Here is a 71,771-nt window from a genome sequence, read left to right on the forward strand (position 1 = left end):
CCCCCCCCCCCCCAAAAAAAAAAAAAAAAAAAAAAAAAAACCCACCACCAAGAACTTTGGACTTCAGTCTGACTTTCTGTTGCATTTGGAAGAATGGCAAACTTCTGTTTTCAATCATGGAAAGATGTGTTCTGCTTCATCTTTACCACATGTTCTAATTTTAATTTCCCATTCCCTGGGCCAGGTAAGTTCATCCAGATGATGTGAATGCTATGAAATAGAGATATTCTCACTTGCTGCAAAGAAAGCCTTGTATCAGACATTGGCACACTCTTGTGACTACCCTGAAGTTCTGCAGTGCTGCTGGCACTTACAAAGAATAGCAACCACTTACACAAAATACAAGCCTGCCTTTAATGGAAAATGGAACTCCAGTAAGGCATGGCAATACCTTCTCCTTGTCATTTATTTTATAGTGCCTAGTAGTTTTCTCTTGTGTGAACAGGGAGCCCAAACCCAAACAGAACTTCAATCATGCATTCTGAAATTTTCCTACCTAGTACGCTCCTACTTCTGAGTAGTCTATCTTACTTCAGCTCTGCCTTCTTTTTCCTGGTTCTCTMTGCACCTCATGTTTTAGTAGAGGATCATAGCAGACCTATATTCACAACCTGTGATCAAAGAAATATAAGAAATCATTTAATCTTGCTTAAGACAGAATAACCCTTTCTCGTTTAGTTTTATTTCCCCAAAACTATCTGATACATTGCAATTACAAATCAGCTTGCTTTGTTCCAAAATAGGTTACCAGCTTTCAAATGCAATAAAATATATTTCATATACCACAAGTACTCACTAGATGATTAAAAGCCCCAAGAAAAACTGAAAGTCAGTTGCATTGTCATTCACACTGAAGTTGCAGTGGTCTCAATAGAACAATGACATTTAGTGACATGAGTTTCTGATTTGACTTCCTTCTCATGCATTAAAAAGCTGACTTATTTTGATCAGATTACTTATTTGAACAATACAAATACTCTCCCTGAAAGCAAAAATGTGATTCACCAAAGCCTGAGCAACCACGGGATATCACTTGGGAAAAACTGCAAACAGTAGTTATTAACCTTGTAAAACTGCTTATGTTACATCCAACCTTCCTAAAGACAAGCATGCAAGATGAACAAATCCAGAAGTCATACAACATGTAAGAACAAAGTAATGAAGATACACTGAGGGCAGACAATTAACAGCTAGCTCTGAGATCTAATGAGGAATATGGACAGCAATACTTAGACATTTCACAGTGATGCAAAAAAAAAGGCAAAGATCAGTAAATAGGTTTCTCAATGACAATTACTATATAAATGAGAACAGCACTTCGAACACATACAGCTTGCAAAAGATATTTATGGAGTTCTAAAGGAATCTTTCATTCCCMCAGAATTCAATACATAATTTTATTGACGAAACATAGTGGTAATATTGCCTCAGACTTTTAAAATGAAGTTGAAACCCAGTCTCTCACACACAAAAACAACAATTCCAGAACTAAATGAATTCACCTTGGCAACTGATAACAGTGTATCATTTGGATACAGTACAAGCTCACAGGAGGGAGGCAGGAGAAAGAAGAAAAAAAAAGAGATTTGAGAGATGTCTTGTCCTTGGTACTTCACAAAGAAATTACTACTCAGTAGTGAAAGATGAAGCAAAAATTATGATGGCAGGTAACAGCATCTCAAGCCTGGATGTAATATAAGATGTATATAAGATGTGCTTACTCAAGAAAAAAGAATGTTTCAGAAATAGAATAGAATCCAAATAACTTTGTAGAAAATAAGTTTTATTTGTTTCCTTTCGTACACCATTTCAAAAAAAAGAAATGCACGTTCATACAGTTTTTCTCTTTCCCAGTGCATATCTCAGTTGGCTCATACAGAGCGATTAAGGCAAAAGACGCCTTTGAAATAATTTCAGACACACTGTGTTTTAACTGCAAAGCATCCAAAGATTGGTGGATTTGGTTTTTTCTTTTTTTCCTAAATTATAACCTGGAAAGACAAGTTTCATGTATTTCTTCCCCAATTCAAGTCTTACCACACAGGGAATAGGGGACAGAACCTGCAATAAAAAAAAAAATCAAACCAATGGCTAATACTGATTTCAGGGCAGAGCTAAAGCTGGATTCACTGTTTCATAATGAAGCAGGGTTAAACAAGAACTATTTGGATAACTTTCTCTTTCCAGAAGCTCTAGAACAGGAACAATAAAATGCCATTTTAAACCCAAATCAGCCATTGGTAATGAAAGTTTGTTTGCAGAGACAGCAGCCTTTTCCCRGATGTCTGAAGCAGGTCCTTTTTTCCGTTGACAGTGAACTATGGAATTTGTCAATTGCTGCTGCTTCTTAAACACTTCAAGTGGAGCAAATTCTGCTTGGGCTTTCATACACCACAAGAAGTATTAACCCATCAAGTAGCCCCTACGGAATAAAAGTTAGAAAAAAATGAGAGAGAGGGAGAGAGAGAGAAAGTTAGAAGGTACAGACAGTACACCTCAAAAATAGCACACCTCAAAAACAAGTGAATTACATTATTTAAACAAACATCTCAGATTGCCAATAAAAATTTCAGACCAAAGCTAGTTAGAAGGAACAGGAAATAAATGTCATCCAATGTACTAACCTACCATCTCAACTACCCATTCCMTTTGTTTTCATTGGCTATTGAAAATGAACTTCATCCTCAGTCCAACTTTTRTTATTGTCCAGAATTTTTGATAGTCAAATTACACTTTATGAAAGGATCTGTATTTGTATTCTTTATACAAACTACCACATTTAAGATAACCAATATATCTTAATAACTTGACAAACCTGATAAACTGGACTCATTTTCRATTTCAATTTCTCTCAAGCAATTCTCTCACAATTACTCTGCAGAATAACTATTATCGTAATCCAGGTCTCTTTTATTATTATAAATCTGTTTTATCTGTATCACTTCCTGTATAAAATGTAAAACCAAAATCATTCCAGAACATAGATCTCGTCTACCTCCAATCTGTATTAAGGATGACTCTAGRTTTTTAAAAATAGGACATACATTTTTTTTTCATCTGATTACACAAATCAGCTACTTCTATTAGTTTTGATGTTAAATTTTTGGTCTTTAAATCTGAGACAGTCATGTTAAACAAGGGAAATGAACCAACAGTCTGCCTTTGCATAAAAGATGCACAACAGGTAGCAATGAATTCCAAAGAAACTGTAGCCATTTTGTTAATGGAGGAGTTGCACAAAGCTACCTAGCACAGAAAGTACTTTTAAATATGAAATTGTTTCCTTAATGTGAGTCAGTACACTGCAGAGATTCGCTTTAATTACATCTGACTTCTCCTTTTAAAGGAGGTTTTGGGTGGAGGCGAAAAAAAAGTCAAAACCATTTAAGTGACATGACAGCCTGATGAAACAAGAAAATAAAAAGCAGGCTTCTCTTATGCTATCTGATGCCAAGGAACCCATCACTTGTACACCATGAAACAAATATTTAGGAAAGGAAGAACAACTGTCATTGATAAGCTAACATCTCCCAGACCTACTCTGGAAATTAACTGTCAGTACTTCAAAACAGCTGTTTTCAGCTATTCCAAGTGAAATAGACTGAAAAATAAACAGAAATACAGTCTGGAAGTTCCAGATTTTTTCTACTTTTTGATCTCTGAGTATATGTGTATTAAAACATTATATATAGTACACACTTCAATGTTATGTTCAGTTTTGAAGAAAAAAATGCATCATCTTTAACTTAGGACAGCCTAAGTTATCTCTGAATATCCATTATTCCCCTCTTCAGTTCTTCCAGTTGTGATTCCACACACAGTTATCAGCATAAACAACTCAACTGTCTCACCAAGTTCACTAATATATGCTTTTTCCTCTTCCCCTTTCTTTACCACAGCAGAGTCCTACTGTCATTCAAGGTGGACTGTCCCCCCCAAAAAAGCATTAAAGAAAAGCAACATACAGCCAAGTAGCAAATATTTAACATTTATCATTTTACTTTGTTACTCTTAAGTTTAGCATATGCACACATATGCCACTGGACAGAAGAAATGCAAAAACAGTACTAAGCCACTTACGGTAATTTCATCCTCATGAAGACTCTGGCCATAAAGAAGCTCAAAAGGACGCTTACAAATCCAATGAAAAGCAAGAGAAATCTGTTTAGCTTAGGGATATTTGGTGCATTTGATCGATCAAGAATTATGAATCCTAGGCCCCCCATTGTGAACAGGAAACTGGATGCGAGTCCTTCCATAATATATTGCCCATTTACTCTACGAAAAAAAAAAAGTGAGAAGTCAGAAAGGCATTAATTTTCAAGAAGGAACTTAGCTTTTGGAAACCTATCTACTCAAACTTACTCAGCCTGCTTTAGCTATGCAAATATGTAGAACATTTAACTGTGATAACGGCCCCTAACAAGAAAATAGGTATTTAAGCCGCCTTTGTGTAATTATGGTTAATTTATCTCCAAAAATGCAAGTTGACCAAACAAATGTACTAATTCTCCTCATGAGTTTTATTGCAGGACCATGTATATCAAGGGGATGATACTCAAATGCTAGTTTTTAAGAGTTAGGGAAGAACTAACACAGCATCATTTCAATAATTTCTGGAGTATCTTTTTCTAAAAGCAGTGCCAGATTTCCCTGATTACTCAAAGAACAGAACTGTGATCTCCAGACCACTGAGCTTTTCAAGCCTATTTTGGCCCTAATATAGACACAGCAGTATCTAAATTTCAGTATCACTGAAAAGCTGCACAGCACTCAAAACACATCAGTACATGAAGCACATCTGCTAGTTCCACACACTGCAGAAGTGGTCCGGTCTGCAGTATCAGTTTTGTTTTTGGCTCAGTGAGTCTACACAGGTTGTGGGGACCCAGCCTACAAGAGCTCTGCCTCTCTACCAGCCCATACTGATGTGTTTCCTTCTTATAAAGCCAACGCTGACAAAACTGAGGTAGATATGCAGCAAGAGCCTGCACTTTGACTGAGCTCCCTAAGTCCCACAATCACTGAATCTCTTTCTACTTTCTAAAGCAGCAATGCCACCATTTTGCAAAGACAGCGTGGGTGTAGCAATCATAGGGAACAATACAGAAATGAAGATAATCGTTGTTTCTATGTAAACGTAAGCACTTCTATTATATTATTTCTCTTGATTTTTACTAAAGTGCTTTCATTCCTTGCAGCAATTTATATATATTGCAGTAACTCAAAACACTTTTAGATTGAGATAAAATTTGCATGCAAGATATATAAAATTTCACCAGCAGAAACATTTTTTCTTGTAATTATCAAAAATATTATTTGTTAAAAATTAAAGTTAAAAAGTGTAAATCAGGATTTAAAAGCATATAACAAAAAGCTTCTTCACAAGGATTATACTGCTATGAAGTATTACCAAATATTTCTGCATCCATTTAAAGACTCCAAGAACTTGGAAAACTAAAGTTGAAAAGATGTTTCTTACCTATGTGTTTCCTTTGAGCAACTTTGGAAGAACTGTTTTTTGGCTTTTTTTTTTTCTTATTTTTATTAATTGCAAAGCTTTATTAAAGTTTTTATTGCCTTGTTTTCATTTGCAGATCAAGGTCAGCTACACACCAAATCCTACAACCCCCAGAGTTCACAAGAAGCTGATGCAGCTTGGTTGCACAGCCAGGTTCATGTGCATTTATGTCCTGCAGTATCTGGCTGGCTGGGGAAGTACCTGGCTCCTACCTGTAGGCCAAGAAGGCCACTGGCCTCTGATGCCCATGTTCGTCTGTCATAGACCCAACACTGGGAGGTTCCACGATCACATCGTAGATAATCCCTATAAAAATAAAAATATAAATAAAAATGAATTATCTTAGAATCAAAAAACAAAGAGTAGGATCTGCTTTAACACAGGGGAGGGCAATTTGAGCTCTCTTGGTTCTTTCCTGGCTAAGGTGAAGCTAGAAAAGAGCAGCTTTCTACTTCCCACAGGCGACATGGAAGGCTCCCTCTCAGCCTAACCCCCAGCCCTAAAGTGCCTTTCAGCACAGCCCTCCCRCCCCGGTGGGCACCTCCGGTGATGAGGAAGTAGGAGACGACCACCAGCGCGTAGACGGTCATGGCCGAGGGCATGTGCACCCAGCCCGGCCGCTTCAGCTTGATGTTGGGGCACTCGAGCACGGCGAACGGCAGCCGGTACAGCGTCTCCATGGCGGCGGCACAGCACGCGCCCGCAGCTCCAACGGTCACCGCGGCCGCGCGCCCCCTCCCCCCGCTCCAACGGACACCAACGGACACCAACGGTCGGCACGGCCGCGCGGCCCGCCCCACTCGGCTCCTCCACAGCCACCGTCCACGAAKACGGAAACGGAAACTAAGGGCGGAGGGGAGGAGTGGGTAGGAGGRGACGGCGGGTCCTTGCAGATGGTGACAGAGAGAGGCGGCCGGAGCCCCCGCGCTGTGGCGGGCGAGGGGGCGAAGCGAGAAGCCGCAGGCGGGAAGCGGCGGCCGCAGCCCCCTTTAACCCCCCCCCCCCCCCCGCAGAATGTTCTGGAAGGCGGCGCGCGGGCAGCGCGCACCTGCCAGGGCCCAGCGGGCGGGGCGGGCCGTGACGTGGCGCAGCCGCGCCCCGCTGCCTGCCGGGCCCCGCGGCCAGCAGCGACGCACCCGCAGAACCGCCCCCCCACGCGCGCGCGCACGCACACACTGCAACCAAAAAACTGCCTTGTGGTCCAACCAAGCATCGCTGCTATCAGCCATTGCCACGTTCAGCCTTGACCCTCCTGCTCACAAGAAAACTCCCAGCTCCAGTATGRCTTACCAATAAATGTTTGAGGTTTCTCTTTTACAGTCAGTCCAGGAGTATCTTCTTAACATCTTTCCTTTCAGAAAGCACTAAAGAAAACTAATCCAGTAGTTTTTCATGTAAATCAGGAATACCAAACGCCTACTTCAGAGCACCTCYGGGGTAGCTCAAAACACTTGGCCCACTTTCCACTTATTTTTCCAGATGCCAGAACACTGAAGTCTCTACTAGCACAACAAGTAATACAATTTTAACCTTGTAAACTAACTATAGTAACAGCACCTAAAAATGTCAGGGTAATAACATTAGTCTTAAAAACAACCTACTTTAATTAGCTTCAGCCTCTGGAACAAGTTTCAGCATAACCTCAACTGAGAATATTTCAGACGATGTATTTGCAATGCCTTCCATTTTGAGAACACTAGCAATTATTTTGATGGCTTGAAAAACTGCAAACAAACACTCAGGGTGCTGTGGGGGGATCGTTCTACCTTGCTTCGTTAAGGTACTTCCTCTGCAACCGGGAGCTGAGAGGTTTCCCATCAAGCTCAGCAACGCTGTGGGTTTGCAGGCAGTTGCCCCAAAGCAAGAGCTCACAGACACTGGAATTCTTCACCGGCTGTGCTGGGATCTCATCCTTTGCTGTCAGGGCACTGACAGGCGCTGGAACTGGGCACGCTGCGAACTGCCGGCATGCACCACTAGCATGAAAGAAATCCTTTTGGACATACCCTATGGAAGTTCAGCCTGAAAAGACTTCACAAGTAACCYTAGGGCTCTTCCAAGGGCATCTTCTCTAGCCCCAATGTTGGCATTTAAACAGCATTACTACTAACAAAACCACATTTATAAGCAGTGTTACTACTAACAAAAATTAATAACTCACCATTCTGATTAAAARTTAAGTATTTAAATTACATGTACTTCATGTCATACCAACATGGAAGGGGATAGCTACTTCACACACCAGGCATGCAAAAACTGTTCTGTGTGTCAGAGCACCCCCGTCTAGCATTAGACACAGGTTTAAAACTCTTTAAATATTACCACGAGGCAAGGAAAGGAAAAACAGCCCATTTCCACATCTTTTACAATTGCACATTATATTACCTTGAGTGGGCAAGCAACATATCCAGGAGAACTTTCTTCAGGTTCAGATACCTGAGGTCTTACCTGCTGCTCTAAATGCCATCAAGCCCAATTCTGTGAGGTCTGTACCACCCAGGCTCCCARGCACCTACAGCTCTTTTTATCTGCTGATCCACGGAGCCTCCCTCCCTCAGGACATTCCTAATGGGGCCAGAGCACCACAGCTGCAGCCTTCCTCCAAGAGACCCAGGCAAGGCAGTACACTATGTCTGGGGCACAGAGGACTTGCTCCACAAAGCCACACAATTCCACCCCCCCTCCCCAGACTAAGATAACAGTAACAGCAGATACTATTTGGAAAAAAAATAAAAAATAAGACGACCTTAGACTTGTACTAGTTCTCCTCTTCCTTGTCTGACATCTCTCTTCCAGTCTTTAATTATAKTCTCCCTTTGCTTTTCTTTTTCAGACTGCTAACTTTCTTCTTTGCCAAGTTCTCCAATTTTATATAGCTGTATTTAAAAAAACAAACAAACAAAAAAAAACCAAGCTGGACGTTATTCTACTCCCCTCTATGGGATTATGGGACAACCAAAAGTCCCATTTAATGGGACCTTCTTGAACCTGCTTACTTCCCCTATTTGTTGGCAGCACAATGTACCCTGACTCACGAGTTTTGTTCAATCAAAGCCTTTTTTTGTATTTGACCTGTGAGAATCACCTCCTTCCAGTTTTGACACGCAGGGGCAGTGACTGAACAAAGGAAAAGCAGAACTTTCATTTATTGGGCAGGAAATACAAATAGATTCACTTTGACTTCTGGCTCTGTGCTTGTGCCTTCAACACTTTCACAACGATCTTCTGCTCTTCAATAAGAAAAGCTCGTTTGATTCTGAAAAAGGTAAGAAAAACACAAACACAGTTTTAGCATGTGTAACTAAGTGAAAATATGAGACAAAAGTTGACAAAAGTTAATTATTTTTGTTGTCACTAACATCCAATATTGCACACTTGGTATTTGTTCCAGAATTACATTAGAGAGGCATGTTTTCAATGTTCATAAAAAAAAATCAAAAGTTAGGGAGCATGGCACTATAAGAATGCAGAGGTTTGATAAGAAATCCCAGTGTGCTCGCATGGTTCAGTATTAGTGGTTTTTAAACAGGTGACAAAGAGTTTGAGTAACACCTGGATGCTGAAYTGTAAAACACTGGAGAAAAGTAATAGCTCCTTCACAAATTCCAAATGCAAGAAGTAAAACCTCTTAGTGTCAACCCATTTAGCAGTTCTTAAACTAATTAAAAAAAAGTGTGATCACTTGTGATCAGTTTTCTTCCTTAGAATTACAGGAAATTTAAGTCAGTCTGGTTATCAAAACAAGAACACTTCCTCTCTCATACTTGCAGCTTCTTTGTAAATGAGCGCACCGCAGACTGGCGAGTTAAATCACRCTTAGCTATAGTTATTTCTGGAGGCCAAATAGGGCCACATCTGTATATAGTTCTATGTGATAATACAGATCAACAGATTCAGGGAGTATGACTTASAAGTAAAAATATACCACATACTCTCTATCTTAAAGAACTGAAATGCCAAATCCATATGCATGAGACAAACATGCCTGAGATGATGTAGAAGAATGACCTATCAATTATAGTAAAAAAAGAAACTACATCACTTTTAGGTAGAGTAAGACACTCCCCGAAATACTCAATTATTAAAAATGATCTACCAAACCCAAAGTACCTGAGAAGTTTAAAAAAACACAGCATTTAACATGKAAGGTATTGGTAAGGATCTGTCACACAACTCATCCAAAATAGCAACTACAGTGATTTAACTTAGGATTCATTCACGTATGCAAACAAAGATTTATCAAAAAATACATACATGATTATTAGGTAAAAAAATTCTGGTCACTGAGACCAAGTGAAGGCCATCATAAAGATCAGCCACAGAGAGGCTTAACATGCATCCACATTTTGAATAACAAAACACAACAGAGAAGCTAAAAGCTCAAGTGATTTTACAGTCATCTCTGCAGAGGATGATACAATTAAAGGAAGAATTCTTTACTAGGGGGCTGAACTAAAAASAGAAAAAAAAAGAAACAAACTTATACAAGTGAACAAAATGTTCATCCAACCTGTAAAATAGTAAGAAATTACAGAGAACATCGCTTCTACAAAGAGCCTCCAGAAGAAGTTACCAACTCAAATCCAAAGGGTCAGACTGCACACATCACTGTCAATCTRCCCCTTGTTCATTCTTTTTACCACACATCAAAGAGGCTTTAACATTATGACGTATGTTTTGAAAATACTAAGATATTAACAACTCATACTAGGTAACCTCAAAAATGAAGTCAGCTTTCTAGAAGCTTACCTGTCACGGACACATTTAGCACACATAGAACCACCGTAGGCTCTGCTAACGTGTTTCTTCGTTTTCGAAAGTCTCATAAGAACTTTAGGACGTACAGCACGAACCTACAGAAAGCACAAGTTAAACAGAATCGTAAGACAGCCCTGAATAGTACTTACATTAAGAAAAATCACTTTCACACTTGAAAAACTTGTTTAAAAAACACAGCAACATACAGACAAGGCTCCACCTATACACCTATCYTCAGTATTTCTCTTAGTCCGTCATTCTACCATTTTAAAATTCTGTTTTTAACAACAAATGTGCCGAGGAATCAAAGATAGATATTATTCGTATGCTGATCATTAAGAGGAATGGCACTAAACCAGAAATATACTCTGGAGAAAGAGTATCTTAAAAAGAATTCACCATATCTAAAACTGATTATAAAACTTGGCTTACACCTATTTTCAATATATATATGGAGTTCTAATAGAAAGCTACCTGCTACACCAATATCTGAGTTTAAAAACCTAAGACACTTATGATCTGATTTACCAAAAGCTGCAGTTAAAATAGCACTAAGGATCATGATCACTAAGAAAATATATTTACTATTTAAGCCTTCAAAACACTGGTTTACAAGCTCAACTTTACAGTGTTCAGATGACCCAAGAAACAGCTAAGAAAAAGTGATGTTCCAACCAGAACTCAGTAAGAACCAAGGAGCTGAGTCCAGCATTCAGCAAACAACATCTTATGCCAGTAAAACTAAGACTTACACCGCGAAGCCTTCCTGGGCACACACCACATGCTGACTTCGGTGCCTTCCCAACTTTCTTGGTGTAAAGGTAAACAATCCTGTTCCCAGGTGTTCGGGACCTGAACACATCAGGAAAACATGTAGTTAGCAGGAAGACCAGACGCCTAAATAAACGCAGCTCCCTTAAAAGCAGAGCACAACTTACAGCCTGGTCTTGTTGGAAGCTGTGTTGTAGGACAACCTACGGCGGTAGGTCAGACGTTGCACCATTTTTTATACCTGATCAGGGGAAAAACAAAAGGACTCTATGAGAGCGGCCCCGACGGCAGCACAGGCCTCGGGCCGGCGGGCTCGGCGGCCGCCGCACCCTGGGCCGCAGAGGCCTCGGCCAGCCCCGCTGCGCAGGCGGCCCCGTCCCGGCAGCGCCGCCGCCGCCCTCGCGCCCCGCGGCGGCCCCGCGGCGGCCCCCGGCCCCCCGGCCGCCCCGCCGGCCCCTCTGGGCAGCGGATGGACGCGGATGGGAGGCAACAGCCGCCAACGGCCCGCGGACACCGCCGCCATACCTGGCGCCGCCGGACCCGGAAGAGGAAAGAAAASCGCCTCCGTCAACGTTGAAATAGCGGCGCCACACGACCCGGAAGGAATGGTGGCGCCCGCCCGCTTTGCCCCGCCCCTGGAAGCGGCGGCTAGGGCGCCGCCATGTTGTCCGGAGGCCGCTTGGCCGCTGCCTCCTACAGCTAAGGGCGCAGGGCGCAGGGCCAGGGCTGCCCCCGCCCCCAGTTTCTCCTCGAAYCTCTGCTTTCTCCCATAGCTCCCTCGCCCGTGCAGACATTAAACGCGCTGCGGTTGTCTGCCTCGCGCTGCCGCGTGCTCAGCAGCCCGCGGGCCGGCGCCGCTGCTGTCCCCGCGTTTGCTCGYGCTCATATTCGGATTCTTCAGAACCTCCCGCTCCCGCAGCTGGCTGCCCCGGGCGACMGGAATCTCTGCTTGCCCTGCAGCCCTGCAAACAGGCTCCTCTGCCCTCCCCTTACCGCCACGCGGCTTTCTAAAACAGCAGCTGCTTTTCTCAAAGAACCATTTTGCTTTTCGTTACAGAAGTTATCTCGTCCTAGCACCATAAAGAATGTCTAAATGTGCTGTTCAAAGCTCTCAATCTTCACACGTTTTTCTGCACCGAGGGGTCAGCCTGCACCCCCTGGAAGCAGCGCGTTCTTAGGCAAACATATATGGTCAAAACTCCGGTCGCACTAGACCCCTGTTTTCCTTCGGTAAGGAGCAGGTTTATCTTTACGACGTTGGCAGCGGTGTGGCAGGACCCACGGCCTTCGGTGCCCAAGTGCCAGGGCCCAGTGGTGCCTGAAAGGGGCCCCTTGGGGGGCCGCTCTCTGTGAGCAGAGCTCTGCAAGGCCCGGGGCTCGCCTGAGCCAGGCCCGGGGCTCGCCTGAGCCAGGCCCAGGGCTCTCCTGAGCCAGGCCCGGGGCTCTCCTGAGCCAGGCCCGGGGCTCGCCTGAGCCAGGCCCAGGGCTCTCCTGAGCCAGGCCCAGGGCTCTCCTGAGCCAGGCCCAGGGCTCGCCTGAGCCAGGCCCAGGGCTCCCCTGAGCCAGGCCCGGGACTCGCCTGAGTCAGGCCCAGGGCTCGCCTGAGCCAGGCCCAGGGCTCCCCTGAGCCAGGCCCGGGGCTCCCCTGAGCCAGGCCCGGGGCTCCCCTGAGCCAGGCCCAGGGCTCCCCTGAGCCAGGCCCGGGGCTCCCCCGTGCAAGGCCTGGGGCTCCTCTGGCCCGCGCTGCTCACGGCTGCGGACACGGCCCCGTGCGCTGGGCGTGTGGGGGCCGACGCCACGTGGGCGCTTCAGCCTTCCGTCCGGAGAGCGCTTGGAAACCTTTGATGTGCGCGCAGGGCCTCTCCACAGATCTGTAATTTGTGCTCATTGTGCAGCATCCTCCCTGTTTTCTGTCTGTAATTATTATTTTGATTAATTATTGACTCTTTTCAAGTGCAAATTATGGACACCAGAATGTTTCTAATTCATTAAAGAAGAGAAAATGTGTATGAACTAGATAGAAGGATCTATTTATAAGAGGAGCATATTCTATACAACAAGTAAATTTCAGAGCAATTAGAGTACTTAATATGAACTTTCTAGGCCCAGAACCCTGAGGGGAATAAGAAAGCCAATTAAATTAGATTAAATAATCACGCCTAAATATAAAAATATATCAGAATCCAATTGTTAAAGAACAACACTATTAAATTATGATGGAGTAGTTTAGTTGTTATAAATGCAACAAGTTTCTGTGTTACTGTGTTTTTGTGAAAAAAATAATACTGATATTTTTGAGCTGACCTGGTTCGGACTCCAGCCTCACCTGATACAAACTGCACGAGCTATCAGTTAAATTCACTTCTGCTGATACTTCAGCCTGTCTTTCCAAATATCTTCAGTTTATTCTGTAAAAGGATCAGAGCAGTCAAGTCAACAGTCTGCAAGAGTATCTAAAAAATGTTAGTTTTAAGTTGATGAGCCCTACCCCTACTCCTTCCTCTTCATAGACCTGAACTATTTTTGGGGGAGCAGCATTCTCCAACATCCACCTTTCTGATGAACTCTTTCTGCACTTTTCCTTGAATAGAGCCAAAGGCAWGGAATAGCAAATGCAAAACCTCTCATCTTGAAAAACTATCATGCCATCCTTTAAAAAACACCTTTTTTTTTTTCCTTGCCAGTATGTATAAGTCCTGAGAATGTGCTCTTTATTCCTTAAAATTGGGAATTGAGGTTTGTTTCCAGGGGGTATTTTCTTACTGGTGATGTAAAACTGTCCCCCCTCTCCCCTTCCCCCCCCCCTTTTTTTTATCAGAATGCCAAAGAGCAATGGGCAGCATTTGGCCTGGGCCAGCAATTTGCAGCCATATTCTATGTATTGCACCAGAGGAAAACTTTGTTCAAAGTTTAAGACCATTCCTGGTATGCTGGCTGTCCTTGTGTGCTTTCTTGCACAGCCCCCTCCTTGCCTTTCCTTCCTTTGAAAATCTGTGTGTGTGTGTGTGTGTGTGTGCGCGCGCGCGCACAACCAGCCACTTCCAGGGGAACCGCCATTAAAGCAAGAGCAAGTGTGTGCCCATGAGCAAAGCTCTCCCATCGGGAGCGCTGGGAAGCACAGCCCTCCCCTGCCACCCCCCCAATYCCGTGATGACCCCCCTCACCTTAGGGCCCTGTGACCCTCGTGCCGCAGCTGCCCTGTAAATGAGAGAGGGAAGTAAGAAACCTTCCACATATATTAGGAACTGACTAAAAGGGCAAAAAGGGGAAAATGGTCCTATGGTCCATTGCCTCTTTGGACATCTTTTTTTTTTTGCATTTCCTTTTCTTGTTAATGATGTGACATGCATCGCAATCTGATTGTATTTATTTGCATCAATGTAATCTTTCACAAGATGGACCTGTGCAAATTACGTTACAAAAAAGTGTAGTTCATTTCCATTTCAGTGGAGCTTGTTAAACAAGCAAAATTGTTTTGTAGCAAAGGGAAAAACAATTTAGTGCAATGCACTCTTAGCATAGGAAGTACATAACATCGTATTTGGGTTGAAACTTTTTCTGTCAAAAATGTCATAACCCCGTAAGAAAGAGAATTAAAATCCCGTTATTTTAATTTACATCTAGCCACGAGATAAGTAAAGTTATCATTGAAATTCTAATTAAATAGGATGATTGACTAAGGTAGGACATCAAAGAAGAGAAGTGAATATGATAAGTCAAAGTCTTATTAATTAGTCCGCGTGGAAGAAATTCCAGGGACGTCAAGCTGAGGCTGCTGCAAGGAGAAAAAAAGCAGACAAGAAAATGTGTGTTTCTTTGAAGTTAGGAACTGAGATAGTGATGGAGGTAATTGTGTCTGACTGGATCCAGTAATGAAGAGCCGTAAATCAGACCTAGGAATCGGAGGAAAGATTCTAGTAACGAATGTGGCTGCCCCCCTGCTGTGAAGAAACAGAATGCAGAGCTGACTAATTGACCCAGTCTATCTCCCAGTAGCTCTCTGTTATTATTTATTAATTTTTAATTTCTGAATTATTTACGTTCTGGGAAATTATTTTTGACAGCCTGTTAGGCGTGCCAAAGTTAATGGAGGATGAAAGGACCGGTACTAGAATTAGCAGGGATGTAGTCACAGGCTACTGAATTTAATGATTTTGGAAGGGAAAATTGATTTCACACAGCGTGTCACTTTATACTACTTTAGGGATACACCAGCTATTTGATTAATTGAGGAATAACCAACTCAAAGTATATTTGAAGTGTAAATGAATCACAGTGCTCAGCTGTTTATTTTTCTCCTTTTCTGATGAGAACACTGAGTTTGCTTAAAGTTGCTGATTAAAACGAGCACAGGTAGGCCCCATACTTGCACCTGCATACTTTCCTTTAAAAAAAGCAAACAACAACTCGCCATCTGGAGAAGCCCTGTAATCCTCCGTCTCACTTGGGATGGAGCTCGTCCCTCCTCCACAAAGCCTAATTACACCGGCTTTCCGCACATTCCCCGTCCCCGAGGGGGGAAACTCCCGGAGACGGGACACAGCAGCAGGCCCGCGGGCAGGGCCGGCCGCTGAGACACCAATCCTCCACGGTGCCCCTCACAGCTGCCTTGTCCTAATCCCCAGGATGAAGCAATGGTCACGGGCCTAGGACRTACCCCACTGGAGGCCCTGCTGTGCAATGGCTCTACGTTTGTCCACRTACCCGCAGTATGGAGCAACCATAAAGGAGCTCAATGCAGTTCTTCCAGGCTGTGAAAACTGCCTTTCATCCTCACTGCCAGATGCCAGCTCAGTTCTTCCTGCTGCTGCTTCTTGCGAGAGTGCATCTAAYGCTATGGATAAGCTCCTGTCTCCAGACACACTCCTGTGGGGAAGTTCTCCAGAGCCACTCGAGGGCGGCACATCTCGCTGCCCGCTCCCCGCCGGCCCCCCGAGGCGCGGGGCAGAGCTGCCTTCCTCCTGCGCCCCCGGCACRCGCGGCCTCATGCCCTTTACACGGGGCCAGCAGGCACTGTCATTCCCCTCACGGCTTCCCTTGGCAGACCTGGGCAAATCACTGCTTTAAGGACAACGAAAGATCAGCTTCAAAGAACCACGCATTTTCTTGTACCTCAGAATGACTGCTGGAACACCCAAATAATCTAGTTACCTTAAATGCTAGGCCTGCTGGCCTAAATCCAACTTCCCATTTTTAAAATGAGAATAATTAAAGTTACTATTTAATAAAATCTCAAAGCTCTGTGAAGAGCACTTGTATGTATTCTTTTCTTTGTGGTTTTGGGGGAGTAGTAAACTCCAAAAAGCTGTTTACCAGAAGAACTGACTGAAAAAAAAAATCTCTTATAGGCTGAAATGGATCTCATGAGCAGGTGAGAAAGATATGGGGCAGCCTCCATTTCCTGTTCTATAAACATCAAAATTCCTTTGCCTTCACTGGGACCAAAAGGCTGAGTGAGTGGTTAAGTATAGAAGAGACCTGGCATTTCCATGTTACTTTGTTCTATAAAATTACAACTATCATCTTTCATAGCAAATGTTTATTTTGTCCCATATGTGAGGACAGAGATAGAGAGCAGAGAAAAGTTATTCATGCAGCAGTGTACCTTCAAATTATGTGTTTGTGGTCACGTAGTAAAGATATATGCAGAAGTGCAGGAAGGCTTTGCTGTTTAGGTACTCAGAGGGGTTTGTAATTCATTTAAGCATCTCCCTACATTTTCTCTGAGCACTTCAGGAACATGAGGAACTTTCCTTTGAGATGTTTTACTGACACGAACATGCAAGACTCATCTGGATTTATCTGTTACTTTTTGGATTATACAATGGCAATTAATTATGCAAGGAGGATCAGCTAAAGGAGGATGTTAAAGGCGATGTGTGACCTGTGGCCTCTGCTCTAGGGATTTCTACTTTATCATTTTTTCAGCATGTGCAAACTGGACTGGCTCCTAGAACAAGAGCCTCCAGCAGAAAGTTCCATTTTTTTCTGGGTCTTCTGAATCTGTGAGAGACCTTTGTATTTATATCTTAGTTATTAAAATTTTCTAAAGGAGAGAAAGAACAGATGCGAAAGACTGAAATACAATGTATGAGGTTATTGCTAAATCAACTCAAATCTGATTTTAAAAGAGCTCTTTTTGTTTGCAATAAAATTAGATCACTGAAACTACTCTCATTGCTATGCAATCCTCAAGAGCAGGAATTCATTTGTGGCAGAATCTGGCCCCCCAGATTCCACATGAAATATTGTAAATGATGGATTAGCAGCAGTAGGTCATACCCTCAGATGTTACAGGACAATTAGCCCCACCGAAATAGAGAGAACTAGCATGGCTTATGCTACTTGGAGATCTATCACACACTTTCAGAATGGCCAGCAAAATACTTTCTATAATACACGTAGAAATTCACACTAAAGTATATACATTCAACAAATGCAACTGAGCATTTGGATAAAGATGATTTAGCTTACTCCGCTGCTTATATACTGGAATATAAGATATATAAAGAGTTGGCTTCTCCCTATTTCAATATTAAAACAAAGGGGATTCACTTTCAGTGCAGCACCCTGGGAATTCAGCTCGTAAGTCCAATTAACAACAACTAATTCCCTTTACTGAATATTTACCCCTAAGAGTTGACTAGATATAATAAGTCATACATTTTGCATTTAAGCTTTTAATGCCCAGAGGACAACAAAAATCTATCCTGATCACTTTTTATTTTCATCACATGAAGAGAGAAGAAAGCACTCCCGCTTCCCCTTCAGTTAAGTATATCAATATTATGGCACTGAGCATATGAAAGAAGCCGTCCTCTGCCTTCTCCCCATTACTCTCTCCCTTGCTTCCCCATAAATGTCTTTCTTCAAGAACACAAAAAGCTAAAAGAATCAGTTTGGATGTGGTTTCTGTAGAAATAAGCATATCTGAAAGGACTGTAAAACTATGCACCCTAGATCACCTGCAATCCACTGGGCAACGATTACTTTCCTTTAAACTCTAACACCGTGTTCAATGCCTTATACACTCCCTAGTACCAGTTTTCACTACAGGAGCTAATAAGGTGGTGCCCTGCTGTGGTAATGAACATATTTTAAAAGCCGTAACTATAATATGCTACAAATGGTAATGACCATGCTATACCATGCTACAGATTAGCCAAATTCTTTAAATGCAACTCAATTTTGCTTATAATGTAAGCCAGATTCGAACTCAGATGGTAAAAGCACATCGCCTTGAAACACATTTTAAATGCAAAGGGGTGACAGGGAGAGAGAGACCATATGTGCACGTGAGGCTTTAGATTTTCTTAGTTAGACACCATCTGAATTGTACCTTAAAAGACAGGGACATATTAAGATATCTGTCTATCTCTCCAGATACACTTTTATGGTAACAGGAAAAAATAGTCTATGGGTACCCATAAATTTCTGTATTTATGAAGTCTTGCAACAAGGAAATAATGTTCTATAGCACAAGGGCTGAAGGGAATTCAGAGGCAAAAAGAAATGTTTTGGAAAAAAAAAACATAGACCATACTAAAACATAGAGCATATTATACTGCTTGATCACACAAAATCACACAAAATGTGACACTGTGCTAAAAACCAAAATGCTCCGATCTCTGTGAGGTAGCTGCCTGCAGAGCTGCAGGTTATATATGACACAGAAAGGTACCTACTAAATATTTCTGCAGCAGTGTACTTTGCTGTGCGTGGCAAGAGCCCCTGGGGATGCTGTTATTTTCTCAGGAGACTCTGAAGAACTTGGTTTGTGGATGGAATTGAACTGGCCTCACCTCGCCTAGGATTCTGAGCCGCGCACTGGCACATTCAAGCCAAATGTTCAGACAGGCTCATAACCATATTTACAAGTGCTCAGCTTCTACTCTCCAAACAAACCTCTTCAGAGTTCCAAAAATCAGGATGACTGAATGGAAATTGAGCTATTCAAAACATCCCAGACTAACTGGCGAATTTCTGTCTTTGCAGACATGCTGGTGACAGAAGTTTACACAACTGAATACAGATGTAAACTGTGCATGTACCTGTCTGTACAGACCTGGCAGGCACAAACAGGGGCCTCCTTGAGCTTCTGAAAAATGTGCTGGGTGTATCTTCTTCACAAGCAGGTTTTAGCATTCTGCATCCTCCTCCCTGTAAGCAACAAAATGAGCAAACATATGACAGGCTGATCCTGAAACAGGGCTTTGTACAGCATAACACAATACCTAAATTTGCATAACACCTCATGGTCAAACTTCCTACTCACTGAAAAGCAGAAAAAAACTGCAGCAGTAATGACTCTTTTCCATCTAAAGCCTCTAGATTTATAAGTGCTTTGAGGAGACTGAAGACAAGCATTAAATTTTGATTAAAGGGACACTGTCAACTTATATTAAGCTTAGAATTTAGGTTTTTGTAACAGGCAGGCGTAGGTGGATGGGAACTCGTACTCTGAGTGTAAATATTTCTTTGCAATAGCGTGAAGGCAAATAATATTCTTATCTTTGAGCTGGGAAGAGAGAGCATCAAAAATTAACTCGATCTGAAACAAAAGTAACATGGTCCAGCCTATGTTTGCTGCTGAGGKAGAAAACTGCAGATAGCAGCTATCATGTCATTTCTCAGATGTATTACAGCTCACCAGTTAAAGACCTGCGTGTAATGAGGAAATTTTTAAATGTGTTTTAACAGTGATTAAAAGTCACCTGGAAGTCCTATTTTAAATAAGTGACTAGGGACTAGAATAAAAGTTACCCCAGGTAAGATGGTATATGGATTAATCTATACTTTGTAAGTGCTCATGCACTTGTTTTTGCTTTATGGTGAATACACCCAGAAAGACCAGCTATCTTGTATTTACTTTGAGGTCCAGAGCAGCTTCCTGGGAAATAGCTAGTTACTTTCAAAGATCACAGCGATCCCCTGCAATTATTTTGCCTATGACAGGGACCAGATCTGCACTCTTTTTTTCCAAGGGTAAAGCCTAAAATACAGTACCTTGCTGTAACTTCCCTACACACTAGCTCTGTGTAAAAAGAGGGTTACATGGAAAGGTTCATTCCCAAAGAAAATGATGGGAATGTGATTCCAGATCTTCATCTGATAAAAACCAGCTCCCTTTGACAGGGTTATGCTGATTGATAATAGCTAAAGGTCTGACCCCCTATCCGAACAAACACTAGTCGCAGTCAGAAAAACCTGCAGTAAAGATGCAGCTTAGTTTGGTCTCTGCTTCACCAAACTCCAGATTTCTGCTGCAAGTTTCTCTGCCATCTTGTCCATATTCATTCAAACAAGCCTTTCAAGGGAAGAGGCCGCAGACATCAAAGTGAAAAGCACCAATGACCTTGATTTCTTTTTTTGATGTTCCCGGAGCCCAGGAGAGCAGAGACCTTCAGAAACCACCCCGTGGCCTCAGGCGCATTCTGAGTGCACGGATGGTGCCTCTCCCAGGGGCTGTGCAGCAGCTGAGGGCTCATTCCCAAAGCAGGGGCATTAAGGGTGCCCTGTGTAACGGGGAGAATGAGATAAGGCTGTGCTGCTGCACTGGAGATGACAGAGTGCAGAAGAGCGTTGAAACACAAATTGAAAACTACTTGTTAAACAAGGTTAATTTGTTCTTCTTCCACAGTATAACATGGCTTCAAACACTTCTAAACTAGGTCATTTGACTGCTCGGGAAATAACGTGATGCTAGGCAGCTGTCTTTAGCAACAAGTTTATTGGAGAGTTTGATTGCATCCCAAAAGCATGCTAGATATTTCTGACCATATCAAAGAAAACTCAACTAGATTATCAAGGCACACTAATGAGGTGGTTTGTTTAATTGAAATACTTTAGGTTTCCATGTAGTACAGCATGAAAAAATCATTATTTTCATTAGATGAGCTACTCGTTAGCTGAAAATCTAAGTTACAAAATATCACAGTGTGAGATAATAAATACATTGTAAAATGCATTAAAATCCAGGTTATTAGGAGAATTTTCCATTTAAAATATAGAGCCATTTAGCTTGAGCATACTTCCTAGTATTAGGAAAAAGGTTTGGTTCTTTGAAAAATACAGCCCAACCCAAGGACTTATTCTGCTTCCATTGAAATCATTGCCAAAGCTCTGAGCTGCTACAGCTTGGATAAATTACTTTAGTTATTCTATGTCATAATTCTGTTCTACTAAGTTTTGGTTATAACAGCAAGAAGTTAGTTCTGCAGTTTACTAAAAGGACCTGAACTTAGACTGAGTTTGTCATTGGTTTGTGTTTGATGCAATCATTAACAACAACATTAATCAAGAAGTACTTTGTAACTTTTATGTTTAGGGGTAAAAGTGTACGTAAAGCTTTAACTCCTGGAGAATTTGTGAGYTTTCTGTAGAAGGAGACTTTGTCCTAGTATCTGCAAGGCTGGAGACTTCCCAAACTCCCCGAGCAACCGGTTTCAGTGGTCAACAGCCCTCACAGTAAAATATTTTTTTTCCAGATATTTAAATGGAATTTCCTGTATTTCAGTTTGTGCCCATTGCCTCTTGTCACRGAGAACCACTGAGAAGAGTCTAGTTCCATCTTATTTACTCCGCCATAAGATTATTTATATACACAGATATTCTTGAGGATAAACGAGCTCAGGGTCCTAATCTGTTTACTGAGAGCTTCACCTGATCACCAGCAGTTAAATATTGATCTGAGAAACCAAATGCATTTTGGTTTCTGACTCATAGTTGGGCTTGGTCCATGTGCAAAAGAGCAATGTAAGGCTGGTGCATTCCTGTTTTGCGTAACCCAGGGATAGCTATTCCCCTCACCTTTTCTATATCTTAAATCAATGATGGTATTTTGTCCTCCATTCTCATATCTGTGGTTCTTTTCTACCTTACATCTACACGTACTGCAAGGTTATTTTTCCTTCCTTCCTGCCTTCCTGCCTTCCTGCCTTTCACCTACCTACCTACCTACCTACCTAGCCAGTTCAGGTGACAGAAACAGTCGGAAGGTTTCCCATTCCCAAGGAGTTTGATGTGTGTTCCGGTTACTTCCTCACGCTGGCGTCTAGCAGTGTTGACACCACTTCAGAGCTGTTGCTCTCCCTGCAAGCTAGAGACACGGCAGTGATGCTGGCCTGGGCCCCTGCATGCCCATGGGTGTGGGAGGATGAGATACTGCAGAAGTGTGGAAATATCCCCTTGGCCAGCCAGCTGGGAGAGCACCCACGTTGCAGATGGTGCARTACGCTCACAACTGGACACACTCGTAGCCTAAGCAGTATTTATATGGAAATGAGCACGCATCCAGGCTGCCAATGTGCTGCAAAGGGACCAATATCAAAGCTTGCCCAGGAATGGGCACGCTGCCCCTCGCAGCCACCTGCTAAGATCGGTGGTGCCAGAAATGCAAGTAATCCCAGCAAGGCAGGGCACCCGGGAGGATCAAGTCCTTAGAGTGAAAAACAAACCAGGCCTCCAAACCCAAGCCCAGGCTTTTCACAGAGCTGGCAAGAGACTCCCTGCCCTTCACCTGCGGGCGGGAAACTCTGCAGAGGCTGAAGCAGGAGGGATGAGAGTTAAAGCCCACACGGCAGCCTCTCTTCTCATGTATCCACACAGACTCTTCCTCCTTCACAGAGGTAAAGTTGCACAGCCTTGACTTATCTCCTACTTCTCTCATTTTGTGTGGGTTTTGTTAAACATTTTTTGAATCCCCCYTTTTTTTTTTCCTACTGGGGCCAAGAGGRATGTGGCTTGCAGATTAGTACTACTGTTAGCTCTCTTTAATAGGGCTTTTCTTATCCCATTAAAGTAGAATAAAGAAGCTTCATTTGTTAGCTTAAAAAAAAATCAAGACTTTAATTCTTGATCATTGCTCCCAGGAGAAGCCGGCTGGAGTTCTCTCATCATCGCTGATCAGGCTGAACTTTTGTTGTTCGCTATTCAATTTCATTTGCTTTCATCAGCCCAGAGCGCTACCAGGCTCCCAGCCCTGCTGAAACAGAGGATGGGGCTTTAATGGCAGCGGGCAGAGTCCCCATTGCAATGGAAAACTGCTCTGCAGCCTTCAGCTCTACTCTTCCTTTCCATAAAATCTGTGTTTACATTGAACTGAAGTTAATATGCCAAACATTTTAATCATAGCAATAACTATTCCATATGGCTCTTTCTCCTTTTATATTGCTTATTGTGGAGAGTGCTTATTGTGCTATTTCTCTGATCTCAGATCCCTCAGAGAGAGAGATTTTAGCTCAGACCCATGTAAAAATCTTTCTGATTACTAAACTCCTATAGATCTCCAGCTGGACCAGCTGCTACAACGCAACACATGGAATGAGGCTTCCTTGAGCAGGCCAAAGCTGAAAGGAAAGGGCCTTACCACGCTGTACGTGCAGGGCAGGTTCCTCATGCCTTCATCACAACCTAGAGGTATTTTGGGCTGTTATAACATGGTGGTTATTGATTGAATTATTAATATGACAGGTTGCCAGTTAGCATATTCAGGGGATCGGATGGTTAACACATGGCAATTCTGCTTCAACTGCAGATAATGGATTGAGTAAATATCCCCAAAACACACTGTTATRCTTTGCAAATGATTTTTTTTCCTGCATTGCACATTTAGAGTAAGAAAGTTATGGTTCTGGCAAGGGTAAAACTCTCTACTCAGCCGAACTGCATTGTGAACAACTGCAACTTCAGATTTTCTTCTGCAGATAGATTCATCCTCAACAGAGGGCAGTAGAGGATGAAAATGTAACTTGATCAGAGCAATTCTCTAAATTTCTCTATCAGGCTTTCAAATGTACCCTTTTATCTCCAAAAATGAGCAAGCAGCAGTGCTGGCCATCTGGGAAGCACACTGCCAACACCAAGATGTTAGTTAGCGCCCTTCTATAGCGTTTACTTGACCAAYGCAGCATCAAGTTGTGCCAGATGGGTGGATGGGAGTGTGCTCACAGGCAAAGAAGGAAGGGAAGCTTTTCCTTGAATGGGCAGGTCTCTATTCACAAGCCTTTGCAAGYGAAAAAATGGGACACAGCAGTCACCTGCAGGGGAACCTACCTCAGTATCATCTTAGAATTTTCGTTAGATAGTAGCTCATGCCACCCTAGGCAACAGTATGAAATTCTCTCAGTAAAAACAAACAGAAAGCTGGAAACTACCTGACATGGAAATCCACATGCAATATATGGCCACTGCTGCTGCTGCTGCTCTCTTGACTACCACTGAGTCATCCCCAACCATCCTTCCTAATGCTGCCACCTCTGGCCAGAACCCCATCCGTCACAAGTGGGCACCATGCCAGACCTAATCTTTAGTACGTRAAGCTTGATACCTATGCATTATGATTCTCATAGCCCAACAGCCTGCAAACAGCACCACCACAACCTCATACCACGCCGTGAGGTAAAACTCCTTTCCCTTTTCCGTCTTGCTGACACCTGATTTCCGTTCAGTTTTGGTATCTCTCTGAATTTTGTTCTCAGTAAAAATCTATTTTGAAGAATTGTATAAGCACTGGGCACTGTACAAGATCCCTAAGAGCAAAATACAAAGGAATTTGAATTAAAACTATTAAAATGTTTTCACTGGCTTAGAAGACGTTGACTATCCAAATGAGATTTGTATTAAAGCTTAAAGCATTACAGTTTTTTCCCTTGTTCTCACGAAGAATAATTCACAGGTCCTCCATTAGCCCACAGAGTTACCTCAGTGTGTGCTGTGTACTCAATTTTATCTTCCTTGGTGCTAACTGATAAATGTTGCTAGTCTACCTAAGATGGGAACAAAATCACAAGTTCACTCAGAGACAAGGATGGGGAAGAAGAGCCTGTTGGACACTGGAAGGTGGGGGTGAGGGCAGTTTGAAGAAATTGAGGTTTCACAGCAACAGTCTTTGGTACAGAACACCCTTTGCAGAAGTCTCAYACGTTGAACCTCAACCTAGTGTGGAGGCAACTTATGAAAGGCCCTTGGAAGATAAGAAGGAGAGGGAAGGAGAGATAAGGAATAGTAAGTATATTCTTACAACAGAGATCCCCGTGGGATCCAACTTCAATCCCCCCAGTGTCTCACAGCAACCGCCACCGCTGGGCACCTTTCCATCGAAAGCAAGCAGGTGAGCAAGGAAGCAGAGGGACGGAGCGACGGCGCACACGGTGACCGCTCCTGCCTGCACCTGCCAGAACTCTTCTGGTCCTTTTTTTAGCATAACACACTACGCACCATGATTGCATGGGCTGCACTTAAAATAATCACAACCCTCCCCTAAATGCCTCTCTGTTCTGTAAACGGCAATATCAAGACTGCCAGGGAGACAAGCGAGACTCTGCTGCCTTCCCACTCCCGTGGGTTGAGCGACTTTGCCTTACAGCGAGCCTGCTGCAGCAGCTCTGTTCAAAGCTGGAATGCTCCCAGCGGTGCTGCTGGCACACGCAGGCTCCGGCGCGGAGAGCCGCCTTCCGCACATGCATCGGCGCAGCCAGCGCAACAGCACATTTTCCCGGGAGGCGATGAGACTGGTTGGGACAGTAAATAATTAGCTTTTCTGCCTTTGGCTATAGAAATGATTATGAATTTTTAAGCAATGAGACTGATTGAAGCCATTTCTGTTTGCTTTCTTTTAGTTGTGTTGCAAAGTTTAGCTTCAAGAAGGAAAATACCCTCAGAGGAGGTTGACAGACAGGTGGGAAAATACAAAGGTGCCAAGAGATCAGAGGTAAGTCAGTGAGCATTAAAAGCTGGGGGAGAAGATCTTGATAAAAGGGGGTGGCTTTCATAACAAAGGAATATCTTTCTTGTTCAGTCCTTCCTTTATCTGATAACAGGCTATTCCCCAAGAAAGTTGGCTCCTGGGAAGTCAGTTTCAAGCAGAAGCTGAACATGAAAGTTCATTTTTTTTGGCAGAAGCTGCATTCTCTTTAATTTATTTATTTTTTAAGATTTATCCTAATCCTTTTTTTAATTAACAGGATGCTGAAAGATACWGCGGAGAGGAGTTGTCTCTCTGAAGGCAGAGCTGGGATTTAATCTCCAAAGGATCCCCACTCYCCGCGGCCGGCTCCGGGCTGCCTGGATGCGCCGGCTCCGCCGCGGGGCCCRCAGGACTCGCGCGCTCCCCGGGCCTGGCAGCCAGGACTCCCCGATGCCGCACGGAGCGACAGTGGCGCCGCAGCAGTACAGCTGGCGCAGGAAAGCACCTGGAGGGACTTCAGGTTTTGCACACAATGCCTCATGCTCATTAACTTTATGTCTTGCTTTGTCAACTGAAACCAATATTGATAATAATAAATACACTAGCAATTAATTATAAATAAGTGCTCACTCCCAGGGAAAGGCTTCTAAGGAAAAAACAAGATGGAAGGACATTTTCTGGATGTTTCTTGTCAACTTCCTCTATGTATCAGCCTTGCAATTTCTTGGTGGTTTTAAAATTGTTCCTCAAAGATTCCACATTTTAAGCTGCTCCTATACTTTGTTCTCAGCCCACCAGCTAGGTGGACCAAAAGCACCTTCTGTGGCTGCACTGCCGGCCCCAGCACAGAGCCCCAGAACAGGCCTCACTCTCTGCACTGGAAAGGGAGCTGCCCACGCAGCCATGCGAGGCTGCCCGTGCACACGGAGGAGCTGGATACCGTGGCGGATGAGGAACAACATTGAAAACTTCCTCAAGGTGGCAGTGAGGGCCTAGAGCAATTGGCCTAGCACATGGTAGTTCCTATAATGTGCAACTGTGTTAGCCCATTGCCAGCCCATGAGCCATTTCCCTTGCTGGAACAACTCAAACAAGTCGTGACTGTGTATCGGGGATCTCTTTCAAAGCACTGGAAAAGCTGAACTGGGCAGCTCCAAGCCCTGCATGAGAGAAGCCAAAAAAACAGTTCCTGGAAGAAGGATTTTCTGCTGCATGCAGAAAAGTTGAGAGGCTGGGCAAACAGGAAAGAACAGGAGTTTCTGCTAAGCAGGCAGCAAAAAAAMCATGATTTCTTACTATAAAAGACCCATCAGGATGACTTAAAATGCAAATTCATACTTACTGAGCCAAAACTTTTTCTCTTCAAAGTCTATTAACATGCAGTTACACAAGAATAGTACATTTTCTTCCACCAGTAATTTGGAGCTACAGGTACTTGTGAGCTGTGTTTTTGGCCACCTCTTGACACAAACTTTGCTGTTTTTGGCAGATCCAGGCCCAGCTGGTCTCTGGGGAAGTGATCAGTAGGGTCTCTGCAGGAATTTCTGTGAATTTTCCCACTTTCCCTGCCTCTTGGAGGAGGATGGATGAAAGAAGTGTAAAGCTTATCCTGGCTGTTAGGACAACTGCTTGCTAGAACTACACAGGGTCTGGAACAAAGCAGCTCAACAGACATCTTCATAAAATTATAAAGCTGTCAAGCCTAGAAAGGACCTCCAGAGATCATCTTGTCCCATAGCTTCACAGTGAGGCAGGATGAAGCAGAGCCACCTCCTCTCTGCAGGGTCTAACCCGTTCTCAGCCCCACCAGCGATCAACATGCACAGAAAGCCCCACCGTTATGGGGCTTCCCAAAGGGAAGCTTAGATTTTCTTTGCTGCAAATCAGGTTGATTTATTTTTGTCCACCTCTCAGCGGTCATGGAGAACAAACGACGACTGTCCTCTTTAAAGGAGTTGTTTACATACTGAAAAACTCATACTTTTCCTCCATAGTCCTTTTTCTCTAGACTAAACAAACTCCGTTTCTTCAACATTTCCTCATCACTCATGTTTCATAAACTTTTTTTTTTCATTCTGGTTGCTTTCTTCTGGACTGGCTCCAATTTGTCTGCATCCTCCACTCTACTGGGCTACACTTGGCTGCAGCTGCCAGTCTGTCCCTAAGAAAAGTGTCTAAAGCTTTTGACTGAGGCTTTAGAGATCTGCTCCCAGATCCTGCATATCTCCGAGATAGACATAACCATTTTAGCTTCTGTTAGTGCCAATAAATACATAAAACAATACAGTATTAAAGCCTAACATTTGTGAAGGTGGTGTGTCAATTTTGCACATCAATGGCACTTGTCTTTATGAAATGTCTGCATGTTTTCACATTTTCACACTCCCTTCACACTTCCTCTGTTTGGCAGCATGGCTACTGAGGCCATGCATGAGGCCTTGCAGAACAGCATCTTGCAAAGCAGGGAATTGAAGCCAGCATTCAAAGCATTTCAGATAATCAAAAGACTAACCAGCCCCTCAGCACAGGCAGAATCAAAGAGCCTGGTACAGAAAGAAACCCAGTGACCCTGAAGGCATGAGCAACCAACCCAAAGAGATTAAATGCCAACTGAGGGAAATGGGGGAGGAACGAACGGCATCAACACTGGAAAAACAAACAAATTCAGGAGACTTCAAAAGTAAATAATTGGGCTACAAAATTATGTATGTTCTGTAAGTATTTGGACAAGTAAAAATCTGACTGGTTGCAATGCCAAGGCTTGGTTTAATTCCATGCCATGGAAGTCAATGGCAGTTTCCCCCTTCGCTTCAGCCACGTCTATAAGCCTCCACTTGGGAAGTTTTACATGGTCCCACATTCACTGCCAAGTCAGGCAAAGCCTGCTTGTCATTGTCATTAAGCTCGAAAAAGGAATTATGTGCTGAAATGCTCATTTTTGTTCASCTGTGTCAACTGGTCTACCAAATCTGCCCACAAATCTCACCATGTGAATATCCTTAGCTAGGGCAGCTGCTATGATGYAGTTACCAACTTTTGCTCGTGTGCGTTTTGCTCAAGAAGTGCATCTCTGCTCAGCGGCAGTGGCATTTCTAGAAGGTTCTTTTCCTTTGCCTCTTTCCTTGGGCTCTTTGCCAAGAGCCCTCCTTGACTCCGGTTTCCACACAAATTCATGGATGCTCCCCTCTCTTCATCAARCTAAGCAGCAGGTTTGTGTCCTACACATTGGCCTCTTCTGGGTTACTAATAACTTCAGAGGAAAAGCAAAAATTCCACACATCTGCACCATGGAGCTCTTATAAATGGGAGAAATGGGACAAACTCATCCTAAGGGCGAGACTAGAACAAAAGAATTTGGTCCAATTAATTTAGCAAGCTTTCAGCCAGATGTTTGTTTAACAGATGTGGATGAGTGCAAAATTCCCCCACAGTCCCTTTTAAACACCTCAGCTAAGAAAACAAGCTTGAGTGTGGTAAAGAGCATGCTGATATCCCAAGGGACTAGAGAAAGTGCAACAACAGAGAGCCTTGTACAGGACAGGGAGTGTTAAGCATATTTAAACCAAACATTTCTTTCCCTTTCCTTTGGGATAAAACTATTTCCCATAGAAACTAAAGCTGTGCCCCTACATGTGTAGCCCGGGGAGAGATGCTTTGATGTGAAAGAGAATCCTGGTAAAGTACCGGATGCAGAAGCCAGTGTGGAAATAGGAGGGACTTCCAGAGGCAGGAAAAAGCATTGTCCCGGAGGGGCTTATGTCACCCCCCCAGGTCGTCACTCAGACTGTCTGACTGGTTTCCTTCTGCCGGTCACTTCGCTGTAAGCAAAAACTTGTATTAGGCATGGGGCAAAAGCTTATAACTTTTCACTTACTTTATAAAGCTGAAAAACTAAAAATGTCAGGTTCTACGGCACAACCCAGATATTAAAACTAAAGTGAGAACTTTGGGAATTAAGAGCCAAATCTTGCTTTCACCACAGAAAACCTAAGACCCTTAAGTATTTCAGCAAAGTAGGAATATCATAGATTTGACACTGTATGGAAAATGGGAGAGTAACTTCAGTAAGTTTTTAGGGGGAATACAAATAAATTAATGTGAATATTAGCATGAAATTCTTAGGAGTGCGTGCACTACACACTGCTGGRGCTACATGGTAGCCCGCAGGGCACCTGCACACCAAGTGCAGACAGCCTGTTTTAGGCTGTTTCCTTCCATTTGTAGGAAGGATGATCTCAGAGAGTTGTGTCTATAGGTAAACACTCTGCTTGGTATTCTGGGCCTGCCAGCCCATGGTGGGCCTGTTCTAGAAAAAAAATCAACGACACCTTCTGCAGCTCTGTCTAGAAGAGCAAGCACTGTTCCTCCCTCCTGTCTGCACCTCTTACTGGGGTTGCTGCTGACCCTACACTGCTTTTTGACRGGGAGCACTGCTGCAGCGGTCACACCACACACAAGGAGCAGTTCTCTTGCACATCCATGAAGACTCTGCTCCCATGCAGAGGCTACTCAGCAGCCAYGAGATAAAATAAGAATCTAGATAACTTATTATTGTACAACACATTTTCACAGATATGAAGGCTCTTGTAGGTGGTGGTGGTGGAGCAGCTGTTAGGTAAGTGCAGTACTATTTGATCAGAACAAGCTTGGTAGGCAAATGGCCCTGTGATGATAATGTGTGAGTTTTGCCTCTGTAAGGACTCCAGTCAGGCTCAGGGATAACAGACGTCGTCTCCATCTCTGTGCGCTCTGGCTTGCGAGGACACATGAAGCGGGAGAGCCACTACAAAGMGTTCGTCCGCACTGCCACCGGCACGGCTCAGCTCGGAAGGCTTAAAACTGCATCGCAGAGGGGAACCGGGCACCTGGCTTGCAGGCAGAACAATGTGTCTGTTGAATAACTCAACTGAATTTGTCCAATTATGTCTTTGATGACTAGAGGGAACTTCCTACTTGTGATCTCAGAGGTTAAATCTTCAGGTATATGTATTATTGAGTTAGCACTTAGTGTCTATTCCACATAGATTAAGTTAACTCCCTATCTTCCACATCCTCATGAACTGACTTGGTACTAAATAAATTACTCTCTAACTGGTGTTGCTAAAGCTAAACAGAAAATAGGCACCCTGAGCTCTAAACACCTATTATCTCCCTGAAAATACTAGGAGCTGGAGGAGTTCTGCACCACTGAATATCAAGCCACCGGATCAATATTTTCCATGTCACTTCTAAATCTGTTCAACATTTTCCCTTTATGTCCACCTGGCCCCTCAGGGAACCCACAGGCTAAAGACCTTCCAAGTCCTGTTCAAAGAACTGCTCCCTTATAATGTCGAGACATTATAATGTTCCTCTGTCACTATGAGGGGACTGAGTACTTTGCTCTTCCATAGGGAGCCCAGAGGTGTATTTAATTAATGTTCATTATGAACTCTAAGAGKATCTGGAAACATAAACATATTATAGCTTAAAAGCCTAGGGGATCACTCTGCTTTTGCTCAGCCTTTTTATGCTGGCAAGTCTTTTACTGACCTCCAGAAAGTCCGTGAAAGAACAAAGTCCTAAGAAATTGGTCCATAATGGAGCAGTGTCTTACTCCTGGGCTGGACTTTGCTCTCATCCATCCTGTATTCTTTGGACCACATGTATTCAGTGAATCAAGCAGCTGAGCTGAGGTGTTTCTCCACCAATAATGGTGCACATGCAAATGTCTGCTCACTATCAAGCAGTCTGGCCCTATTAAAAATAACTTGAAAAGCAACAGAGAAAGAGAAGACCAAGAATTAGAATCACTTTAATAAGAATTTTCTTCTACCCGAGTTTTATGTTCTTTCCTTTTATCTCCTTATCAAGGCAACTGTATTCTGAAAAGCCTCAGGGTACAATAAACAGCAGAAGGTGATGCAATGGCTGCTCCTTATTGCTTGATGGGTGAATCATCCTCCTTGCTGTGATCTGTGTTATTGCCATAGATCACCGAGCGGCGCACTGAACGCAGGCCACAGAATGTAACACCAAACGACGTCGTGACGTGACACGCTGCTCCCTATACTTCTGCATGAGCTTCCTTTAAATACTGCAGAGTCAAATGTGCACCAAAGGGTGTCCATGTGACATATTAAAAGTTGTGTCTGGCTTTAATTTTTATAAATGCTCTCTTGATGCCAAGTGGCCAAATTCTGCAGCCCTTCCTTGCATGTGCCAGTGAGCAGCTCTTCATGCAAAACATCCCACTGATTCAGTTCATTGATCCACTGATTTTCCTACCCCGCCCTGCTTACACAAAATGCCACATCCTACAGAGTTTTCATGGTATAGTAGGGTACTCTTTCTTTGCAGAGTTTTATAACTGCTGTATTACTGGGACACAACTGAGAACRCAATCTTCCCAAAGCAATATCTCATCATTAAAAAACGCCAATGCAAACATACTTCACCAAAAGCAAAATAACCTGTTATCTTTTTTGCACATGATGTCTAGCTTAGATGAGCATCTCAATAAAGGTCTTAACAACCTACCTGCATGGTAAGGGACAATATTTTGTGGGTTTGTATCTGAGGCTCACTRTGACCAAAAGACACTTCTGATCCTGGAATATAAAGTGGATATCAATTGCACAACTTAGCAGCTGCGATAATGCTTTTGCTGTGGGCACTTACTTATGCTGGCCCACAGTCATCGTACATCTGGAGTCCATGCAAACACTTCAGCCCTTCTGGACGCCCGCACAGAGGCAGCAAAGAAAAAGCGTGACTTGAGGAAGCGCCTGGGCTGAGTTATCTCTAGGTGGCCTCTGTAGAGCAGATCTTGTTGACTCCCTAGTATTTTGTGTTGTTTTCTAACTTTGTTCTACCTTTGTAGGTCTATGTGCACCATTTCCAGAACCAAAGTTTTGGGGCTCTGAACTAACAAATCTAGTGCCATCAGCTGTCCCCTGAGAGTAGGATGTAGTTCATTCTGCCATCAGGCCACACTGTGCCTAGAGCAAAAGGACAGGCTTGCACTTTTTGCTGAGCTATCTTTCTATGAAGAAAAAAGCAGCGCAACACAAGCAGCAACAAAATTATAATATTGTTTACAAAGGAAAAATGCTATACTGTCCACTATTCACACAAGGGCATCTTCACACTTTTCTCCAGGGAACAGGGCTCTAAAAGTCTACATTTGGCATTTCACCTTCGAAAAAAACGATGACCAATGTACAGCTGCCTGGCAAGACCCATCCATGCTGTGGTAGGGCGAGGCAGGGCCACGGCACTCAGCTTGCAGCAATCTAAGGTAGAACAGGTAAATGAGATGTTACAACCCAGACAGATTACCTCATGCAGCCATCCAAACTATTCTTGGAGTTGCACAAAAGCCAGGGATAGAATCAGGAAGAGCTGCTTGAAGCTATGTTGGCTAATTTTCCCTCCCTATAAATAGCATGTTCCTAGAGGAGCAGCATAAAGTCCCAGCAGGAGTCTCAGTACCTGCTTAAATGCCAGTGTCCTTCATGTCCTCACAGACAAATGAAGCTGGTCTAAAAGGCCCCCCCACACAAATGGAATAACAGATAAAAGGGGTTCATGTGATGCTCTTGCACTGCAAGGTGAACCAGAATCTGGCTGCGAGYGTTTGCCAACAACTCCTTTGGGCTGCAGCTCTGTTTTGAAGACAGATTCGTCTCCTAGATTCTGATTCGATGTTAAGTGGAGAAATAAACTTTTCAGAGATAAGCAAGTTCCCCCCTTTTCTCATTGACATTTCTCATTCATTTTGATTTAAAAGATTTATAATAATGAATGATCATTTACAATGAACGCTTATGCATTAAAAACAAGGAACACTACTAAATTTTTACAAAAGCAACCAGCAAGAGCTATCCAGCATTGTGATTTCTATTCAGTTATGCTTTCTTTATGGGATGAAAGAACTAAYTGTTATTGTAAAGTATGTTTCACCGTGAATCCAGAAAATACAGGAAGCCGAACAGCCTCTTTGTTCATTGAGCTAATGCCATTGCTGCAGACAAAGCAGGCCAAGAATCTACATAGTTTGATGTGATTCTAGTTTCCYTAGACAAAAGCTCTTCCAAGGGTTGGGGTCAGCCAACAAGAATGGAGGGAAGGGGATTTTCAGTCATAGGCTTTCTGCATGCCCTTGGCCAGCTTTCATCTGTTTCATTCCTGCATACACAAGGTAATGAAAAAAATCAGGCCAAAAAGAGAGGGCAGAAAGTCTCTGAACAACACTGGCATTCTGGAAGAAAGCTCAGTCATGAAAATATTAAGGAGCAAAGATCCCACTGAACTGAATGCGCCACCCAGGCCCTCCAACAGCGGCGTGTTCTGCCTGTCAGTTAAACAGCAAAGAGATATTGATGGTCCCTTCTCCACTCTCAGGAAACTCAACATTTAAAATTTGAAAGCCATTGGCCAGATTAAATCTTCAGAAGATGGAAATTAGCAGAGTTTAGCAGAATTGAGTACCTTAGATGAGGCCTTCATAGAGCGTACGGCCTCTGGTTCGGGTGTATACTTGAGATAAACAGTGCAATGGCTCTGCCCGCTGTGCACAAGGCAAAAAGAGCCGGACCAGGAATGAGGAAGCTTAACAGCATAACAAGAAACGGCAGGAAAGGCCCATGAATCTGTATTCATGCTGACCCTGCACTCACTGACCTGAGTCCAAGATGTGCGCACAGCGGCCTGAGGCGGAAAAATGTGATGTGGTTGACAAAACTGTGGCATGGCTAAAGACAGAGCATGTGAGCTGTATTTAGATACTAGTCTCTGAAGTGGAGAACATATTGTCAAGCAGCCCGAGGGAGCTGTATCAAATGCAGCTTCATGTGCAGCACAGTATAGCTGTATCCTATTAGGAAGCTAGTAACAGAATATATTAGGTACCCTCTTGGAGACCAGGGCTCCAAACCCACTGCATTGAAATCAATACAACTTTTGTAATTTATTTTTAATGTAAAGTGAACCAAACCYTTTCAGCTGTTACTCAGCTGAAGGACTCACATGCATACACAGCAGCAGTAAGGCCAGCAGAGAGGTATGTGGCCTGTGCTCCTGAAAAYGCCCTTCAAGAGCCACATGAAAACGTGTGGGCTCTGTCTGCGTGGCATATTGGCCCAGATCTATGGTTGCTCTGCCTGAACCCTGCCCAAAAGCCAAGCAATTCCGACACTGAGCCAAAGCGACTGATCACGGTCTTTCAGAGCAACTAGACCAGCCCCAGGTAGACAAGCTTGCTTTGCACTTGTACATCTAAATGTATCCAAAAAGACAGTTGGATTTTATAGTCTGTGGTTACAAAACTCATAATCTGCTATCTTCTTTTCTTGCCTCTGTATCTTTTTTTTTGATCTCTCTAGCTCATCTCCAGTTAAAAAAAAAAAAACCCAACAACTTCTGTATATGATTTTGTCTCTGATTCTTTTAAGGAACTTACAGAGCACCAGAGCAATAGCACCAGTTTTAGAACACCTGGTGGTTCTGTGCTCTGCTTCCAGGGGAGAACAGGCTAGATGCTCTTCTGCCTTCCTCTGGGCAAGCAGAGAGGAGTCTGCTGAAGTTGATAGGGCTGAACTAGTGTAAAATAGGGAAAAACAAAAAGAGGGTCAACAATGGAGGGATTCCTGGATTAACAGTATTGGGCAGTGCCTTAAAAAGCCAGTTGTTGGAGGCAAGTGATCAAACAGGAATTTATTTAAGGAATAATATATGTCTGTATCTTGTGTTTGAAGTGAACTTGAAAATATAACTCCATGCATCCTGGAGGCTTTCCTCTCTATCTCGTAAAGACTTTAGGGCATTTTTCTTAGCAGCTGAATATGCTGCACTCTCAAAAGCTTCAAGAATAGATGCAGAAAAAATACAGTTTGTTCAATCTCTTCAAATGGAGGTTGCTTATTCTCATTCCTGATGAGTTAAGGGACAATTTGGACAACTCCTTTTTAATTTGCTGGAAGCATAAACCAAGCACAGCTCCAGAGTGCAAAGGGCATAAATGAATACAGAAAAACTGCACAGTGTTGGGGGCAATTGCTGCACCGATAAASAGGAGAGAAGCTTTTTTTCTGGGCTCAGAGGAGGCCTTTGCCCCCCAGCAGGTCGCACACAAGGCCTTGTCACTCTCCTTGCTGGGGCGGGGGAAGGTGGAAGCAATAGGGGTGCATGGAGGGCACATCTATTTACCCGCGCCGGCTGCCAGCACCGTATGCCGGCAGGAAGCGGAGGCAGCTCGTGTGGGAGGCAGCCTTGCTTCTCCAGGCAGCGCTGGCCCCTGCTGCCGGGAAGGGCGCCGGGAGGGCCGCGGCGCGCGAGGAGCAGCGCGGCTGCCGGAGCGCCCGCCTGGGAGAAGCCACGCGGGACGGCACTTCCTCACAGGCCATCTCCAAGAACAGCTCTCGGCCAGAGGTGTTTCCTGACAATGTGCGGTGCGGCTCTCCGGCGCACGCAAACCATCCATTTGTGGTATCCGAGCCTAGGGAACGCCCCGCGGTCATTCCCAGCCAGTTCCAGAGCCTCGGAGCCGCAGTGCAGGGTGTCACACAGGAGCGTGCCACGGTCGTTTGGATGGTCACCAGCATCCGCACTTTCAGGGTGCTCCCTGAGGTTGTGGATGCCGACTTGGCTGGATTTAAGAAGATATGAGATTGCTGGATGACGCTGAGATCACAGGAAAAAATGCAGCACAGTGGGGTCTCAAGGTTTTGAGCTTTTATGTTTGAAACAGAATAGGGCAGAATCTACAGTTTACAGGTAGGAATGGTGCTGAATTCTTAGGATCACTAAATGGYAAGAAGCAACTGAGGTGAAGCGAATGGCTGGCCCAGAGCTCACCACATATCGTGGGAAGTTCCCTGAGAGTCCAAAGGACCACATCAGGAAGGGAGCACATGTAAGCAAATGCTGACCCTTGTTATTTGAAAATGTGGAGAAGTTGCCCTGTATGCACCCACCAAGCTGGGTGACGAAACCTGCAGACTCAAAACTGTCGCATCCAGGCTCCCTGGTCAACACTAAACTCTCTTGAGTTACTCTTGGAATGAGAAGTGTTTCATCCACAGCTGTTGACATCACCTGGTTATTCCAAAAACATAAGCAAAATTTAATCYTTATCCTCCAGTGAAATATTTTCTGCGTATTCCTGTATTTTCTACATTACGAGTAATACTTTTAATATATTTACATTCGATCCCAAAGGAGCTAAATTCCTGAATTATACCCATCAGACATAAATTTCTTCCAGAAACTATTGAAACTATCCTTTTTTTTCCCCTCCACTTCTTAAAATGCTACAGCTTGCTATGAATTTTCTGTATTCTCCCATTCATTATCTCTTATTCTGTGTTTTTCTGTTTGTTTGAATAACTGTTACTTTAACTTGCCTCTTTTTTTTAAGGAATCTAGGATCCTCTTTTCCAAATGTGTATCTCCAGCTTTGAGGCCATCTAATCACATGCTTCTAACCAGGCAGTAATTACAATTTTGAGTTCCTTTTACAAAGCTCTTTCCTTCAGCTGGTGTGGCCCCCACCCCTCAGCAGCGGCGCACTGCGAGGCTTTGCTCTCTAATGCTCCACTGAAACAGGCAGCACCAGCGATCGCTGCCACTTCAAGAGCACGTTTGAGCTCTGCTGAGAGACCATCTTCTCAGGAAGGTTTCTTGTGGCTTCCTGCATGCTCTTGCTTTCCTCAGTGTAGTAAAAGTGCAGATAACTGTATCAGGCCATAAACATCGCATAGCATTTTGTTCACTGGAGTTCCAGAGCACCAATAAGCCTGCACTGCACGTGCTTTGCTTCAAAACACGGATTGCAATCTTGATTCTTAACATTGTGGGAAGCTCTTTCAGCTCGGGCTCTGCACACAGGGCACATTTGGGTTTGCTAAGCTCGTGTACAAGAAGACTGCTCCTAGCACATGAGTTCCCTGGCACTACAGACTGTATCATGTATCTAAGTGAGGAAACAGGATGAGTGTCGGACTCTGCTTCTGCAAATGGAGCTGTACAGATGGCACGGAGCTTACAAAGACGCAGGAATATTGTCTTTTGATCTCAGTAGGAGGGTGGGGACAGAGGAGGGGGAAACGTGATATTACCCACAAGCTGGAGAAAGTTTCAAGTCTCGGGCTCAAACAGGCAGAGAGAGATACTATTTGCTTCTGGGTTTCTGTTTTTATCCCTGTCAACACAGATATTAGCACCTGATGCCCTTTCTTTATTCTCAGGGAGCTTGTAGTAAATCACAAAGCAAAGTTGAAGACATTTTGGGAGATGTGCAGCCATAGTTATCAAATTCTGAATTCTAACTTTGCAAAAGCACTAGTCAGTAAAACTTATTTTACTGATGTTAAGTTCTCCTTTAGCAAAATTTCTTACAAGGTCAATTGGAGCTTTGTCTGGAGAAGGCCAAAAATTTATAAACCAAGAACGCTAATTTAACATAGGGAAAAGCAATAGATTTACTTAAGAGATGCATATGTCAAAACATATTCTGTCAGAAAAAGAATGTGCCGTCTCCGCTCTATTTAAGCATGCTATTAAATAGCTCTGCTGAAATCAGTAACATTATAGACATAATTGCCACAAGCATGACAGGATGTGTTTCACTCTGCTGAAATGAATATACTGGAATATCATCAGCATGGTAGGCAAAGAGAATAAACTGAGAAGTATCTCTGGATAGGAAGAGATTCTTTGTAAATAAAAACTCTGTATCTCATAAATTCTTGACTGCTCCTGAAAAACTGAAAAACAATTCCTCTGAAAAACATTACCCCTACAAATTTTCAAGATTTTGATTTTTTTCCAAACCAATGCAATTTGAGAAATACAATTGCTTCCAAATCTTCTCAACCACTATAGTGGATATATCTTAGATTTTTAAAAGAACTTCTAACAAAAAAAAAAAAAAAAGTGTGTGTGCCTGTGTGTATGTGTGTGGGGGTGTGTGTCTGTATTTGTAGACATTGCAGGAAGAGAGGAAAGGACCTGGGAGCAAGGCCCAATACTCAGTGCACGCGGGAGTAATTCCCACGTTCTGCTTACACACGAGCACACCGAGAAGACCCAGAACAAGGCAGGCAGGTGTTACACTTTTCTATTACATATTTCCAGTCCTACCTCGTGTTTACACATTGCCATGGGACATAATAAAAATATTTTTCCTTACTCACCCTGCAAAAGGTGGGCTACTACTTTAAAGCAGGATTTGTTTGATTTATAGGGTCTCAAGCCTTTTGGTCATATTTACCACTTCAGAAAAAAAGTTGCCTAACTTCAGGGTAAAGAAACATGTTAGGAGGAGAGAGGAAAAACAGGCTTTCATGTGGCACAAAGCCCTTTGCATTTAAACCAGAAAAGATACTCAGCAATATTCAACATTTCTTCTGTGTGTACTGTAAGCAGGTTGATATTTATATGCCAAATCAGCAGAAGAGGTAGGAACAMCTGAAAAATTGTGTGCGAAACCATTATCAAAAATCCCATTCATAAAAATTGAACAGCACAGATGAGCTGACTTTGAGGGAGTTTGGCATTAATTGACTGTAACACTAGACAAGGCTGCATTTAAAAGACCAGTGTAAATTCTTCTAAAAGTTTGAATAACGAATACAAATTCTAAAACAACGACACTTTATATATGATCTGAACTTAACAAATATCAAAAATCCTGCCTGCAAGTTTCTCTGGTTCCTGAATATTTTGGAAAGGATTTTTCAGAGAGTGAGAAACTAACTAAATGAAAGATGAATGAAGTGATTAGCAAACTGAGAGACCTACACTGTGTCTTTATGCTGTAGGATATCTAATTGTCTAAGGAAAAGTATTAGGGCAATTTAGATCTCTTGGGCTTGACTCCCATCTGATGACTTGCTGTCTCTCTGCTGACTATAGAGGGAGCCAAGTTTCCTAAATTAAGGCAGTTCAGGTAGGTTCCTTAACTCTTGATGCTTAAATCCCAGCAAAGTTGCAAACATGAAGAGCATAAGCAAATCAAAACGTTAGTTCCCTTCTACTTCATAATAACTTTGGTGATGCAAATTTTCTGGATGGAATTGAGGTCTTTAGCTAGTCTTCTGTTGAATTCTCTTCTACATGTGCTTCAAAGCTTTTAGATCAGAAGTTTATATATTTTTCCTATGCTCAACAAAAAGCAATAGAAAAGACTATCCAAATCTAGGTTTCACCAACAGCAAATAAAAATCATTACACAGGTGAAGAATATTAARTCAAAGGCAACACAAGTATCAGTTAGAACTTATTTTTCACTGCAAAACTATGAAAGAAATACATCTGTTTATTTTCTGTGAGTTTACAAAATTTCTTCTGCTTGCTTTTCTCCAAGGATATGTTTCCAGGATACTCGGCATGCAGAAGGAAAGAGCAGAGAGACCATCTGCAGAACATTGGCAGAGAGGCCATCGGGGTGTGAGGCCCCTGGAGGTCTGGTGTCCCGGGCCCCACGGGAAGCTTTGCCATGGGAGAGGCTCCCTGCGTGCTGATCACCCAAAACTCTGCAGGTCGCGCACATCCTGGCCAGCAAGGGCAAATGGGATGGCCAGATTCCCAAACAACCAGAGCACCCCAGCCCCCGAGACCACGTAGGCTGCAAGTGTTACAAGACCAAATGCTCCAAGTCTCTCGGGATACAGAGGAAGATGAATACCTCACTGCCCCTCTCCTTATTAGCACTTTGAACTCATACATTGGTGTGAGGTGACTTTTGAGGAGACTGCAAAAGGAGGCATGGGGAGAGCTTTGCTCTGAAGGAAAGAAAACATCTGGTGGACAATTAAGCATTTAGTTGGCTTTGATGCAAATGGGAATAATCACAGGATGATCTCGTTGGTGTGCCGTGTTCCTAGAGTCATCAAGAATGATATCTTTGTCACTCAGTTCCTTTCAATTTTTTTTGATAGAAATCAGGCTTTGTAAGAACAAAGGGCCTTAGATGTAAAAGACCTTTTCGACAAAAGCACAGTCGAAAAGTAGCCCGCATCCACAAATATTTCAGTTGTTCTGGCTTTGCATTTTAATGACACATCAGTTTGTCTCTTACTTTCTTCTCTGCTCCACTCCAGTGTAGCTGGCTCTGGTTGAATAGTAACAGTGTCCCTGGGTACAGGTCAGTGTAAAAATCTGGCTTGTGCCACTACTGATGTCATGACTAAATCAGAGAAGAAATATGCGCCACTGACAATAAAGATGTGTGAGATGAACAAGACACATGGGCTATTCTCTGAAGAAAGGCTGGTAGACCTGTTTCTACCAAACCTTATCTCCTCAGTTAGCACAAATGTTAAGAACAGTAACATCAGCTGAGAATCTGTCTCTGTCTCTCGTACAACAGCATTTGCCTTCCTACACCTGCAGACTAAAGGTCTTCACAATTTTGCTTTCCTCTCGACTTTCTCATAAAGGCAAAGCAAGGCTGCCTACAGTCAAAGCAAGCAATTCCAGGTCATGCTGCTCCATATGGCTCCATCAAATCCTGTTTCCATTTGACAAGCACTTCTGGCATTGTAAAAAGTAACATGGTACATCTCCTGTTTTGAGGTAATGCAGGATTAGAGATAAGCGTCTCTGTAAGAACCTGAGGCTGGTGAAGTGAATGTGGATTATGAGAGCAACCAGAATATTTTTGAAGCTATGTTTCTGTGCAGATGAAGATGTGCATACATGTAGATCATAATTATGCTTGACATCTGTTTACTATTTTGGTCTTCATACTTGTGCGTGAGTCTCTACAGATGTTGTAATTACAACAGCTCAGTGCAGGGAAGAAGAAAATGTAGGTGTGCATAAAGGTACAGTTGATAGTATCTTGTCTGATAGCTTAGATTTCAGAGGCTGTGAAAAAAAAAAAAGAAACTATTCAACAGTTGTGCACTAGCACAGCCCGATGCTGTGGTGTTTCTGCTGTGGTGTTTCTGCCGACTAAAGGAGAGCCCATTGACGACAAAATAGGGCAGCTGCAATTGCAGGACCACAGCAGCGCAGAGTTCTGTCGGTGTCAGCTCCRAGCACTTATTCCTGCTGCAGTCAAGCTTCAAGTGTTCAGCTCTGAGCCCTCAGTTAGTAAGAAGAAGAAAGAGGTCTCTCATGGCATATGATCATTCTGCCATTAATATTTCTTTCTCCTATATGCGTGTATAATAAAATACCCAGTGAGGTCAATGAAAAAAAAAGCTTTCCACTGATTTCAAAGATTTGGACCAGGTCTTTGGTGAAAAGAGAAGTCTCATTGCCTTTGGTTCCTGCAGCAGGAAATAGAGAAGATGCCCCCGCAAAGGCTCGACAGCAGAAGTCCTAAAAAGGAGAAGTGCTTTGAGAACAAAGTGGCAGCAAGTCCGCAGCAAGAGAACTGCAGGGGCAGGCGCTGCTTAAAGATGAAGGCTTGCGCACCCTTTATAATTTGGAATAAAACCCTCTGATCCAGACAGACATATTTAAATAATTCTGACTCATCTGGAGGCAAATGCACCTCCATGGCAACTCCTTAAACCTAGCTAATGTAGAGAAATACCCAAGGAATATGTTTGGAAGTGTTGTTAATTTGGCTGCATCCACCCCAGGTCTTCTTTATACACTGGAGCCCACTTAAACAAGGAAAGAGCTCTTGGAAAAAGCAACTTGTTCAAAGAATTGATTCCTTTCTGCCCTAAAAGATACATAGAAAATACGGTGGAATCCTGGAAAAAAAAATCCCCTATGGAGACATAGATCAATTAATAGAAAGAGAAGACAGGAGCAATTCTGTTCGTGTGTTCTGATCAAGCAAGGGTTTTTATAATAATAATCACGTCTTTAGGTTAGTCTGCCATAAGTAGCTGCTGGAAAAAAAAATACAATTAAATAACCAGCAAAATATGATGTTTCCTGCCACTAATCCAGAACCCTAGCAAAACTCACACTTTCTTGGAAGTCATACAAAGAGCAGGAGCATCTGTCATCCCTCAGAGTTCAACAGATCAGGATGGTTTTGGAGTGACAGAAATGGAGGCTGCCATAAATAACTTTCTTCCATCAGCCTCTTTTGAAAGCTTTGAAAATACCCCATATCATGCGCAGTTGSTTATTGACATTGTGGCAATTCAGCACCCTGAAAGAAGCTGTCACTCTAAGCATTTCTTCTCCCGCAGGATCTTCCCACCCGACTCGTGTAAGATGAAGGCTGCTTCCCTGGGAGTCAGTGGGATTGGTTTGGTTTTGTAGTGCTGTAATTCCGATCAGTTCAAATTTGCCTAGGTACTCTATACATAATCTTCACTCTCTAAACACCTTTACTCACTATATCTCATTATGTCCTTCACCTCCTCCCAAAATGCTGTGAAAAAGCAAAGAATCTCTTGTACTATCTCTTGTACTTTCTTCCTGCAAAGCTGAACTGGTGCTGTAATCTCTGGCTTTCGGTTCAGTCTTCAGAAAAGCATGTGGACCTGCTACCCCTTCAGTGAGTATCAATTATAGAGACATGAACATGTTCATTAGTAAGCATGGTTCATCAAGGCACAGAGTGAATTGCCATTAATATATGCAGTTGAGGCATAAAATACTTTTTCCTTCAAAAACAGAATGTGCCCAGAGTAGCTAACATTGGAAAAATTATGAAGTGCTGTGCTAAAAAATTGTGCCACAGGTATCGCATGATCCTTCTGATTTGTTTTTTGAGGATGGTAATRGGCTGATTCTTTTTACAGATAAAGCTCATCATTGAATTTTGACATTGTCTGGGGCATGCTAAACTTAGTAACACCATTTTTAATATCAGCATCTTGTCTATAATGCTAATAAAACAGGGCCAGGGATGTTTCATGGCCTAAACATGCTATATAGCACTTGCCTGGATCTTTTGTAGGCTGCACAAGATGCCCTGCAGCCTAAGACATAATTACTATTTTTCATGTGTTTATTCCAGTTCAAAGCGTCTGAATTCATGTGAGGGCTGTGCTGCAGCTCCCCAGATTCCAGAGCAAAATGCTGAGGTTATGTGTTGCATGCCCTGGGGTAGGCAGGAGTGGGCCCCCCGAGGGCCCCAAACCTGGGAGGACGGTGTGGTAGGTRGTTAGGCAAACCACAGGAGCTGGAAGGAGCCAAAGGGAGCAGCTTCCCCACGCTGCCAGCTGGGAACAGTCCTCGCATCACCTCTGCTGGCTCGTGTTGGGAGTGTGCTGTGAGGCAGCAGGGCCGAGCTGTGGTCCAGCCTGCTCCCCGGCCCTGCTTCATTGGGCAGGATAGATGTACCTGTGATTGCACGGATACAGCTTCACAGAGACAAGAATCAGGAGCTTTGCCTGGGAAGATTCTGCCGATAAAGCCTGGAGACGCACTCTCTCCTGGACCAAGATTAAAGAGACCCTTAGGGAGCTGGCTATAAATTCCTCACACTCAGGTTGCTGCTATTTCCTGAACTAAGCTAGGGGAGCTCACACTACTAGCTGGCTGTGGGCTGCAAAGTATTTAACATCACACGTGGATGCGTGAAACTGGAGATGAGCCTCGCTTCTCACTGCTCTGATGGCCTCGTTTCGGTGTCGGGCGAGCCCTCGCTGCGAGGGCTCTACGCGCCAGGGAGCTCCACCTTCCACCACGGAGCAAGGARCAACCAAGCAGGTGTGGGCAGATCCCACTTTCAGTGCCTTGGATTCCAAAAGGATGCAGAACTGGGACAAGGAAATATGATGTGTCTTTAGATAGGATGTCTTTGATTCTCGATACATTTTTTAGAACAGTCACAATCATGCAGTGTTTTGTGATTTCAGTGCTTTTGGTTATTAACATTTCAGAAGTCTCTGTGTGAGTCTCAATTATCGAAATGGCCAAGATTCTGGCAAGAAACCACAGGGAGGAAATCAGGTCTGTGTGGAGGATGCCAGGAGGCAAATATTATTTACATAGAGCGCAGAACTACAGAAGTATAACAGTATGTAAATTCCTTGACAGATGCCCTGTTTGGCAGCTGCTTAGGTTCAAATTTCACCTTCAGCAAGATCTGCAAAAACACAGATCAGTAATCCAGGATAAATGTGATTTGGTAGAAATTCTGGATGACAATTTACAACTCCCCAAACTACTACTGAATTTATAAAGAAATAAGAGATCAGGGAACTGATAATGTCCAGAGGGATGAATTCAGCAAGGTCCCTAAACATATGAAAAACGTCAAAGAAGCCAGAGAGATTGCTGCCTTCATGATCTATCAGAAGATTAGTGTTATTTGCTTGACCTCTATATCTATCATAAGTCCAATGTTACTTGCCTGCTGAAGAAGGTATTGCTTGCTGGAGTGCCCTTTAGATCAAGATCCAAATTTGAAAGCTATTTGAGATCTAATCCAGGCTGGTGAAACTAAGATCAAGCAACATTAATTACTCATGTCTTCCTGATGCTCTCGAAAATTTGAATTCAGATACATGTGCATCTTATGTGGCAAATAATGCTACCAGACATGGCGAGTGGCAGCTCTGCAGAAACCAGTCTTTGACCCTGCCTCAGAAAGCCTTTTAATAGGTGAGAGCTAAGCACATTTATGGGGAAGTTCGACTTATTCACATGATATCTATTCAGTGGAATGGTGAAGATATCTATTCAGTGGAATGGTGAAGACTTTTTTTTTTGTCACTAACGGCACAAATTGAAAAGCTTTATGAGACTTGGAAGAAAATTCTGAATTGTTTTTCCATTCTTAGGAGATGCAAACCTGATAAAAAGGCAGTATCGCAGCTTCAGGCASTGTTTTTTTACAAGATTGTAATCACATCCTGAGGGCTTTTGAGTATATTTAAACTGAGACCAAGTTATTACCCACCTATTAAGAAGCACCTTCATGTTATTAACACACTGACATGGTTCACTGTCAAGGTCTCTTTGAGTTACGACTCAAAATCTTACACACCCGTTGAATAGCAAGCGTTGCTTGCACTTAGGAGAAAGACATTTGTGCTTCTGTTCAGGTCTCTGAGCTCTCACTTAGGTAAATACACAGTAACTGTTCTTTCTTTGAGACCAGCAGCTTCGCGCAGCAGGACACCCCTGTGGCTATTTTATGCGCTGCTATTGCAGGAAGCAGAGTACATGGCTCATGTCACACATCCCCGTGGGGTGCACAGGGCCGTCCTGCCTGCGCTCTGGACAAGAAAAGCTCCAGCACCACCAGCGTGAATCTCTCGGACACGTTTTATTCCATGAGGAATTTCAGGCAGTATTGCCCTTCAGTTAATGCGGAGGGGAAGATACTTCATGTAGAGAAGTCTCTGCCTTGAAGTATCTCCATTTCTAGGTGTGTAGCCCTGGACTTTTTTCCAGCAGCTATGCACAGCTTTGTCACAACAAGGGAGCTGCTCCCCCACATACCTAGAGGACTTGTCTGCTCTGCTGCAGAAGCCTCTGCCCCCATCTGCTCCCCTTCTCCCCCTTCCTCACTGCACTAATGTCACATTTTGATTCTAAACAAACTGCTGCTCAACCCTCACCACAACCAACAGCACTTCAGATGGTAAGCAGCAAACTTTATCTGGAAATCTGACTTTGGGATTTCTTAGTCATTTGCCTTTATTTAGGGGTCATTTATGCCTTACATAGCCCCACCAAGCCATGGCATGTGCTACACAGATGGCAAAACCAAAGCCAAGCAAAGTGAGGTGGTTCTCCCAGTTCGTGCAGAGAACCTGTAGAATGAGAGCAGGAGCAGGCGGGAGCGCCGCTGCCGCGCTTCCCYGTCGGGATGCGGAGCGCAGGCGGGAGAGCCCGGCGGGGCGAGGCGGGGTCGCCGCGGTGCTGGCGCCGGCGCCCGCCTTCCCGGCGGCCCCGCTCCCGAAGCGCCTGCCGCTAGATGGTGCTGGGCAACAGAGACACCTGCGCCGCGCAGGGCAGCGAGGCGGCGAATGGGAACATCTCCTCCTCTCCCTTTCCTTCTCCCCTCTCTGCTTCCCGCCCTTGGCYACGGCTCGGGAAGCGCTTCCTCTGGAATGCCCAATGACTCCAGAATCGCTGCACATCCTGAGCGGGCTCCTCTTTGCTCGGGACCAGGGCAGTAAGAGCCGGCTTGTGTGCAACGCCAGGCACTGGCCTTCCCAGCCCTCCTCGTGAAGGACAAAGCAGCTTTTGAAACACATGGATTACATGTTTAAAAAGAANGAGAGAAAAAAACAGGCATCTGACGTGCCCTTCTACAACAAACCTACCAATGAGCTGGTATCATGTATAAAATCAATGCCCTGTGTGTACAAACACGCATATTTATAGATGCACATGCATATTTATAGATGTAAAAGAGCGTGTCATTTATGTTAGACTAAGAAATCATGCACACACATGAATGGTCCCTTGTAAAAATAAATTTAAAAAAAAAAGACTATGTCAAAACATTAAATCAATTTTCCTTTTCAATTAAGATCCTTATATTTAGTTCTGTAAAAGCYCCCCATTCTTGGCAGCTTGAAATGCATCCTGTTTAAACAGGAGCTTGTACTCAATCACACTTGGCTTTTTTTCTTCCTCGGAATACTACTCCCATTTACGTCCTGGACAAAAAATATTGAGAAGGCAGAAAACAGGAATAAGGTCATCTTTGTTTCAACTTTTCCCATCCCCTTTTACAAGAGGGAAAAAAGGCATCTGATGAATGAGCAATCCTTATGTGTCACAGGAGAACAGTGAAGCAACCWATAGACGCGGGACTCTTGCCTGCTTTAGAACTCCTTGAAAGTCGGGATAATGAAGTGATATGGTGTTATTGAAATAACTTTGTCAAAAAGAAAAATATTTCATATGCTTTCAGTAAACATCTTTTTTTTCTCTCCTAAAATTAGTGCGAGGATCCACAACACAAAGCTTAAATCTATTGAAGAAGAGTTTCTTTCCACAAATCCAACCCAAGTCAGCATTCAAGGGATGCTCTTACTGTTTGCGTCAGGAAGAAAGAAACCAGGCACTGAGAGCTAAGTGCTGTGCTATTTTCTCTCGGTGTCAGGAAGTCAATGTGGGAAGCACCAGAGAGAAGAGGGCTAAGAAAAGGGAATTCAAGAAGTATGAAGGAGAAAGGAGCAAGTCGGAAATGAGGAAAATAGCCGGACATGCATTGGGGCCTGCTTGAATCTCTCTGTGAAGAAGCCACGGGACTGCAGCTATTTAGGGGGACCACGAAATGCGGACACGTATGYGGAGCACATGGGAGAGCGGCACATGGCGGTTCGGGGGTGCAGGGGAGCAGGCTGGGCGCGAGCGTTTCGGCCGCACCGCTACATGGCGGCGGCTCCTGAGCAATAACACACATTCTCATTCTAATTAAAGATTCAAGGGTCTTAGAACAACCGCCAGAAGAAAGAGAGAGGAAAAGACAAATCCTCAGAAGACTTGGTAATGAATAACAAAACCTGCTCTTGCGCACTCTCCAAAATGAATGTCATCCCGCAGAACTGCAGGGAGGGGGTTTAATGCTGTGGCCCGCAGCCTGTTCCCTCTGCGAGTGTGGCGGGATGGCCCCTGACTGGCAGCGGTGCTTAGCCCAGGACAGCACCTTCCAGCCCCTGCGCCCCACAGGTCACGCTCAGGATGCCCTGCTGCGGCCTCGGGGCGGTAAACGTGGCAAGGGGGGACTCCGAGGGCGACTGCACACACTGCTTGAGGCTGTTAGCGTGGGCTCACCTGCACACACACACAGGGACTCCTGCCTGCCATACACAGCAGTGTACCAGCCGAGTGTGTAAAGCTGCCATGAATGTGTGAGGAGCTAAACCAGCCAAGGAAGATGAGGTAGGAAGCTCAAGGATGAAGCCCGCGCGGCCCTGCCAAGAGCACTCGCCAGCCGAGTGCCCTTCTAGGGCCCAGCCTGGTTATTTCGATCCCCGGGAGGCGCTTGGGTTAGCAGCTGGGACACTTAAATTCATTTGTCAGATTAACCACAGGCTCTGTGTGCAACCTTGCGCATGGTCTTGAATCTGCCTGCGTCCTGGTCACCTTTGGAAAGGGGCAGTGATTCTCCCGTAATCCCTGAGGGTGTAGCGGGTAAAGCTGGTAAACAATGGAGCAGTGCTCAGCTCCTGAAGGGAATCCCGGCCAGATGCCTAGCACGGCTGTCCTGGCCATACCAAGATCCTTTTCTAACTACCRGAAACGAACATCACAGGTCCATGGCATTCACATTTCCCCCCAAAACAGGATATAAAATCATAGGGAAGCAGCAGCTAAGGGGGAAGCTTATGTGCCCTGACTGACACACCTTGAAGAACCTTTCATTGCTTTGAAGCATCCACTAGGGAACGGCACTCCCAAATCATATTCACCATCTAAGCTCACTCTGATAGTTTGAGTGCTGCGAGCACTTGGTGCTCTTCATTTGCTCCACAGAGAACACAGAAACTCTGATAAAGATGCAGAGAAAACTACCCTCCGAGCAAGGCTGCCTTGGCAGCTCTTCCCAGAAAAAACATTAAAACTAACCAAGACCAGTGGGTCCCTCTTCCACCCAACTGCATTTCGGTTGCCCGTTCTTTCTCTTTAACCTTCATCTGCCCCCTTTTTAATGTTGCTCTTTCACACGTTTTCCACAGGCAGGCCTGCAGCTCTCCTCCCCGCTGAGCGGCAGACCCACAGCTGCTTTATTCCCCTGCCCTGCACGTCGCTGCGCCGGCTCGGAGCACGTCGAGCGCAGCCCCTCGGCGATGGGCTGAGGAGCAGATGGGGACCAGAGGAGCTGCCGCACACGGCACACGYGCCACGGCACCGACGGCCCAGCCAGGGAGCGGCCGCCAGCCGCGGGGTTCRAATGCCGCCCGTCTAAAGCTGACGGGCAGGGGAAGGACAAAGCCCAAGGTCCCAGAAGCATCTAGTTTGGGACTATTCTCCACTTCTGTTTAAAGAAAAATTTCTAGAGTTCATATTCTCAGACAAAAGCTTGGAACAGGGCACCACCAAGGACTCAAACATCAAAGGACAAATAAAGAAATCCAAAACTGATTTATTTCTTTTTAAATCTCTTGATTTTACCATCAACCTCACATTACGTTGGGGGATAGCTCAGGATTTTTGAGCATGAGAGCCTGGCAGCTCTACAGATGCCTCCGCAGCGCAGCGAAGTGAGGCCACCGCCAGCTCTGAGAAGCTGCTTCCCTTCAGCTAAGGGACTAGGCAGCACACTTTGGTGCTCCCACATACCATTGCACTGGTGAGTATTGCTATCACTGGCATTCACAGACAGGAATATTTTCTTTTTTAAATTAAAGAAGAAAGGGATATTTTAAGCCCACGAAGTGGCAGCCACACTGCCACTCGAGCTGGTGAATCCTGCAGCTCATGGAAGTCCCCACACAGGATCTTCCTTCAGGGCCAGCACAGCTTCTTAAAGGGACAGGAGTCCCTCGTACTCACAAACATATGTTGAATGCAGTTAAGGCATATGGAGCTAATTATGTAAATAAACAACTCGACCCATGATGATTCTGAATAATGCAAAACATAAAGAGACAAAACACTAATGTTCGAACTAATGAAAATGGATTCTTAGGCTGATTAGTTAGCCATAAAGAGAAGCTGCATATGTCAAAAACGGTACGTCATCATATGCTTTAATGTAACGAGGCGCAGCTGCACTGCTCTTGAAGTCCCCTACCAAGCGTCCACCTCCGCGTGCATCTGCACCACAGCGCGAGCAGAGAAGAAAACTATACAGCCCAGCCAGCAAATGCTTGTGAGAAAAATATTTTTAAAGCATCTCTTGATAAATATTTACCAACCTTTGGGATTTCTGAATGCTTAGGGCTGTGTCAGGAAAGAAGCATACGCTGATATCCTCAGAAATAACACAAGTGGCCAACAGTCCCTGTACAAAAGGGAATAACTCAATACAATAGGGCACTGTTGCTGTGACTCTCAGTGTTGTTTACCTCTCACAGAGCTTCCAAGTACAAACCACTTCAAACAAACTGCAGTAAGACTTTAAACTGAATCCACCCAACAGGTTAATAAAACAAATATTGATTGGGTTTGAGGACCATTACAGTAAACAAACCCTTTTGGATTAAAAGATTTCCTTTGTTCAAGCAATACTGTCCAGAGCCTTCAAGCAATGTATTATAATCTCAGCTTAAATCCTCAGCTATTATTTTACAGGGTTTGCCCTCAAATCTGCCTTTATTTGTAGCATGTGTATGAATACAGTTACATGAAAAGATATGGGCGAGTATTTCATGCACACAAAGGAAAGAAATCATGGCAAACTCAAAGCTACTTTGGAAATTATGAGCGAAGTCAAAATTTTGCACGGGTTTATAATGATGTATATGCCTAAGTCTTATTCCAAAAATGGCAGCTTGCAGACAGTTTCAGCTTCGTTGCTCAAGAACCCAAAGCCCTGTGTATGCGCACGCAGACAGAAATCACAAGAGCCTCTCACAAACCCTTTCCACAAGACCTCCCACACCTGATTCCATGGTGCTAGGAAAGGAGCTTGACATGGTCCAGCAGAGACACCCTTAGGAGAAAGGGCAGGAAAGCTGAGGATGCAGGAAAACAGAAAAACTTCGCAGAGAATTATTGCCTTAGGTCTGGCCTGACCTGGACAGCTCAGACCTTGTTGTCCAGTTACTTGACATAGACAGAAGACCTCAAAATGGCTTTACATCCTCCTCTCACTTTCTGAAGTGACTTGGGTGCCGAGAAATCTTTGTCAAGCAGATGACCTAGAGCAGGATGACCAGGAGTTCCAACTCTGCTATCCTTTGCAAACGCTTCAAGATGTGCATTGGGAACAGCAAGCCAATCATACAGATTTAGGCATGTATCTTCCAAAAGCAACAGATCCACCACATGGTTTTGAAACTGTCRTCCACAATCACACAAGATTTATTTCTGTAAGTATCATAACCGGCTACAAACTCAAACATAGGAAGCTGTGTACATTTTCTCCTTTTTTCCCCTGCAAACCTTACTTCCCTCTCTAAATGCAACACACATTAGAAACATAAACACATGGAGATGGACCAGTCAATAGTTTTCAGTAACATTAATCTAGCTTAGCAATATGAAATTAGGGGGTTGGTTTGTATGGCACAGAAGTGTAAAAATCTAGGGAAGAGCACAGAGGCTCTTCCCTTGGCTCAAGATATGTTTTGCTTGATATCATGATGTAGAGAGAAATGGCAAGAAAGCAGGTAAATGCCTAGAGAGGGYGGTTCTCTAGGACCTTGAGCAAACCATGGTGCAAGAGCTTTAAGGGGCTTTCATTGCTCCTTATGCTCTCCATACACAAATCAYTTAGAAAATCTCTTATTCTCTATCCCTAGCCATGCACAGCACTTTGTGCTACATACATCAGTGCAGTGCAGAGAGCCAGCCACCAGGCAGGACTGCAATGTAGGTACAAATCTTCTTGCACTCTGGATTTCTTCTTGGGCATCCAAACAGGCCCAGTCTGGCTTTTTCTCACTAATTCAAAACATCCAGGTAATTCTCTACAGAAAACTCTCTACCGAGCCCAGTGAGAAACTGGTGTGATGCTGCCCTGAGTCACTTAAACATAAGCCACGGTTTCCAAATGACTGTGTAGGGTATTATGAAACTGTGCTACAATTCAATGAGAGCGACACATACCCGGTGCGCAGCATCTGCCTTAGCCGCAGGGCGCAGCATTCTGCAAATCTTGTAAAATCAGGTGGCTGATCTGATAAGACACTCCACATYGCCGGGGCTCTCCCTATCTGAGGACAGCATCAAACCCTGTGAGCTCTGCTCGGAGTATTTCACTCACAGCTAGACATCTCTGCTGGAAGGGTTATGCAATCTTAGCTTATATCTTATCACCAGTAGCGCAACAGCCAGACTTCAGTGTCTGCTGTCTCGCAGGCACCCACTTTATTCACATTGCTGGGTAGCAGCATTAGACACACAGCCTTCGAGTGAGAGAGCAACAGGGAGGGAATGAGTGATAAGGAGCAGAAAGAGCTTGCCGAGTTAGCACCTGCACCGCAGACGAATGCTGAAGCTCACTTCACTGATGTGGAGCATTTCTCGCATCTGCAGTGTAATGATTAAGAGAATAAAATACATGTTCTACCACACTGAATGCCAGAAGTAACTGTCATGTTCACTCCTGCTTCACTGCTGAGAAGATAATATGGGCTATTAATTAGGTTTCGGTAGAACAAAATGTGTTTGAAGAGATCACTCAAAGGACCAATGAAAGGAAGAGAGAAGTTTATAAAATGGAGAATGTTATTATATATCCTTAAGGATACTGTGAGAGGATCAATTAAGTGAGGATCAATTAAGTGCTCCCTCTTGTTAAAATGGAGGCGGAAGCTTCTTTAACAAGTCTGAGGCCATATCCAGATACGAGCACATACACAGAAGCCTTTGCAGACTTTGGCACTCAGGCTTTCTCAAGCTGCGAATATTCAGATTTTACCGTTCTCTCTCCTTTGCCACAGTATTGAAACAGGTGCTACTCAGGGCTCCTGCATCACTCCCTGTGTTCCCTGGTGACCAGCAACAGCTCAAGTGTTCATCTGCCACTGCAAACCTTCAGAAATGAGGCTTTGCTTAAGATGAAAACCGCGCTCCTCAGATAACTCTTTTCCAGCCTGCCCRCAGTTTGGGGAACCCACGTGTACCCACAAGGAAGGGATGGCCGGAGGAACCAGAAGGCTTCAGGACACTGTCTGAAGTTGTGTGTCAGTAACAGCAAACACAGCTCTGTGCACAAATTTAGTGTTTTTCTTTTCCCTTAGTAGTAGCAAAAAATAAATCTTGATTTTGATCAGAAATGGAAATAAAAGGATTAAAGGAATCAGACAAGTGATTTGTAATTGGTCTCCAGACTGTACCTCTTCCTTTAGTGAAATGCATGCAAGTGAATAAAACTGCATGAATGTATTTTATTAGCTGAAGCTTTCCTACCCAAACCGGGGATTAGAAGAATGTTTTAACCTTGACACATTCATTATCTGCTCACAAAGCTCCAGTTGTAAGTTCCTTCTCCTTTCCTTTCCTTTTCACTGGTCTGGTTCTGGCACATGAATTTCTAAATTAAGAGAGGCTAGTKTTTTTTTTTTTTTTTWWAAAAAAAGAGTTCTCACTTATTATCATTAGCAAGAGCATGAGTAAATTCAATATGGTTTATTATTACCACATCCTAAAAGTCTATTGCAGATGGCAAAAAAACGGCAAAAGCAGAGCTTTATACAAATAAGACTCTTGAAAGAATAAATGTGTTAATCTGTTATTTAAATATATTCAATCAAAAATAGAAGGAGCATGACTTTATTTACTAGTCAAGTACACAAACATATGTTCCTCACATATTTGGGAGAAATGCTATTTCTCCCAAGCTTCCTTTATGCTAGAGGAATTTGCGCTGAGATTTGAGAGCACTCAGAGCTCCAGCTCTGCTCCAAGCGAGCACTACCGCTCCTGCTGCCCACGGTGAGGGCAGAGCGGGAACGTCAGGGAGCACCAGAGCGAGGGGCAAAGTGCGCGGGACAGCGGCCACGCACTGCACTCCTACTGAACGTGTTGGCAGGAGGGAAGTGTTCATTAAGAGGGCTGGGAAAGGAGAGAATTCAAGGAGGTTTTGGTGTGTGTGTGTGTGTGGGGGGGGGGGTAGTTAGCAAAACACTTGGAAGTTAATTGCAGAATAAAAGATTATCCCTCAAAGGTACACACTTCCTCACACACCGATTTATTATAATTACAGACTTTACCCTTACCTTTTTTCTTTATCCAGCCACATATTTGAGTTGCTTTGGATTAAAGTATATGTCTTGTTAATTATGGCATTTAGTTCTCAAATCGTAATTGGTGTCTGGTGCTCCTAAGCTACTATAACTCTTCTTGTCACTGTTTCAAGGGGGGCTGTTTAATTTGCCTGAGGTAAACTAAAATGGAAAGTACCGTCTTTTTTGAGTAATTTGAGATATTTCTTGTGGCTTTAATGATTAAATATTGCACTGCTTACAAGAGGTATAACTGGGACGGGGGTGGACCATGGGCTGTGCTAACTGCTAAGATCTAATCAAAGAGGATGCTGAGCTCCTGTAATAAATTTAAAAGGTTTTACTGCATCCCTTAGAACGATTAAGTAATACTGTTTAGAATAAACAGCATTAGACACTGAACAAAAATCATTAGTCAGTGAGTTCCAGAGAACTTCACTGTAATATCTTCCTTTGAAAACAAAGATTTCAGAGAAGTGTGGGAGACAGAAACTTTAGCCAACTAATGACAATTTCTTCCTACCCCTTGGGGAATGGCTGAGGGCAAGAGCTCAAGACATGACTTTGTGGGTGCTTGAGGGTAGAGCAGCTGATGCTGTCAGGCGCAGATGGCACCAAGTTGTCACATCCTGATCTAAAAAATGAAGCAAAACCACACTACCCAAAACACAATGCACACAAGCTCCCCCCAGGTCTTCTTCCTGCACTTTAGGTATTTACTGGTGACTTCTTTTAGGCTGGGATAAACAAGTATCTTAAAATTAGATTTACCTCAACAAGCATTTTATCTTCACACTCTCCCATTACATTAAACAAACAACTTTTGTTGTTGTTGTTGTTGTTGTTGTTGTTGTTGTTGTTGTTGTTGTTGTTGTTGTTGTTGTTGTTGTTGTTGTATTGAGGGTCTACTCTTTCTGCATGAATAAAATGGGGGGTTTTCTTGCTTCTCTTTCTTTTGGTCCTTCTTCCCTCACCCTGTTTGTATTTATTGGATCTTCTCTCATCATTCTAAGTTAGCTAGATTGGTGGTCATATTTTTCCTGAAGTGTCGTCCTATGCCAGGCAAGAACCAAAGTAATTTCATCTCACATCTCCGTGTATGGCTTTTCCTGCCTTTGCTCCATCACGGTGGCTGAAATACAGGGACAGAAGCCCATGGAAGGTCCCTTTATCATTCATGGAAGCACTGATTCTGGCATTTCCCTCTTTTCCTTAAGGTCCTCCCTTTTGGAAGGTGAGAGGTTAAAATCTTTCTATTCCTTGCTCTTAATGGCAAACATCAGCATGACAAATTATCTCTAAATGTTTCTAGTCAGAAAGAGATTTTCAACAGGTATTTCACGCAGGCTTTCACTTGAATTGCTCTTGTTTCAAAGAAGCAATAACCAGTTCTTTAGTGTATGGTCTCTCCACATTCCCCTTAGGTGAAGGCATACACATTATATGCATGATAACAGTAACTAAATTTGTATACAACATACTGCATCTTGCTCCTTTCACTCCTTCTTCATCTGGCAGCAGCCAGTGCAATTCACTGCTGTAACTCAGATTGCTGACAATGACCAAGTTCTCTGCCTGCTGTTTCCAGCCTGTGCAATCTTTCCCACAAAAATGACATCAAATTTCTGACAATCTGGACTGGATCCTGCAGGGGAAGAGGGACAAGCAGCGAGACTCCTGGAGCCACTGAGAGGTGAATGAAGCCTTCAATCATTAAACACTTGCAATAAAAGCTCTGCCACTGCAGGATACAAATGAACGTGCCCTCTTGTGATTTGAGATGACAACTGAGGACAGACTGAGGGATTCAAGCTGTATCGGGGGATTCTTATGCATGACTTTTATATTATCTTGCAGCCAGACAGATAGGCAGTCCCAATCAGAAACAGACTATTCCCTTTGTAGTTCTGTGGGACTAAGACATTTGTCATCATAACATGGCTCAGAGTTGCCGCTTTTGCTCACACGCAGGCATACAATGAAATAATCCTGCTGAAGGCACGTTTCTTGCCTACTACCTAATTTGTCATTGTCCACAGATTACAATTTCACAAGCAAAATCAGCACACTAATGAGGCTGTTGTCACCTGTGTGGCTGGACTGCATCACACAGCTGAGCAACGAACCTTGGGCAGCATCTTGAGGAACTGCCTCTGCCGTGGGTGTCAAGATGAAGCATTTGTGCATCTCCTTCCTAAGTAGCATTGACTTCACGGTCACTCAGGAAAAGGCCTTTGTACTGAGTGAGCATATATGCATATGAAGGAAATTCATATTTCGGAACCTCCTACAAGCACAGTTTGTCATGATGGTTGTCACTGAAACTCACTGGAACTTTGGGCACTCAGCCATATCAGTACCACCAGCCAAGACCAAACACCCTGATCCTTGCTCAGGCTGGGGAGGACATCTGTGACACTCTTGATTTAGTGAGACATTCWTTCCAAGACAGTGAGAATCATTTCTAGAGAGAAAAAGAAGCACGGGAAACAGAAGTCTGCTGAGCCAAGGCCAACAAGTCATTATTTCCTTCTACAAAAAGATAAGAAAAATTTTAATATATGACACAGAAGTGACATGTACTGGTTAGAAAAAGGGTGCCAGATGGAAGTCAGCTCCCGATGACGGGTGACAATTGCGGGTGGATATTCTGTTAAGCTTTTTTTTTTTTTGCATCATCCCAGACAGGGGGTCAAAGTCACTCTATGCTGTCTCTGCAAGTGTGATTGACATGTGATTCATATCTTTGGAAGCTGCAGATTAAACCTTTCATTATGGCCCTGTCCTGAGAGGAATTCCTTCAGCTACAGCATCCCTATAGTCCAGAGGTCCTAAGAAAGAATTTTAATTCCCGTAAGTATTTTCCAAAAATGCAGAGTTTCTGCTGGACACTTAGCACTGTTCAACGAGAACATCTTGCTTGTGCTGATCCATACAGAATCTCTCTCCCTCTTCTGCCAAAGACTGAGCGTCTGCAGAACTTGCGCATCCCCTTGGCACAGGAGAGTGCCAGGAGTCCTGGAGCAGCCTCCACAATGTGCTACAGCAGTTGTACAGGGTGTAAGACAAATGGTGTCGTGCAATGTGTGGCAATTGTAAGTGCACTAACTCCTATCTTAAGCATACCTCATATGAGCACCTGCTGCTAATCACTGGCAGGGAAGTTGCTGCTGAAGGAAAATCTGAAAGTAGATCCTTCCCAAGCATATCAATAGCCCATCATAGGCAAAGGCCATCAGGAGATGCTATTTAGGGAGAGCAGATGAGGGTAGCCACTTTGTGTGGTCCCCCCTCACACCCTCCAGGAAATTTAGTCATGCTAGCAATGCCACGGGATACACCCTTGTCTTTTCCTTTGTTTACAGACCTGTTGTTCATGAGCTCGTCTAAACCCTTTCTGAGTCTGCTGATATTGTCTGCCTCCAAAATATCCTGGGGCAGGCAGTCAAGACATTCACTAMCTACCATGGCAAGGATTACTTTCACAAAGTGTCTCCTCACTTTAGTATTATATTATTTGTTCAATAGCAGTTCAACGTTCAGCCTATCCACCACTTACACGTGATATAAACCTGAATCACATCTGCCTTGTAGAACTATTTTTCTAGATGCATTTCCTTGCATTTATCCTGAAGCTCATCTGCCACTTTTGCTTATTCCATTTTTATGAAGATCTTTGGATGCTCCTTGCCATTTGTGTAGTATTTGATTCCCCAAAACTGCTTATGTATAAATTTGGAGATTTCACTCTTTACATGCTTTTATAGGTCAGCCTGGTCCCAGTACTGATCCCAAAAGGCTTCTCCTGCTGACTTTTGTCTATCATGAAAAGAGGCCATTTATTTACTCTTTGCTTCCTACACTTAAATCAATTTTCAATTTGTAAACGAACCTTTACTCTAATCCTACAGCAATGTTAAGTTTTTAATAACCTCTGGCGAGGAAACTCTGATCAAAGAYCTTCTAAAAATTCTAGTACAGTATTTCCACTGTATCCTCTTTAGTCACAGGCTTACTGACACCCTCATAGCACTCCATGAGACTTCCCTTTACAGATGTCAGGCTGATTCTTTCTCTGTGTGACCTTATCCTCTAATATTGACTTGTGGTACCAGGGCTGGAGTCAGACATCTCCTGTTTGAAATTTCTGCAGTGCCAGTAAGCTCGCAACATTCTTTGAAATTTTTCTTTCCAGATATCAGATCATACTTCAACAATGCTTCTGTTAGGATGCTTTCTGTAGTTTCATGTAGTTTCTGAACAACTCCGGGATTTGGGGTAACTATTAAGAAGTTGAATTTCCAAGTTATAAAGAAAAAATTGTAAAATTGTTGAGGGTAGTGTCATTCTTCATTGACTTCAGCCTTGTTGCTGCTAGTATCAACCTTGCAGACACTGATAGGGACAATCCATTAACCCCCAGGGCCAAAACCCAGCCAAGAGTTTCAGGCATTCCTCAAACTGTTCAGCTTCTACCACAGCTTTCTACCCCAAAGAAAGGAAAATAGTGATAAATTTCTTAGCTACCTTTTCATGAGAAAAGTTTCATAGCACTAGACCTGACAGGACATAGAGGTTTCCTGAAACATTTAACAAGTTACATTCAATTTTGTGCTCATTCACAGCAGCAGGGAGCATTTCTGGTTATTTGTGAAATGCTGTCCTACGACATTGGCCTAATTCTATCATGCACAGGAATGAAGCACCTCCTGCCTCATGCAGTAGCCTTGATAGCAACACACAGTTATGTATGAATTACAGAGAAGATTTTCCTACTGTTGCAGGATTTTTTTTAAAACACATATAGTTGTGTATTTGAGCATTGTATAGGCCACAAGTCACTTCTGTGATTCTCTTAAAATACTCCTTGTTACATCCATATGAATGCAGCAGTGAAATATTTTGCTAAATCTTATCCTTTTTGCAAGCCAGTAAGAACTGCTAACACCAATGCACTGAACAAACTGCTACTGCAGATGTCATTCCAGATCGTGCTACTTCATCCTCCTCATAAGGCTGCTCCTGGAATATTTCTTTGATTTGTCTGTTCAGGCTGACAAGGTAACAAAACTGACTGCCAAGGAGTCAACGCTGTCCTGTGTTTCCAGCTGAGGTTAGAGGAGGAAAACTAGCAAAGAAACTGCCCAGGAAGCTGAAGTCATTTTTAAATGAGCTGCCTGCTCACAACGGTGTGCTTAAAGAGGACACCATCCTGTTATTCTCAAAAGAAGTTGTTGACACTTTTGCTATCCTAACACATCATTTCCAGGAAACATGAGCATTAAAGCGCTGGCCTGATGTTATGTCTAATGGCCCAGAACTGACACTGACTGAGGAAGTCCTACAGGAGTCTGTCCCCTGCCAACCTCCTTGACATAATCAAAAGCTTCAATATAACTTCCTTAAGAAGGGTCCATGAAAACATGATTCATAAACCACACTGACTTCACTCATTCATTTCTGGAAGGTAACTTCTAGACTGCATCTTCACAAGGTATGAGGTGATTTTGCTCTCCGCAGAAACAGCTACTGTAACAGTCCCTGTTGTTTCTCAGCTATGAGACTTATGGGAATTGTCACATCTGACCCTAAGATCTCTCTTTAGCGCTAGTGATTTTAAGAGTTTCACCCAGAGCATACTAATCTGAGCTGTCACTGTCATGCTGTGCTGTCCCCAAGCCCATGGTCTGGTTAAATGTAAGGTGCAACCAGCCAAAGATTTAATCCTTTTAAGCTGTTTTTCAGGGAGGCTGACTGACGAGGCTTGCAGGGCTCCTCATTGTTCAACATGTCACTCCTCATCTGACTACTGCTGAAGCCCCCTGAAGCTGTCCCACTGGACAAGTTAACAAACTCACCTCATTTGTCGCAGCCCCAGTCTAGCTAAAGGATTTCAGTACAAGCAGGAACAGGTTTGGGATTTGTCTCTGACATTATCTACCTGGCATTTCTTTGCACTCTGAGAATGTGTTTGCTCAAAGCTATGGAGCTGTGCCAAAGGCAGCCTGTTCCTCTATTATCAAGGTCACTGCACTCGACTCATTGAAAGCCCAGATTGCCAAAGGACAAGCTGGGAACTGTTGTGTCAACCAGCTGACAAGACATTGTTCTGCAGAGTTGTGCAGAGGCCTCTGTCCAGCCCTGGGACCGCTGCTGCTGTCTCCACAAACTGGAACCTCACACTTAGCAAGTCTTTGCTTAAGGCTGTGATATGCCTTTCTTGCCAGGGTTCATGAGTCTCTAAAGACAACTCCTCTAAGAGGAAGGAAAGGGGCCCACAGAGAAGTTAATTTTGTTTCCATTAGGTAGATAACCCTATCAGCTAGAGGAAAGGTGCAATATATATGCACAAGGGCTTCCTAGTTTCATACACACGGAACATTAACCAGAAGTGGCTGTGTTGTATGTGGGGGATACTGGTCCTTGCTTGTGCAGAGAGATTTCATGCCCTGGTTTCTTTTTACMCTTCTTGATTCAAGCAGAGCGCAGAAACATGCAGGGGATGCTGCTCATGGCTGTGTGCTGTTCACAGCACTGAGAAGGTATGCTCAGTTTCTGTGTGCTGCTCCTAGGCTGCATGCTCTGCTCCACAAATACAGCAGTGCACATGAAGGAATCCACCGGCTCAAACACACTCAGAAAGCTGTTTTAGGGACAGCCTCTCTTTGCTTTCCCCATGAATAACTTCRCGGGGGGATTATTCCACATGACTAAGGAAGGGTTATCTGGTTTGTAAGACCAGCTTTCTTTAGAGCCTTGCAAGGGCAACAGTGGGAACTCTATTGTTGAGTCACGTAAAACTAGAACAGACAAGTTGCTATGGACAAGACTGCCATTTAGACACAACCCTCTGGTGGCAGTAATGCAGAAGGCCCTGTTGCTGGAGGCATTTTATCTCCCAAAGCCTCTAAGGTACTTAATCAGTCCCTTAAATGATAGAGGATTATCACTCCATGCAGCTCTCCAGGCTAGAAGGAGACGACCCCTCTCATCCCCCTCAAAGTGCTGTGCTTCCTGCAAGGAGCAGGCATGGAATAGCTCYGGCATGTGAAGAACAAGTAGCACTGCAAGAAGAGGAAATTTCTTGTTCATTCCTTCYAGGTATCCATGTAGAGAAGAGGGAAAACAGAGAYCTAATAATCGTATGGAAAAAAAACTCCTTTGCTACCACAAAAGAGATGGGTGTAAATAACTTAGAGAAAAAAATGTTTTCCCAGCTCCAAGAGGCTCTCTTGCTTTCTGATACTCTCTTCAGTTTTGCCTCCTTTTTACTCTCACAGGCTTTTGTGGTTTTGAGACAACTTATCAGGCAGTATCAGTTTTCTGTCTGAATGTGTCCCAATCTCTTTCAATTAACCACCTCAGCTTCAGGGATCAAACATTCATTCAGCATGTAAACAGATCTGCGCTTTTCTGATGACTCAGGGCAGGCAACAGGCTCCCTAACGGAGAACACGGACACCAGGCTCATTCATATACTTTAAACTAGTGGCATATGCATAAATGTGCACTATATATGTCCACGGACCAATGTAAACACTTCCCCTGGACTTAGCATTATTTTCGCTTTAACTGTTTCAAAGCCAAGAAATTAAGGTGTTCATCTTCCCAGCAGCCATGTGGCTCTGACTGGCAGCCTGTTGGGAACAGTTTAAACAGAGGCTACAGCAAGGAGTTAAAAATCATTAAGCTCATTCTAAAACCATAGTTGAAAGGCTGGAGCACTGTTTGGGTTTGAATTAGTCACTTGACTTCTGTTTGTTTTAYTCCTCCCAGCTGGAGAACTGGGCAGAAAAACAGATCCATGCTACAGCTCTATAGCAAATTCTAGGGAAAATAGAGCATACAAAGGAGAAAAAAAAAAAAAAATCCTTATAACACCTGTGGGCTTCAGGTACTGTTTTGAAAGTGTCCTGGTGGCTTAGGATGTGGTTTCTCAAGCAAGAAAGGTTATTGCAAATACTGGAGCAACACACACAAGGCAGAGGTGCTGAATATTTCTCTCCAGTCTCCTGGCTCGTGCTGCATTCAAACCTGCATTCCTACCATATTAATGCAGCTCCAGATCACTCTTATGTAACAAGCTAGGACAAAACGTCCAGCTTTGCTGGATACATCTACTTTTTTGATCCTGGATATCTTCCTAAGGCACAATATGAGAACTCTGAGCACCTGGTTGGGTTTTCTTGATCTCCCACAACCCCCTCAGAGCAATAGGCCTCCTCCAGTACCTTCTGCATACAGGTATTTCTCACACAGAGCTATTGGTAGAGAACATGAGCAAATGCAGCTAAGCTGAATACACCAGACCTCCTGTGTGTGCATCCCTCCACACGCTCGAGCTGTGACACACATGCACCACAGCCAGAGAATCTTCTCTTAGGCTCCCTCGAGACTCGATAGCTCCCACTCAGAACATACAATGATGGCAAAATACGGTCCTGATTCCCCTTAGCTCATACCATGTCAGCTGAAGTGTTCCGGCACCTAAGATGCATAAATGCTATTTGCAAAAGCTACTCCAAAGCTGTCACCTGCCTGCAAGCCTTTGGATAACTAAAATATGGTCCTGACTCCTTTATATCCGCTTCTCACRCACACTGAGAAGGAGAGCTTGAATTTGTGTGTTTTTGTTTTGCTGCTGTCTTCGTGGCAGGCCAGCACGTGGGCCCATCTGCATAACCCACTGTGCTGCTGTAGCGCCCAGGCAGAGTCTGAAAGCTACAGAATATATACAAATGTGAAACAAGGATCCTGTGTAACTGCTAATGCGACATGCCATAATGTTTAGCTCTAAATAAGCTCAGTCTGAGTTGGCATAAGGATCTTCCTRAAGTCAGTGAGTTTCGGGCACTGCCTACAACGGTCTGTATTGCACCCTGGCAGGGAGACGCCTCTCAAGCGCTCTGTGCAGCCACTGCTTCTGTATTGCACCCAATGCTGGCAAAGATCACATCGTGCTATGGCACTACAAGTGATACACATTACTGACAGTATCAAAACCCTTCATCCAAGACAAAACAAGTGTGGCATTCTTACTCATAAGCAGGCAATAAAGTATTATAATTATACATAATTGTTTCAAACCCCAGCTGTTGAAAACCCACTTTTATATGTAATACAAAATAATTTTCTTATTACGTATGATGAAATTCAGGTAATCTGAGAAACCCAGAAAGGGATTCTTGAACTTCCCTCCCTCAGGCTACTCATAAACAAAATGATGCATAACTTTGGAAACTTTGCTTTACTCTCATCATAGCGCTTCATTTTTAAGAACTGGTTTGAAGTAAATTCCAGCTGAAAATATAGATTTTTTTTTTTGACAAACTCTGTTTCAGAAGCTCTTTGCTTCCTATGACAACTTTATCTTCCCATATATATAACAATTTGTCAGGAACTCTCTCTCAATCCTCACCTGGTTTATTGACACCTTTTGACAATTCAGTCTATGAGAGGACATAAGCAGAACAAGACATGTGGCATAAGAAGGATGCCTTTTTAAAAGAGGTCCACCTAGCTGCTCCTGCAGCCCACAGGTGGGAATGCCCTCAGAGCAGCTCACCAGTGCCCGTGGGCTGGGCAATTCTGTGGGCAAGTGTGGGCATTTTGTTACTATGTTTACATGACATTGTGAGGAAAACAAAAATCATTCTTTCCCAACTTTTGTTTTCTTAARTGTGGGTTCAGAACAATGAGTGATAATGCAACCCAACAGGGAAGCAACCCATTCCGCAGTGTTTAATTGCACACGACCTCTGTCAAGTTACAACAGTATCTCTCTCCAGARGCTAAACATGGCTACATACTCAGACTCAGGGTTGCTTCACCTTTGGAGACATTATATTCAGCAAAAAAAAAAAARCCCTCTTTAGGGTGTACGCCAGTGCAGTCTTGAATCTTTGCTGACTCAGCCACAACGGACCCATAAATGCTAACTGGGAGGAAGACTCCAGGCCATTAGGGCCRAGTTACAATTCAAAGCAATAACTCTTTCTCCTCTCCCCCTTTATTACAGGTCCCAGTGACAAGTTAGTCAGTGCTGCCCATTCTGGTCACCACTCCCATTTGCTGGCCCCATCCTGTCCACGGTAACTCCGTAGCTGAGGAATCAGCTTCCCAGCTGCTGCAGCCCTCAGACCAGGGAAGTGGCATGGGCTGGAAGTGGTGCTCACTGACAAGTCCTCATTAGCACCATTAATGCTCACAGTTCTGGGGCTCGTTCACGAGCAGCCCTAGGTTGAGAAGAGCAGATAGCTGAAGCCAGTACCAACTGAAGGCTGAGCTGTTCCCATCAGCCTAGCACTTCCCTTCGTTTCTTAAGCCATGCATCTTTCTCTTAAGTCTACGTACATATAAACTGTTCTCCTATCAGCCAAACCTAGAACAAGATTCACTGATGCTCCATAAAAATGAGATCTGAAGACCAAGGGAACAAAACCTACTGTGTCTGTGTTGCTGAAAAGGCACATTTTTCAGCCCTTCTTCCCTGGCAGYTTTACCAAAGTGCAGCTCCTTAAAACCAGGGCACAGAGTCTAACRCATCTATTTCCAAAGCTGTGGCATTTTAAACACGATAATTTCCCTAAACTTCAATCAATCATGAAAAGTTACAAGCAAAAATAAACAAGATAAATATGGCCCTGGATGGCCTCCAGAGGCCTGTGGTACTCTGCAGGCAGAGGATAATGTAATTAAACACGGGCAGCCTGCCGACTACTCGCCGTCGGTTTTGTCCGGCTGCGAGCTGAAGAAGTTTGCCCTATTGCAAACATTTGTTTTGCAGTGGCACAGCTTAATTGGGCCTGGCAAGCTGCCGCGGGTCCCGGCCGCAGCTCACGTCCCCAGCGCGGAGGGGCAGCACGACCGCCTGGACGTGGCGCGACAACCGCCTCCCCGAGCCATTTTGCACCCTCACAAGCAAGGCAGGCGCCTACAGATACRTGTGCTGTGAAAAACAGAAGAGTGGTAGAATAGGGGGATAATAGTTCCTTGTGCTGAAAACGTGCTGCTGTGAGAACTCAGCTCCATTTGAATTACTACATGATATATGGAAGTTACTGACATAATCTACCCAAAYCTGGGGGAACGTGCCCCACTCTGCTGAGGCTCACCCTTCTCTGAAGTTGCTCAGTCAACTATGCAGCGAAGATTTATCCCAGCATATCACAGATGTGCTACTAAGGTCTCTCCTTTTGTAATAAGCCAGTTTGCACTCAAGGAAAGGAGGCTGCTCTCTCCTTCCCTGAGGTCTTTCTGATCACTGCTCTCACTCACACAAGCTGTGCACCCAAGCCCCAACGTTGTCTGTTCCTGAAAGCAGAGCAGAAGCACTTGCAGCAAAGGTTAGTTGCTGGGTGGTGCTATTTCTTTCTTTGATTGAGTTATGAGACAGCATTTTGGTCTGAAGGGGAAAACAAATTATTACATTGCCCCAACCACTCCTTCTCTTTATGAGTACATATGTTGTCCCCACTGGGTTTATCCCAGGCAAAGCCCTTTGTTAAAAATATTGGCAGTTACTGCAACAATGAGGCTACAGTGCTGGATCTTCCTGTATTTCATACTGCAAGATCCAGTTTAAAACACTCTGCCTGTAATGGCTGCCAAATGCAGAGCAGATATGGGAGACCTCTGTGCCCCTGTAAGCCAAACGAGATGGAATAGCTGCTTATCTGCTCTCCAAAATAGGGCCAAAATGTTTTCCTTAAAAAATCCCTCACAGCATGGCATTTCAGAGAGTGGTTCAAGTTCCCTAAAGAATGACATTTTGCAAGAGGATGGCTGGGGTTTGAAAATAACATGTTTGTCTCTCAGAAGGTCTTTCAACAATGCTCAGTCTTAGCCTCGGACACACACAATGAAGGCAAGCACAGGAAAGGGACTTGGCTGGAGCTCCCAGCTCCCTGGTGGTTGGGACTTTAGGGCTATTTTCATTCTGTTTGTCTTGTGCACCAGAATTTCACTAGGGCTGTTGATAACAAATTAACTTTTTTTTGCCTCTGTTTACAGGTATTAATTTGGATTCAGGGGGTGAGATTTTTGCACACAGGGATGTGTCAAGCATGTGTGAACACTACATTTCATAAGATTAGCATTAAGCAGTGCACCTGGGAGATGACATAGCCTGCAGCCCAGCACCGAACAGGCTTCTAGGGAGCCCTGTGTGTGTCACATGCAGGATATGGCACAGAGCTACTATGTAAAATGCACCCTTAACAACACTGCCAAGACGTTTTTTGGAACGAACAGTCATGTTGTCTCCTGAATGGGCAGACAGTTCAAATGTAATTTGCTCACTAGCATTACTCAAGGAGAACCTCATTCTGTTTATATTTGTAACAGGAGATATCAAGAACAGATAATGTTAGCACCTGGTTTACTCCTGAGTCACCCCAAGGGACATCCCACATGACTCGTTTGGGTGGAGGATGGCAAGGAAACCGTCAGAAAGATCCCTGTAAGGAGGTGCAAGGATAAAGAGCAGCCTTCTGCTCTTATGCATAATAGGAGGCCCATGAACAGCCATTACCTTAAATACCTGGAACAGGAAGAGATTCAACTCTGTTCAGCCCATTAAAAGGCAAAAGAGCTTTGCCAGCTTTGCCTCTTAGTTACAGCCAGGCCTGAGTCCGTCCTGAGACCTGCTCCCTTGTGAGAGTAGCATCACAGGCAAACCTATATGGTGTGTCACAGAGTAAAAAGCACCTTTAGGAGGAGAAATACACATATACATGAAAGAACAGTCAGGATACATCTGCTCAGTGGCCTGTCTCTGACAATAACCAATATTCAGATACTCAGGAAAGAACTAAGACAACAGAAACCATTCTCTTCCTAGCCATCAAGCAGTGTTTTGTTCAGACTCTGAAGAAGGCTCAGTTTGGCTATGTTGCCTGAACATGCATGTGTTAGTGGATGCTTCCAGTAACAGTGGGAACAACATTTCTTGTGAATTTAGACACATATTTTTCCTTGCAAAGACAACTTCCTTCAGGTCCCACAAAACCAGGGACTGCCACRCTTCACAGTCTTGGCAGATGGTTGCAGTTTTGTATTACATCTTATGCTATGGCAGCACATTTTGGCCTCAGCTGGAAACTTTGAGCTAAATGACACACAGAGAGAGAATAAATGACAGTTCCTACCACAAGCAGCTCACAGTCTAGGCTAGTCTCTCCAGTCAGGCATACTCTCTGGACAAGGAAAGGGCACACAACACGGGACCTGCCCTACACGTGTTTCTCAYAAGTTACTGCACATGCCGTTTGCACAGATAAGACCCAGTAAGTCCTGCAGGAAAGAGGCACCAGAGTGAGTTGCCAGAACTGGAACATTTCATGCAGCTTACTCCAGGTGCCCTCTTTCACTAGAGCCCCGTATTACAGTTGCGGCTGAATGAATTTTCATGGTCCATTTCTTACGGCCCAAAGACCAGTCAAAGGCATCAGGAGTGACAAGAAGGAACAAAAATAAATGTGCCATGGCAGAAGGATGGAAGGACAATAGGCCATTTCAGTGTAAACGTGCAGCACGCTCAATCTGCAGGGTATAAACCCAAATAACAGTGGCAGTGATCTTAACTCATCACCGAACTATTACAAGATGGTAATATAATTTCCTCTCACAATCATGTCTAAAATTTCATGATTTGTTCACTCCAAGACTACTCACATGGCCTTCCAGGTTAGTAGACTCAGAAAAAAAAAAAGTAAAAAAGCTTCTCACTTAATATTGTTGTTGTTGATAAATGAAGCAAGAGAAAAACCAAGTACAGAAACCAAGTTATGAGTCACCTGAATTCACTTCAGCCAGATGCAGAATTAAGGAACAGGCACTGACACGCACTCAGGAGAAAATACAAAGTAGCTCTCGCCTCTCTCAGAAAGCACTGCTGCAGGGCAGGGGGACTAAGGGGAGTTTAAAAAATAAAAAAGGGAATGGGGGAGGGRGAAAGGCTTCTTAACATATAAATCACAATGTCAAAATCCTTTTATCTTTTGGCACCCAAATCTCTCATCTGCCTTAGTGAATGCTAAGCAAGTCACTGGCAATTCTTTGTGAATTTTTAATTGGTGTTTTCATAACTCTATTTGTGATATTTCCAAGAGAAGTTAGCAGATGTTCACATGAAGAATTTTACAGAGCGAAATCTCTCTGATGGGCTAGAGATGAGTCCAAGAAAGAATCAAGTGTCCACTGCATTAATGCTGTCTTCCCAAAGCTGTGCAACTCCTGTTCTTTGTCGGCTTCAGAGTAAGCACTTCGGGGCTGGAAAAATGTAGTCTGAAATGACCAGAATTAGTTTAAATATGCATTAGGGTTTAGATAATAAAGTTTGCAAGACTAACTTAACAGCCTTCAGGTAGCACATGACAAGGGCACAGCAAACTTCTTCCTAGTGACAACACAAAACTCTTTTTTAGATTRCTGCAATGTTAAGGAAGAAGTGAAAACTCTTACGTCGTGTTGTAAATATGCAATATTTCCTTAGTTTTGGTTGATAGCTAGAGAACAAAGCTTAGCAGATCTGGCACTTTCACGTCAGAAGTGCCAAAATACCCAAAATACCATATTTCAATGTTTTAAAAACAAAACTTTGAAATTGCATTTTGAAATTCCGTTTTCATGTAAAAGTTGATCAACATAAAACAAGAAAAGGCTAAATAAGCCACAATGAAAATAAACTTTCTGTCTGCAGCCTGCCATTGTGCAGGTTGACTCAACAATCATTTTTCATTTTGCTGATCACCAAAAGAAGGAARTATATGGTTTTGTTTGATCTAAATCAGTTTTAAGTCAGCTGCTGAAACAAAATTACCTTTCATTCACCCGGCTCTGCTGATGACCAYGCCTCCTGCTGCTGCAATATGCTGGGTGCAAGAGAAAGTTTACCAAAAGGAGGGGGTGCAGTTAGTACATTTTTGAGGTTGACACTTTTGCCAAATACTGGATAGCAGAGAAGTGTGAAAGGAGGCATTAAGCAGTTCACTGTGCTGAGCCAGGGCTGTATTATGACAGCTAGGAACTTGGGTCATTATCTTACTGCTTCTTTTTCCCTCTTCCCTCTTTCTACATTGCTGAGTCAAACAATAAAACCTTGAGGGTGTCAAGCTGCTGTTTTTATTCTGTGTATAGGTAGTATCCACCCAGGCCATAGGAGAGGCCCTCTGGGRCCACTGAGCCCCGCCACAGAAGTAACTGTTTCAGCTCTACGCACTGAGTCTTTGCTTCCTGCTTCCCCAGAATACTCACATCCTTCTCTTTGCTAATAAAACTGGTTGATATAATTTTATCTCCCAGCCTCCAGTGGAAAGAAAACTCTAAACAAACTCCAAAACTCATGTTCTATCAGTCACCGCTTCAAGGTCTCTAAAATGGGAGTGGAAGCCCCAGTCTGCGCTGCTGCACGCAGATGCTACCAAGCGGAGCCTCCACTTTGGTGGACACACTTTCTAGGTCTTATGCAGACTGCGATCTTAGGGATTGCCTCAGAAACCATCCATCTTTTCAGAGACGTTTTGGACATGAATGAAACAAATGGACATGAATGAAAAACTAACCAGGTAGGCTGTGATTTTCAAAATGCACCTATCACAATAATGCAACCAGATCTCTCTGAGAGAAAYTTAATTCTGAACATCTCATCATACCAAGGCCACCTGGCTTTCTCTCTCCTCGTCCCCTCACCCTTATCCAAGTAGAGCCTTAAACGGGTCCATGAGAACCAACAACAAATTAATTTCTAACGTTTTTCCTCTTTTACTTCATGCCAGATTGGAGGGGGGGAAGTGGAGAGGGAAGGGAAACATATTGAAAAATGAAAGAACCTTTCTGTTTCTTGCACATCTGTAGCTTATTAAAGAGACTGTCTTAACTGAAGACACCCRGCCCAGCAGTCTCAGGTTTCCGCTGGTAGAGCAGGAGTAGCCAGGGGTATCGGTGGCTGACAGGATGCCAGGAATCACCAGCTATCTGGCAGCAAGAGGAACAGGCAGCATGGCGTGAAGTGTGTTCCTAGGTGAAAACACCCTCGGAGAACTGAGAAACTGCCTAGGACGTCTAAGGCATTTGAAGAGATTGTGGCATGTTAGAACCCACAGAAAAATGTTTCTCCTATGCATTATTTATTGCTTTTCTGTATTTATATAATATCCAGCTTCCTGAAAGTAATTTGTTTTGGATTGTGTAACACTGGGCATCACATCAAACGTATGTTAATCAGTGGTAATAAAACACTAAGTTTTATGGTCACTGAGGTATTAAATATTGCTAATAAATTATAGGGCTAGCATTTTAAATGAGCTGTAGTTTGGAGAAGAGCAGTAACACCATGTCTGAAAGAATTAATTGCCATTGCCCGACTTCCTAATTATCAAGAGTTTCAAATATGTTTTTAATCCAATACATCACTCTCTGTTACGCATGCAACAAAACACGGCTGCATTTCAGAAGCTTCAATAGCACTAAGTCCTCTCCTCTTTAAAGCACTCTATGGACAGAAAGTCACACTAGTTCTGTGAAGCAGTTAATTATTTTTATCCCCATGTTTAATTATTTTTATCCCCATTTTATATGTGGGGGAAGCAGAAAGCCAGGCAGGTTAAAAGTCTCCACCACGACAACCCAGACCGTCAGTGTCAGGGTTGCATCAAGGAGGGGCTCTGGCTGTACGGTGTAAGGAACAGGCACCTCTCCTTGTAGAAACTGCTAGGGCCTGCCTCCATACTGGTCATCATCTGCTGCAATTCCACCGAACCTCTTCCAATTAGCCAAGAATCCAAGAATTTGGCCCTTCAACTTTGGCTTTCTCTAAACAGTTGCTGCTGGTCCCGCATGCAATGTATCGGTGCCCATCAACACAAGTTGCCTTAAGATGGATTTGACAGCTGTTCTGATGCAGGTTTTTCTCAAAGGAGGAGTGAGCCCATGCCATGAGTCATGCTGACATGCATGTTGTTAGCGAAGTGATTCAGGTGCTCCGGAATGTGATGTACACATTACCCTGGAACAAAGCCACTGCCTCCATAGTGGGATAGTCATTGCTGGCAACTGGCAGCAGGGTTAGACTGCGCTGAAGGCCCTGGCTTGCAGAGGAAGACAAAGATTACCAAGTCCCTCCCCACTGTGTTGAAGGCCATGATTCCAGTGACACTGGAGTTGCTCCACCACTGTTGATGGAGTTAGACATGCATAGATACCAACAGTTTTTTGTAGGCGGAGCTTTAGAAAAGTAAGAGATGTTGAAGTCTCCTGCATCCTTTCCAAAACACAGCTTATTCTCACGTGTAGKGCCTTCTAGCCAGCCGAAGGAGCTGCAGAGTGT

General features: G+C 43.7%; 2 protein-coding genes across 2 annotated transcripts; both read right to left on the reverse strand.

Moving 5' to 3' along the window:
* Nucleotides 1–1,205: 1,205 nt before the first annotated feature.
* OSTC (oligosaccharyltransferase complex non-catalytic subunit) lies at nt 1,206–6,247 on the reverse strand. The gene is made up of 4 exons (XM_026050884.1): nt 6,063–6,247; nt 5,734–5,827; nt 4,081–4,278; nt 1,206–2,422 (listed from the first exon to the last, which is right to left on the reverse strand). Exons 1-4 carry the CDS (start codon nt 6,199–6,201, stop codon nt 2,404–2,406), a joined length of 450 nt encoding a protein of 149 aa, XP_025906669.1. The 5' UTR covers nt 6,202–6,247; the 3' UTR covers nt 1,206–2,403.
* Nucleotides 6,248–8,646: 2,399 nt separating this feature from the next.
* Nucleotides 8,647–11,608, reverse strand: RPL34 (ribosomal protein L34). Its single transcript, XM_026050896.1, has 5 exons — nt 11,576–11,608; nt 11,218–11,291; nt 11,032–11,131; nt 10,271–10,374; nt 8,647–8,777 (listed from the first exon to the last, which is right to left on the reverse strand). Exons 2-5 carry the CDS (start codon nt 11,280–11,282, stop codon nt 8,693–8,695), a joined length of 354 nt encoding a protein of 117 aa, XP_025906681.1. The 5' UTR covers nt 11,283–11,291; nt 11,576–11,608; the 3' UTR covers nt 8,647–8,692.
* Nucleotides 11,609–71,771: the final 60,163 nt, after the last annotated feature.

Source organism: Nothoprocta perdicaria, unplaced genomic scaffold (genome assembly GCF_003342845.1).
Source record: "Nothoprocta perdicaria isolate Ctin4 unplaced genomic scaffold, notPer1 scaffold_71, whole genome shotgun sequence".
In the NCBI taxonomy this organism is placed as follows: Eukaryota; Metazoa; Chordata; class Aves; order Tinamiformes; family Tinamidae; genus Nothoprocta; species Nothoprocta perdicaria.

Bases quoted from the DNA above. Each gene is read 5' to 3' on its own strand.
- OSTC (XM_026050884.1), bottom strand. From the start codon at position 6,201: ATGGAGACGCTGTACCGGCTGCCGTTCGCCGTGCTCGAGTGCCCCAAC. The intron at 5,828-6,062 runs GTGCCCACCGGG...TTATTTTTATAG, and splicing joins CTACTTCCTCATCACCGGAG to GGATTATCTACGATGTGATC. The intron at 4,279-5,733 runs GTAGGAGCCAGG...TTTTTTTCGTAG, and splicing joins GTGGCCTTCTTGGCCTACAG to AGTAAATGGGCAATATATTA.
- RPL34 (XM_026050896.1), bottom strand. From the start codon at position 11,282: ATGGTGCAACGTCTGACCTACCGCCGTAGGTTGTCCTACAACACAGCT. The intron at 11,132-11,217 runs GTAAGTTGTGCT...TGATGTGTTCAG, and splicing joins GCTTCCAACAAGACCAGGCT to GTCCCGAACACCTGGGAACA. The intron at 10,375-11,031 runs GTAAGTCTTAGT...TGCTTTCTGTAG, and splicing joins GCCCAGGAAGGCTTCGCGGT to GTTCGTGCTGTACGTCCTAA.